This window comes from Anthonomus grandis, chromosome 23 (assembly GCF_022605725.1).
Source record: "Anthonomus grandis grandis chromosome 23, icAntGran1.3, whole genome shotgun sequence".
NCBI classification, from domain to species: domain Eukaryota; kingdom Metazoa; phylum Arthropoda; class Insecta; order Coleoptera; family Curculionidae; genus Anthonomus; species Anthonomus grandis.
The window spans coordinates 334025-406113 of NC_065568.1; the positions used below are offsets into that span (position 1 = coordinate 334025).

The 72089-nt window shown below is 34.3% G+C and overlaps 2 protein-coding genes and 1 pseudogene across 2 annotated transcripts; all 3 read right to left on the reverse strand.

The window, feature by feature from the left end:
• Nucleotides 1–40420: 40420 nt before the first annotated feature.
• Nucleotides 40421–42382, reverse strand: LOC126749259 (E3 SUMO-protein ligase ZBED1-like). Its single transcript, XM_050458956.1, has one exon. The coding sequence runs from the start codon at nt 42359–42361 to the stop codon at nt 40421–40423; it is 1941 nt and encodes a 646-aa protein (XP_050314913.1). The 5' UTR covers nt 42362–42382.
• A 3516-nt stretch (nt 42383–45898) lies between these two features.
• LOC126749260 (putative nuclease HARBI1) lies at nt 45899–48434 on the reverse strand. Its single transcript, XM_050458957.1, has 2 exons — nt 48135–48434; nt 45899–47371 (listed from the first exon to the last, which is right to left on the reverse strand). The coding sequence occupies exons 1-2, from the start codon at nt 48432–48434 to the stop codon at nt 46598–46600; spliced, it is 1074 nt and encodes a 357-aa protein (XP_050314914.1). The 3' UTR covers nt 45899–46597.
• Nucleotides 48435–69632: 21198 nt separating this feature from the next.
• LOC126749261 (uncharacterized) overlaps nt 69633–72089 on the reverse strand; it is a 4586-nt pseudogene continuing 2129 nt past the window's right edge.

Below are 72089 nucleotides of genomic sequence, written 5' to 3' on the forward strand. Positions count from 1 at the left end.
CTGGTTGAGCTTCATTCATTGCAGAAGAAAATTCCAACTCAATATTTAACCAATCTCGATTTTTATTTTCAAATGCAGTTTTATTTCTTGATGCTGATGACCATTTTGTGTCATATTTATTCATATCATATCACATGTCATATATAAATTCGATGAATTTATATATAACTTTTGAAGACTCTTCTGACAAGCGTTCAACTCGCATGGTAGAGGTCACTTTTTCTGCCAAATAACGGCACTGCTCCATTCTTTTCTTGGACTGACAAATTCCTAACCAACTGACAAGTTGGCTTCTTTTAAACCAAGCAGATTTTGTTGCTCTCCCTGAAATAATAAGTAATTTTGTTAATTATTTTTCATAAGATTTTGCCATTTAAAATTGGTTGCTATATTGAATTTTAAACCCATATGGCAATTTTTTTATTTCTATATTAAATTTTCTATTAAATGATGTTTTATTTTATAAAAATTAATTTATTCTTCAAGTTAGTAGCAGAAAATTATTTCTTGTGTTTTGGACCTACAATAGCATTTTATACGAATTTGGACCCGGACTACAAATCTTTAAAAATATTTTTTCGTCAAGATCGCAAATTATCGCAGCAACTTAAGATTGGATCTTACAAAGGACTTATTAAGCAATAATTTAAAACTAATTTAAATTCGGGAAATTACGCGAAATCATACTTTTAGTTTAGCAGAAGATCAGAAATTTAACACGTTAGCAGCCGCATGTAGCGCCGGCGGGCAAACGACATGTTGGTTGCCGAACTAATCGACGGGCTCATTGATATCACGCCGAAGTCGGCCTCCCACTTTTTTTTGTCTGAGATATTTAAAGGGCTTAGAAAAGTATAATTTTTTTAGTTTTGTTGAAGTAGTGATTTGTTTGGGGTAAATATTTATTTGGCCGCCCGCGTCCACGTGGCGTCGTTATAATACGCGTTTTCCATATTTGTCAAAAGACCGCCAGCTACCAACTTAATTTTTTTTTGTTATCGTGATTGTGAAATATTATTAACTTATAACTGTTTTATAAAAGGTATAGTGACAATTATGGTATTATCGTAAGTAACTTTTTACTTATTTTTTTTTAAGATTGGTGCTATAGATTTGCCTGGTTCATCAGGTTATAAACAAAATTACGACAAAAGAAGACCTTTGAACGATGAGGAGTTACAGCGTTATCTCGATGAAAATCTTCCTTCGGATGAATCCGATCAAGACTTTGACAGCGATGATAGTATAAAAGATCTTTTTTTGATAGTAGTAATAAGTAAAAAAGATTATTTTGCCTCAAGCTCCGAAAGCGAAAGTTCTGCTTTAGAGGATATAGAGGAAGTGGTTACGCTAGCTTCAGGGAATGGAATCCCTACACCAAATAACATCTCTACCGAATGGAAAGAAGTCGCTGGCGATAACCAAAAAATCTTTATTTTTAGTGGTAGCCATGGTCTAAACTCCAATATTGATTTTACAAATATGTGTATTATTGACTTCTATTTTCTGTTTGCTACTGATGCTTTGTTGGAAATAATGGTGTTGGAAACAAACCGAAATGCTGAGCAATACATTAAAAAAAAAGGTCGGCTTAAACCCAAAAGTCGTTTAGCAGTTTGGAAGCCGGTGAATAAGGAATCATCCTCTACATGGGTATGGTGATTTATCCTTCCATAGAAGCATATTGGAGTCAGAAAAAAATTTATAAAAATATAGTCGTTCCGCCTGTTATGTCCCGAAACAGATTTCAGGCAATACTTAAGTTCTGGCATTTTTCAAATAATGAGGATCCTTTAGCTCAAAACAATCGTCTTCATAAACTTCAGCCGCTATTGGAACTTCTAAATTCAAAGAAATTAAAAAGCCAGGACGAATAATTGCTGTCGATGAAAGCATGGTACCATTTCGCGGTAGGCTCAATTTTAGACAATATATACCAGGAAAGAAGCACAAATATGGAGTAAAACTAGTTAAAATGTGTGACCAAAAAGGATATACCCATTCTGTATCTGTATATGCAGGAAAGAATGAGGCAGTAGAAAATTCCTTACCGACAAACATTGTTTTAAAACTGTGTGAAAACTATTTAGATAACGGCAGAGTAGTTCTAAATGATAACTTTTACACAAGCTTGCCTCTTGCAAAAAAACTACTTGATCGAAAAACACATAACTTGGGAACACTAAGAAAAAATATGAAGGGGTTACCCAAAGAAGTTGTAAATGCAAAAATAAAAAAGGGTGAAATAGTGGGAAGAGAAAACGAAAACGGAATAGTGGTGTCAAAATGGAAGGATAAAAGAGACGTCTTAATGCTTTCAACATACCATGGTCTAGAAATAAGAGATACCGGAAAGAAGAACAGAAAAAATGAAAATATAATGAAACCTGCTTGCATCATTGATTATAATTCTGGAAAGGCTGGAATTGATCTAACTGATCAAATGTCAGCGTACTCTTCTCCTGTAAGAAAATCTCTTAAATGGTACCATAAGGTTGCAATAGAGTTTCTTATGGGAACAGCTGTGGTTAATTCTTTTATTATATATAAGACTGTACATCCAGAATCTAAAATTTCGATTACACAATTCCGTGAAGAACTAATGAATAGCCTGTTTTGGGAAGAAAACGCCGCCACTAGTGAACCGTTACAAAAAAAATGTAAAAAAGAAGCACATATAATGAAGGAAACAATAGACAAATGTAAAAGGAATCGAAATATTAGAAAGAGGTGTATAGAATGCTACAAGTAGGGATGGCAATTTTTAGAAAAACATCGATATATCGATATCGATAAATATCGAGATGCTAATATCGATGTATTCGATATATCGGTAAAAATATATTGATATTTGAAAGAGCGGAAAATATCGATATATTTATATATATTTGTAAATACATATATAAATATTATGTTTTTTTTTCGTTTTTTGTATTGCATTAAATTTTTCTTCATAGATAATTGTATATTAAATGTAATAATAAACACAGGGTTAATACTTCTGTTTTTTATTTTATTTTTAAAGACTTTGCAAATATACATAGGCATTAAACTTAAAATAACAAATTAAACTTAATGTAAAAAATCTTAATATAAAAAACATCAAAAGGGTCATCACAAGGGTATGCAAAAAATATTAATATACGCATCAATTAGGCCCAATAATATTCTGGCAAAGAGCCTAAAAATATTAATCGAGACAATGCATCACCTAGTAGCCTATTTCTTTGTTGGGTGACGGTCAAACCAGCTTTTGAAAAAAGCCGCTCAGATGGCATAGATGTCCCCACAGGGGATAGGTATTTGCGGGCTAATACATATAGCTGACTGGCGTGCAGGACGCTATAAAACAGTATAACAATATACTATTCAATATTCTACATTATGAATAATTGAAATGATATATTTTTAAATGTATTAATATTATATAAATATCGAAAATATTATATCGATATATCGAAGAATTAAATATCGATGAAGAATATCGATATTTTTCGTTCGATATATCGATGTTTCAAAAATATCGATATATCGTTGCCATCTCTAGCTACAAGAGGCTATTAGCAGCCGGAGGAACAGCTGAAGCCGCAAAAGCGAAGAAAGTAACCACATTTTGTCATACTTGTGACGCCAAACCATTTATATGTATTACTTGTTTTTCAACCCATTTCTAAGTTTGAATTTTTTTTAGGAATACCTGTTTTTATTGGCGTTTTTTAATAACTTTTGATACTTTGATATAAATATATTTTTTACTTTTCCATTTTCTTTCATTCAAACGGGTTTGTAAGCAATTAATAGATTTTGATTGTCTTAAAAACGTCTACTATTTGCAACTTTGGTGTTAAATACGTTTATTTTGGAAAGCTTACTACATTTTTTAATATTTTTAATTTTTACTACTCTATGCACCTAAAATACCATTAGTGATGCCTGTATCTCCGAACCACCAAACCATAGCATTCGTTATTTGCCAAGCCATTCCTACTAATAGTAGTTTATACAGGGATTTGTCCGCCATTTGTTGGTCACAAATGTTTTAAGTCAAGCCAGATAATGACCGCGCGCGGCCAAGCGGCATGTGAATAACTAATACCTATGACAGCCAGCGGAACATGGGGCACGTAGTGAAATACTATTAATTCTATTCGGCAGCTAACGTGTTAAATTTTTTTTAAAAATTAACTATTAACTTTTCAAAAAATCAGTAATAAAAAAAAGTAAAGAAATATTTTTAATATTCTACTTACCACTAGCAATAGGCTCCATTGCTGCTTTACAAAATTTTCACCCACACTTTGCCGAAAAACTAAATTTAAATTACTACTTTTTACAGGTGCTTTTGAATCACAATGAAATAGTCTCCACGAACATCAACTTTCAACTAAAATATTTCTGCAAGTGACAAGACAAAAAAACAAAAGGGTAATTGTTTATTATACCCAGGTAACTAGATAATTGAATTATACTCAGAATAGGCCTTAATTGGGAAGTTGGTATTTCCGATTTATGGCCGGCTTTTCCCCGAATTTCGCCTGTGTGCGCCGCCTACCTTATAAAATTCACTTGTAAATTTGAAAAAAAATTATCATTATAATTTATATAAAATAATCATTCTTTTTAATGTAATATTAAAATATCTAATAAACCTCCTAGTCTAATGTTAATACGCATGCATCTATCGCCACTTTACGTGAAACCTGAGCTAGTCTAAAGCGACTCGCCTCATAAAATCAAATGAATACGATATTATATATGGGAAGGCGATATTTCCAACCGCCTGTATTTAATGGTCTCTACGGCGGCAATCTCCCATACAAAACTTACAGCGGCCGACGTCATCGTCAAACAAAATTATTCTATGCGACAAAAAGTGCACTGTAAAGGTAGCATTCGGTTCCTACCGACGGCGACCGGCGACTGCGACCAGCGACTGCGACCCACGACCGCGACCTACTGCTTCACGTGGATTTATATGTAGCACTGACAGGGATAATCGACCGAGTCGCGCGACATGTAGGCGCGGCCCACGAACGTCCTGCGACACGCGACGTGGTCGCACCCGAGGCAGTGCTGCGGGGCGACTTTAGCGAAAAGCACGTGAAAATGGCGACTTTTTCATCACAAGAGGATGAGATATTAATAGAATTAATCAATAAAAACCCACCCTTATACAATGTACAGCTGCAATCTTATAAAGATAACGTTGTAAGGGACAATATTTGGGAGGAAATTGGACAAACACTGAATAAAACAAGTAAGTACCTCCTCATGTTTCTATATTTTTCTCGAAACTTTGGTGGTACATTAATATGTATAGTTCTTGTACGCAATTTTAAATACTACAATAAATTACTGTAGGAAAACACTAATTTCTTCTATTTATACTATTTTCTTGCCATGAAACTTGACCGGCTGGATGCAAGAAAAATGATTTTAATGAATCCCGAATTTGAAATGCCGCTTGGTTTGCAAAGCCACCAAACCGGGTTAATGGTATCATGCTGTCTGTAGGCCGTGATATCTTTGGGTCATCTTTATAATAAGGAATGTCATTTCGTTCTAAATAAGCATCTCGTAATAGATTATGCAGACAACAAGCGGTCAAAATTAAGTCATCAACTACCTGTGGTCTGATTGATATCGGTGTGTAAAATATTCGAAATACCTGTGATAACAATGCAAATGAATTCTCTGTCACTCTTCTAGCACGGCATAGTCTGTAGTTGAAGATAGCTTTATTACGATCCACTCTCGCATCATTTCTATAATATGGCTTCATCATATACGTGTCAAGGGCAAACGCTTCATCACCCACTAAAAAGTGTGGAAGTACAATATCCGTTCCTGGTAAATTTGCGGGCTTCGGGGCATTAAATTGATCCCGAGCAATTTTTTTTCCTATGCCTGATTTGTGGAAAATTCCGCTGTCTCCCTCTTTACCATAAGAGCCCACGTCAACTGCAATAAACTTGTAATTAGCGTCTACCACCGCCAAAAGCACAATCGAATAATATTCTTTATAATTAAAAAACAGAGAACCACTGTTATTAGGAGCCTTAACCCGCACATGTTTACCGTCGATAGCCCCGAAGCAATTGGGAAAATTCCATCGATTCCAAAAGTTATTTGCAACATTCTTCAAATTATTTTCTGTAGGTGTCGGTAATAAAAGTGGCACTAAATTCTTTCGTAGGCTTGCAAGTACGTCCTGGATTATTCTGCTAATATAACTTGCCGATATTCGATAAGTAAACTCCAATGAAGCATATGATTCTCCAGTGGCTATAAATCTGAAACAAAATTGTTTATTACAGGTAACGAATGCAAGAAAAGGTGGAAGTATATAAGAGATTCCTACAATAGATGCAAACGTAAAAATAAATTGCCCACGGGATCTTCAACTTCTTCAAAAACCACAAAGTGGCTGTTGTTTGAGCGACTTCGCTTCCTGGATAAAATTCCTACAGAAAGGACCAGTATTGCGTCTGTCCAAGATGAAAACATTGAATGTGAAGAAAACAGTGAAGAAACAAACACGGCAACTGGTGGACTGACAATTGATACAGAAGAGAGAAGTGAAAGAAGAACGAATGAATTGGAAAATGAACTAGCAGGAATAGGCACAGCTAAGACAAGCAGAATGAGGACCAATAGAGACAAGGTAAGCGGTGAACGGACAAACAATGAAAGGGCAACCGGAACAGGAACACTCACAGCTGGAACGAGTGGATTAGGGAAAAAATGCAGAGAACGTCAACAGGAAAATAATAATGCATATGCACCTTTAATAGAGTATTGGAAAGAAAGAGACAAACTGAGACAAAATGAAATGAATGCCGTGATGGCACAGGAGCCACATTAGCCAGCTGCAGATGTAGATGGAATTAATTCATTTTGCTCTCATATCGGGTCAATTTTAAATAAATTAACACCTGAACTAAGAGTCGAGGCTAAAACTAAAGTTTTTAATTTAATGGCTGAGTATGAATTAAAGAACCTTAATCAAAATTCAAATCGAAGTAACATTTCTTTTACTTCACATTCGAATCAAAGCTATTCCATATCAGATAATACAACCAGCTCTACAATAAATCAGACGCCAAATTCTCCTAACAGTGTGTCCTCTCCAATTCTCGAGCCTACTAACTTAACTACCTCACTATCGGATCATGTGGCATCGGATGCTAGTGATTATCTAGGATCTACACAATATGATGATAATTATTTTCTTACCTCAATGTAAGGAAAAGTTTTTGAGCACTTGTAATCATTGTTGGTGGGCCATTTCGTTTTGGTCTGATGTCTTCATTTATTAAATTGAGTATGAAATTAAACTGTTTATGATTTAACCGGCAATATTTTCTGAATTTCTCTTCTTTGTAATTTAAGTGCCGTTTTATAAGTATTTGAAAGCACCCTTCTTCTTCTCGCGATGTAAAAATTGAGTCGATTTTCCTCTTTCCTTTTTTCGGAGGCATAGTTAATAACATAATAACTAAATCATCTTCTTCATCCTCCAATAACTGCTGAATAATTCTTTTTCTATTTGTAGTTAAAACACTCGACATACTTGAAACCCAACCACCTTTAGTTTATAATCTGCACTGAGTTTAGTATGGGTCGCGTAGCTTTGCCGCGTAGTTTCGTATGCTGTAGGTCGCCAAGCGACAGGCGACCATTGTCGCTTGGTCGCTAGGTCGCTGTCGCCGGTCGCCGTCGCTAAGAACCGAATGCTACCTTTAGTGTACGGCCAGACTGAATTGCGGGCGGGCGTGAAGCGAGCGAGCGATTTTTTCAAAAGCCAATGCACAGATGCAAATAGCCACACCGACGCTTAGCGGGCGGGCGAAAATTGAGCGTGCAGCGTGCGATAAAAGAGTAATTAAACTTGTTTGAAATTCTAGCGAGCGTGTTTTGATTTTTGGATAGTTTGCTGCTGTGTTTCTCGTAAAACAGATGTAAATAAAAAGAAATAAAATGTGTAGCAGTAATAAACATGAACAGAAGGAGCTCCTGATATCTGAAGTTCATACCAGAAGACCTTTGTGGCAAGATAGTCACCCTTTATATAAAAGTAATGCTGTTGATAAATTATGGCAAGAAGTGGCCGAAGCATGTATATGTAATGATAAGGAAACACTTTTTTTGAACACAGGTCTATATTATACATCATAATTATATACATCAATATGAACGTATATAATTATTTAATTACACACACAATCACATAATTATTTAATACATAGTAGATGTATAATTAAGTTGGCAAGTGGAATAAGTAGTCAGCAAGTTGTTCTCGAATTTCAATTGCTCTTGAACTCCCTCGATTATTCCTTCTTCCATTAAAGGCAGGTTGATTATTTTCCTGATATTGCTCCGATATGTGACGATAGTGGAGATCACTGTCGTCATCTTTGTCTCTTACTAAATTATGCAGGATGCAAGCACACTTAATAAGTATGCAAGCTTTGTCAGGCAGTGTTTCAATGTCTTTATTTAAAAAACGCCATTTGGAACACAGTATTCTAAAAGCACACTCGATACATTTTCTAGCAGTGGAGAGGCATTTGTTAAAGTATTCTTTTTTGGGATTAAGTCCGCGTCTCGGATAAGGCCTCATTAAATATGATTTTAGAGGGTACCCTTCGGCACCTATTAAAAAATGTGGCAATTCTATATTTGTGTTCGGTAAATTAGTAGGACGAGGGACATTAAACAAATTACTTTCTAAAAAATTGAATATGGTTGATCCTGCAAATATTCCACCGTCACTTTGTGTACCACTGCCTCCAACTTCAATGGTTAAAATTTTTTTGTCCGCATCTGCTACAGCTTGTAGCACGACAGAGAAATAGTATAAATAATTAAAATAATGAGATCCAGAATTTGGTGGGCATCTTATTTGACAGTGTTTTCCATCTGTCGAACCGAAACAATTTGGAAGTTTCCATCGATTAAAGTAGTCAGCTATAACTTTCTTTAAACAGATCTCAGTTGGAATTAGCAGAAATTATTCCACTAGTTCTTCCCAAATAATTTGGCAGGTTTCGAAAACTATGTTGCTTACTGTAGACTTTTCCACTAGAAAAGCAAATGCTAATGATCTGAACGATAAACCCGTTGTCAAATACCTAAAAACATCTATAAATAAGTATAAATATCACCAAAAGTTCTGTAAATATAAAAATCATAAATTAGCTATAATATTGTGTTAATTTATATTTTCTTTTTAGTTACGGATGCCAAAGACAGGTGGAAAAATTTAAAAGATCAGTTCAGAAAGGAGGTGAAAAAAATACCCATTCCCAGATCGGGAGCCAATGCACCACGTGTAAGACCAAAGTGGCAGTATTTTGAACAAATGTATTTTTTAAAAGTTTTTGTTACTCCTTCCCCTACACAGGGGAATTTGTTTTTTTGCAATGAAGATTCAAATGAAATCAAAGAACTTCATTCCGTTGAAAATAATGAAAACAATGAAGCCAGCGATCTACATTCACAACCTTCTTCACCCTCATTAATGCCGCTACGAACACCATCTAGAAGCAGCTCAATTTCTCAAGTACGTAAAAGGACCAAAAAAGACATCCAAGAAGAATTTTTAAGTTTAGAATCTGAAAAAATTGAAATGTGGCAAAACGAAGTGAAAGACAATGATAACGCCGATTTACTGTTCTTTAAAAGTCTATTGCCCCATATGGCTGATTTCACAGAATTTGAAAAACTAGAAATTAAGTCGGATATCATTTCATTAATTTTGAAGAAGAAAAACCTGCCAGAGCTGACCCAGATTCATATTTAACGTATAATATTGTACGAGTATAATGTAGTTTTTGTTAGAAAATTTAGTTAATTAGCCTGTTATAATAAAATTAAATAAAAAGTTTTATTTCTATAACTAGCATTTCATTATTATATATAAAAAGAATATATTCTTACCTTAATGTTACTACCAGTCTTTCTTCTGCTGATATAGGAGATCCATAATTTGTCGTAATTTTCGTAAGCCTCCTATTAACCTTACTTAATAAAAAATCATATGTGCTTATAGACATTCTTAAATATTCAAAGATTTTTTTCCGGGTATTCTCTTAATTCGATGTATAGGTGGTGAAATTCTTCAAATTTTTTTCTCCTTTTATTAATGGGATATATTTGAGACTTCTTCAAAAATAATTTCTACTTCATATAGGGGTTACTGTCTATTACAATATTTCTTTTTAGTTTTGATAAGGGCGCCATGTTTACTGGCGACAGAACACCACTAATCTGCGATTTTCTATTTTTCGTATGGCCAAAAAATCGCCTTGCAAAAAATCGCTCGCTCGCTTATCGCCCGCTTGACGCCCGCCCGCAATTCAGTCTGACGCCATGTCCTAATTGAACGGACAATCCGGGCGTTACGGGCGAGACGAGTAAAGGTCGGGGCACACATATCCGTACCGAGACTGCACCGTGCCCGCAGCGTAGCTCGGACGTGTCTCGGTGCGTTATCTCCCAAAACACACATCTCCGACACACGGCCGCATCCCGCATCGCATTGGACGGTCATGACGCACTTTAAAGTATTCAGTTTGGATCGAAACTTAATTGGGTTGGTACATTAAATTCATTTCAAAGAAAAATGTTTTCGAAATTTGGTAATGATCAACAAATGCAGCATTCGCAATACGAGAACAACTAAATGATTTCTTTGATTCTATAGAGGGCAGCGTAGATTGGCAGGAAAATACAGCCCTGGCAATTTAAATAATTTAATTTATGGATCATATTTGCCAGTTTTTTTAGATGTTGCATCTTTTTCGCTAAAATGTAGTAAATAAAATCTAGATCGTGTCAAATTCATGTTTTTTACTAGTTATTTGGTTTCTTCGCCGTAAAAAAATTTTTTCTAAGACGAAAATCCCAAACAACTAATGTAGAATCTAGTGGTAAAAATATTGGTAATTAAACTTTGTAACCTTTTTTTATGTAAATTTAAAAACTAAATAGCTAAAAATAATTATTATAAACTAATAGCTTCTCAATTTCCATTTTAATTTCCAGCTGTATGATCACTACGGGAACGCACCGTCGTCCGTCACCGTCGATTTTTAAAACAAAACTATTCTAGCTCGTTGCGGACTCGGTGCGAAGTCGGCGCACGGGCACGGTGCGGTCATGTTAAGACTACTTCATATGATTACGAACGACAATTCACAACCGAGACACCGCCGTGCTACGGTGCGGACTTGTTGCGGGCATGTGTGTCCCGACCATAACGCGGGCGGGCGGGTAAAAAAACAAAAGTGCTAAACACGTGATGATGGCCTGATTAAAAATGATCAACGTGCGTTGCGGACGGGTACTCACCTCCGCCCGCTTTATTATGCTAGAAAATCAAATCAGTTTGATTTTTGACGCGAGAGAAGGCTGACCCGGACGACTTTTAATATGGAGCAATTGATTTTAGAAGTGCAAAAGAGACCTGTTTCTTTGGAATAAATTTAACAAAAATTATAGAAACCGGATGGTAATAGACAAAGCTTGGGATGAAGTAGCCGATTGTACTGGATTGTCAAGTAAGTATATTCACAATATAATAATTTTACTTTTAAATTATTATTTAAATGAATTTATATATTTATAGCAGTGGTGGACTTTTTCGACAAACATGCCCCATAAGTTCCTCCACTGTAAATCACCCTGTATTATATTTGCAATGAAACACAACATTATTTACTTAATTATAATAGAAACATAATAATTAGACTGTTATAGTAGAACATTAAACAAAACTGTATTTCCTACGTAATTTACTAACTAAATCACACGGCAAACTAAAATATTATTTTTCTGCGCTAAAGTATTTAGAAAATGTATTTCTTATATGAACTGCTGCATTAGATGGATGGTTATTACTTCTGGAACGTCGTATGTTTCTCATTGTAGGAACGTCATCTATAATATTGTCAGTTGATGTGTCTTTGTATCCTTCCATGTCTATTATAACATTATGCAACATAGTTATGGCTTTCACAATAAGTACAGCATTTTCAACTTTTGTTTCGATAGCTTTCAGTAAAATACGAAACTTAGCAGACATGATACCGAATGAGCATTCTACAACCATCCGAGCCCTAGACAGGCGGTAATTAAAATATGATTTTTGGGTATCTGTCCTTAGCTGACTTCTAGGAAATGGTCGCATTAGATATGGCCGCAGGGGAAATGCTTCATCACCAACAAAGACGAAAGGTGCTTTGAGCTCAGAATTTGGCAATTTTCTTTCGACCGGTAAATTTAAGGTACCTGATTCAAGATTTGCATATATTGACGAATTTGATAATACTCCTCCATCGCTATCTTTACCTTAAGCTCCTACATCTACTAACAAAAACCTGTACTTGGCATCCGTCACCGCCAAAAGTATTATAGAGAAAAACTGATTGTAGTTGTAAAACATACTACCAGATTTGGATGGGCTTTTTATTCTTATGTGTTTTCCGTCTACACTTCCAACACAATGAGGAAAATCCCATTTATTATAAAATTCTGCAGCAATATTCTCAAAACTTTTCACATCTGGTACAGGCATGTGCTTCTTATTTAAGGTATTCCATATCGCTATACAAATTTCTATAACTATAGCCGATACAGCAGTCTTTGAAATACGAAAAGTAAAAGCTAGTTGCCTAAAAGATACTCCAGTAGCCAGATACCTAAAAAAAAAAATTATTTAATAGATAATGACCAAGTACCATTTAAATCATGTAAATAAATAATAACTTATTTAATTATATACATTAAAAATATTATAATAATAATGGTTCTATTACTATTCTAATGTTTATTTATTTTTTCAGAGGACGAAGCAAAAAATAAGTGGAAAAACTTGAGGGATCACTTCAAAAAGGAACTAAACAAAGTTCCAAAAGGAAAATCGGGAGCGTCGCAAGAGTCTGCCTCTGAATATACCGGGAGATGGAGTTATTTTTATCAGATGTTGTTTTTGAAAGATATTCTTCTTCCCAGGAATACTGAGAGTAATTTACAGGATAGAGTGGATTCACCAAGCCCAGCGAATGACAATACTCAAAACTCGACTCAAAATACTGACGAAAGTGAAGATGAAACACAAATTACCGATGAACCTGTACATTAGGGTGGGTCGAAAAAAAAATTTTTTTTGTTTATTTCCTAATAGCAAAATTATGTTGTATTATCATTTCAAGAGCAACCATTTAAAATATTATTGAAATATTTAAACTCTAAGAGCCCGCGCAAGGCCGCCGCATTATCGTCAAATTTGTAAAATAAGGTAATACCTTGCAAGACACTGCAAGTCTTCCTATATTCTAATTTAAGACGTTTGCTTTACAGTTAATTTATTTTATTCTTTTACAGACCTTTCATGACCTTGAATCTATTTTTAATACGCAATGCATGCTGTTTAGTCACTGCAGCCAATCGCGCCGCGGTCACTATAATGCTACATTTAGTGTGAATTAATCTCTGAACGCGTACGGTCGTGGTTATCTGTTTTGTTTAACAGAGCTTTACTTCGCGCTAATTTCTTACCAAATAGTATGGAAAGTAAAAGAATAAAGTACAAGTGTCCCATATTTGGAACTATTGGTGAACTAAAAGAAAATGTGTTACCAACTTTCCAAGATGTAATGAAGTTTTACGAATGGACAAGAATACAACTTAAAATTCAACAAGGAAGTAACAAAGAACCGTCTTTTTCTCAAATCGCAGACATAGTGGCTCAAAAAATTGAAGATATTTGGCAAAAATCATCTATTCCTATGGTCTCACACACACGAACTATTCAGATTTTAAAAACGTACCACGGAAAGTGCAAAAATCACATTAAATCTCTAAAAAGGTTGACAGAAGAAAAGAAAGCCTTGTTTTTGCGCCAAAGTGAAGTTTTGTTTGATATTTGTTCCTGTAAATGTAAGGATCTTCTTCATCTCTGTAAATGCTCGCGTGAGTCGAAGGTACCCAAAGAAGAACACGCATTTTTGCTTGACCAGAGGGGCGAAAGAAAAATGCTTATCGGTGGAGTAGATCTTGTGCGCACTTTAGAACTGAAAAAAAAATTGGAGAGAAAACGTAAGAGTTTAAAGCCTTTTAATAAACTCATTCCTAGTTGTGATCAACCACAAAAAGAAGTGTCTTCCTCTGCTTTTACGGATTTTGAGGAACGTTATGTATCGCCCGTAAAACACAACGTAGAAGATTTGCCATCCACTTCACAAACCTCCAAAAAGGAATCTGTGAAACGTAAACGTTTTCCGACGCTATCGAAAACCGCTGACCGTTATGCAACCGCTGGCGAATTGGTGGCTATTGGTTGCGATGGGACAGCAACTAATACTGGAAAGAACGCAGGTGTAATTAGACTGTTTGAGAAGAAGCTTCAGCGACCACTACAATGGATAATTTGCATGCTTCACTTAAATGACTTGCCTCTGAGGCATTTGTTCAACAAGCTAGATGGTAAAACAACTGGTCCACATTCGTATAATGGTCCTATTGGAAAACAGTTGGAAAAATGTGAAATAAAACCCGTTATTGAGTACGAAATAATACCTAGTCAGCTAGCAGTAATTAAAACAGAAGATTTAAGCATGGACCAAAAGTATTTGTACGCGATAACCACAGCCGTAATCACTGGAAACTGCCCCACCGACTTAGCCCATAAATCGCCAGGGAAAATTTCCCATGCTCGCTGGTTGACTACAGCCAATAGAATATTGAGACTTTATGTTGCTACAAGACATCCGACTGAAAATGTATGTCACCTAGCGCAATTTATCGTCAAAGTATATGCCCCTGTATGGTTTCAGATAAAAACACATCCTTCTTGTAAAGATGGGTCCCGCAATTTATGGAAATATGGTCATTCAACGAAATGCATATTTTTTCCATCCAGAGAATTTACTCTTAGCCAGTACCGGCAGTAAATTTTAATGCTTCGTCTTATATTGATGTAATAGACTGGCAAGAAAATAACAACTGTGATCCTCCAATCCTCCGAAGCTTCTCAAATGATGACTTAAAAAAAATTGTTGCATCAAATGGTGACGAAGATTTAATTTTCATTAGACTACCATGTCACACACAAGCGGTAGAGCGGACGGTCAAATTAGTGACAGAAGCATCAATGTCTCTGTGTGACAAGAAGTCAAGGGAAGGCCTGATTCATGCTAAACTCTCATCTAGGAAATGCCTAAATAATGCCCAAATTTGAAAGTAAGCAAGATTTTCATGCATAATGGCATGTTATTAACAAGACTTTAGTTGTAATTTTGTGTGTTTTTTTATATTTAGCATTAACGATATGTTTCTACCATTAAATTCCTAATGTTTATAAAACTTATTATAATTAAAATTCTGGATTCACTATCGTCATGCCCTGAAACTATTTTGTCTTTTTTATCAAAATTTCAAAATTCATGCGCGGGCTAAAGATAAAAGTTAAATTAACTTTTTTTTTTCTTTTGTAACTTGTTTTTGTGCAATGCAACATAATACAGCTATTAGAAATTAATAAAACGATTTTTATTTTTTCCCTATATAAAGTGACCCACCCTACTGTACATACCAAATTGTCTCAGTCTGAACCCACCAAACCAGACATTTTAGGAAGTGAACCTATATTTGCTGTGCCTTCCACTTCTACGGTATCTACTAATATATCTACAGTGCCTAAAAAAAAAAAAACTTGCCACACAAAATCAACTTCCAATACGTCTGCATTTGAGGCTGAATTATTGAAAATAGAATCGGAAAAGACATTGTTGTTACAAAATGAACTAAACAAAGAAAACAAAGAGGAAGACGATTTACACTTCTTTAAGTCTTTGTTACCATACTTTAAACAACTGAAACCGGTTCAAAAACTGCGCGTCCGAAATGAATTTCAAACCGTTTTAATACGCGCATTAGAGGCCCAGGAAACTAATCTGGCTTTAAATGTGGATTCTTCTTCATCCAGCTCAAATACTCCAGTACCATCTCTTGCTGAGTATACATCGCCAAACCCAGGGACTTCACAGTACGCAACGCTTCATAATTTTAGCCAATATTTTTAATTTCTTAATGCTTAATGTTCAGTGTAAGTTGATTATTTCTTAATTAAAGTTATTTAGAAGTAAAATTACGTACCTGATTGTTACTATCAACCTCTCCTCTACAGATATCGGCTGTAATGAATGCATTCTTCTCTAATTGCTTCAACGATATAATTAAACGTAGGTATTGACATCCTTGTATACTGCTGAAATAATCTCGGATCACAGAGTAGTTTTCTATATAAATGATGAAATTCACCAAATTTCTCCCTCATTCTATATATGCAATGTGTAGGTTTTCTGCGTCTTTTGGGTTGTTGTTTTTTGGTTATATAGATATATTTCAATGCGGGACTTTCTGCTAACAACATAATTTTATAATTTACAGGCATCTTTAAGATTACGTGTTCACAGCAAATTCATTTCAACGACTGATTTCAATTAGGACACTTCGTCTTAAACCGCCCGTTTCATAAACGCGAGCGGGCACCGCGGATATCGCCCGCCCGCTGTTTCCGTGTTAATTAGGACATAGCGTTAGCGTGACCGTACACTTAGGCGGACAATTCGGGCGTCTTCGACCGTCTTCGTCAATTCGCTCGAAGCGCTCGTTCGTCGATCGATAAAGGGGAAAGGGCTGGTGATTTTAGAGTACGATTGTACTAAATCTAGCACAAGTGGAAAAAAATTTAGCACGCAATACAAATTCTCTTTTCTTACTTAAATGTAAAAAATATTAAAAATGGACATTTTTCATGGCAGTCTAGGTTTTTTGTTGTAAATTTTCAAGCAATGACTACGATTTTTATAACGTATTTAATTTTTAGTACAACTGGGTGAGTTTCAGTATGATAATTAAAGCACGGATGAGATGAGCCCTCGTTCAATGGAAAATGAATGGTGAGGCGGGATTTTGTGCTGTGTGGCGTCTTTGTTGCACTTATTTAAAACTACATAGGAGCAATAAAGATGGTGATGGTACTAATTCTAATAATATAATAGGAGGAAAATAATTCCAGATTTTTCTTGGCGGGGGTTTTGTTTTTATCCATTAACGGTTTGTGGCTGGTTTCTTTCGTTTCTTTAAGCTTTGAACGATTTTTCTGCTGTCGTACGTCGTATGGTTGCTTCTCCATTAAATTTTGAATTTGGTTTATATTAGATAAGTATAAGTATATTAGAATAATAATTGTGCTATTCAAGTTTGTAGAGGTAGTAGAGGTACCTATTAAGGGGTTGTATATTTTTGAGAATATTATAACATAGAGTAGATAGTAGGTAATTTTTGTAGAAGTAGAGGTGCATACCTAACCTAGTTGTTTGATCCTTTTACTATTTTTTTTTAGAATGGCCAATAATCTCGCCGAAACCCCTGTGCATGATGCAATTTGTTCTTTACAAGAAACCCCATTTTCCCGCCTAAATGAAAATGATCGTAGGGAAATAATTTCTATTGGTCGCCCTACAACCCTCCTTTCAATTTTAAAACCTGACAAAAAGCAAGGCCAAGCATTCTCGCGATCCTTTAAGTTGTCTTTTTTCGAAAAAGAGCGTTGTTTTTTCGATCAAAGCGAAAACAGAGAGAGTAAAACACAGCGTCTATTACTTTATTAATCAATAAATAAATCAAGCGTTGTTTTAATTTTTACAAAAAGCAATCAAACCCCACAGCACACGGCGGAATCCAACATCAAATCGCCCCCCATAGTCTGTGGGGGGCACAATCAGAGAATGTCCTCAGAAAGAGAGAAGATGGACGTTTCGGACGGCTACCTGACGGACCTTTCCATAAAGAGCGATGATTCAAAGACTAAAAAGAGAGTAGAGCGGGGTAAGACTTTGGAAGGCTATCCCCAATCCTCTAAATTCAAAAAACCTTCATCATCCCGTACAAGTAAACCTACCGTATCCCTTTCCGATGGTGAACCCACTCTGGCAGGGGGGGGCAAAAACTGGTGCTGGCTTAACGCCGCTCCAAAGCGAAAAGCTGTCCCTGGCGGAGAGACACAGTAAAAAATTAGAGGGTGTAGTGAGGGAAAAAGATGTGAGCATCGAAAAAATAAATAAAGAAAACTTTGCTCTTAGATTTTTAAATAGCCAATTAAATGAAAAAATTAAAGAACTTGAGGAAAAACTAGACCAAATCACAGAAAAATTCAATGCTCAGATCTTGGACCTAAATGGCAGATTGAATGAGGCAGTAAACACTAATCAAAACCTAGTAGTGAATAATCAAAACTTGACTTTGCACCTGGATATGTTGCAAAAACAAATTAAAAATGACGAAAGTAGTAAAAAAGAACAACCCAGAAAAAGACCTAGGGAGGAGACGGGCACTTCGCCGCCCCCGCAGGACGGGGAATTGCACGAATCTGACCTTGAAAAACAAAAAAGATCATCAAATAAAGATCTACAACAAGCAACATCTTCAGGTGCAAGCGAGGACACTTGCGCTATGGATGGGATTGTAGAAAATAAAAATCAAAATGAGAATATAATAAAAAACCCAAAAAATCCGCTACACATGCCTTTAAACGACCTCTCCTTGGTGGGAAAGGGGAAAAGCACTGAACCCAGTATTCTAAAAGTGCCAAAAGTAGTCATAAGAGACACCACAAATTGGGCTGCAAAATATAAAATGATCATAGAAAATAAAATAAACATTTTAAAAATACAAAAAGAAAGACTGGGTTTAGGGCTTTTCCCAAAGACCCCTCAGGACCATAGAGGTCTTACCAAATTACTAAGAGAAAAAAACATAGAATTTCATTCTTTCTTTCTCGAGGAAGACCGAAAATTGAATGTCATCTTAAGGGGATTTGATAGAAATTTTAATTTAGATGAAATCAAAGAGGAACTGAATCTGATGGGGTTTGAGCCCGAAGAAATGGGATGGTTCAATACCGGCCCGGGTAGAAAGAGGCAAACAGACCTCATCAGATTCTTAATCCCAAAGAATCAGGAGGATATTTTCAAGGTCGACACTTTGCTCTGTATAAAGGTTCGTGTCGAGCGTTTAAGAACCTTTACAATAGATAATATTAGACAAATCGGGCAGTGCCATAGGTGCCAAGAATATGGCCATTCAATGTCCAATTGCAACGCAAAGCCGCGTTGCCATAAGTGCAAAGGAGATCACTTTTATTCACAGTGCACAAAAGATAAAACGACACCGGCTTTGTGTTGTAATTGCGGCGGCGATCACCCAGCGAACTTCTGGCGCTGCCCGAAAAGTCCTAATCTTATCAAAATAAACAATGCTAAAAAAACTGTCAGTTTCGCAGATGCGATAAAAAAAACGCCCGGCTCGAGCTAGTTATATGTATAATTTTGACGACCTGTATATTTAAATATGCTTATTAATTAATTATTTATCTTATGCTTTATATTCAATTTATTATGCTTTGTAATCACTTTAAGCTTATATATTCTCATGTAACCTATTGTTAAACAACTCTTTGCTCGTATGTCTTGTAAGTCGGTCACACCCTGTCATAATAAAAGTTTTTTAAAACACCCTCGTGTTGGAAACTTATTTAACTGGCGCAGTCGGTAGGATCGGGGCAGTTTTGGCAATAAAAATTCACGTCATCGAGACGATTATTGCTTCAGAACGTGAGTTTCAACTCTTCAGCACCGAGACGAACTCCTGACAGCTGTGGTTGGCAAGCAAGCAGCAGAGTGTTCACCCGATAGGAAGAAGACCGAAAAGTACCAAACGGTAAGTGCCCAATTCCTATCAACCCTTTTCATTTTCTCCGTTTGAGCAGGTGAAAAGTTCTGTTAATTTCTCCGATTGAGCAATTAATAGTCTAGTATTAAGTTTTATTTTATTTTAATTGATTTTTTTAAATCGGAAAAGATATATTCCAAATCGATATTGAATTGCACATTTTATTTTGCTTTGACGATTTTAATTTGAATTTTAGATTTAAGATATAATAGTTAAAGAAAACATTTCTAGTCAAAATAATATTTTATGAATACTAATTTTGAAGATATTGATAGTTTAATCAATACATTTTCACAAACATTAAGATTAAACCAAGAAACTATAAGTGAAAGTATTGAAACATCAAATCAATTCACAATGCCTGAAACAAATGCTTCAAGTAATGTTAATTATACTTTATTAAAAATGTATGTAGACACTATTCTACCATACAACGGAAATCCAAATACCCTAAATAGCTTTATTTCCGCCGCTGATTTCTTATTTGCAACTTATGGAAATGAAAATGACGTAGTATTAAAAAATTATTTGATACGTACGATTCGCATGAAGTTAATTGAAAGAGCTCAAATTCTAGTAGGTTGTAGATTAGAACTAGTAACATGGCTTCAAATTAAAAACGCTTTATTTGACTGTTTTGGCGACAAAAGAAACTTAGAGTGTTTAGAACAGGATCTTTTTATGGCAACCCCTTATAAAAATGAACCTTCTTTACAATTTGGAAAACGTTTACAAGTTTTAAGAAGTTTATTAGCACAAAAAATCAATGGTTACCCATCTACTCAAATGGATGAAGGTACCAAATTAATTCATTTAAGACAATATGATAACGTATGCTTAAGAACCTTTATACGCGGATTACCAAATCCTTTACAAAGTATAATTCGACTCAAAAGTCCAGACTGTATTGAAAATGCTATGACAATGATTGTAGAAGAAGAAAATTTCCAATATACCCAAAATTTAATTAGACCGACACCTATTCATAACAAACAACAACCCCAACAAAAACCAAATCATAATCATACTAGACAACAGTACCAACCCAATAATATTAATTATCATAGATCAAATAATCAAAACTATAATCCAAATTATAACCCTAATTATAACAATTACAATCCAAACCCAAATAATTATAGTAACCAACAATATCTAAACCAAATACACAATAATCAAAGATTTAATACTAATCCTGAATTTCCTAGAGGCCCAGTAGATATTAGACCTCGACAATTACCTCAAAGACCATTACCAACAAATAGACAAGTTTTTGGCCCTCCTCAAAATGTATTTAAACCTACAGGAGCAATTCCTAAAAATCAACCAGAACCTATGTCCACAAGGACAAGTTATACTATGCCTTCTCAAAAGAGTTTTCAAAATAAAAATAATAACAATAACAATCAAAATCATTTCAGACAAACAGGCCCAAGAAACTTTATATCTGAAGAACTATACCAATTTGAAAATAAACGAGAAATTAATCCTAACGAAGAAGAATATTATGCCGATAATATTCAAAATGACTATTATTCTGATAATATGTCTAACCAAGATCAATATTATTCTGGTAATAATGATCAAGAACATAATAACCACTATGAATCATATAATTGTAACGATAATCCCGAATATGACCCCAATTATGATTATTCATCATTTAATGATTTAACATTAAATGAAAATCATAATGAGAATGAAAATTTTCAGATAACCAGCCCTTCAGAAATTCACAAATGATTTTCGATATGAATGTAGAAACAATTAATAGCCTACCATATTTACAAATAAAACAACCCCCTATTAAACTTTTAATTGATACAGGATGTTCTCATTCTCTACTAAGACCATCAATCGCAGAAAAACACTATCCAGACAAAATATATCAATTTTCCTCTACCTTAAAAACTGGCGTAGGAGAGAAAGAAATTTTATTTAAAGCCGATATTCCAGCTTTTCCCGAATTTAAAACAAATAAAAATATTTCATTTATCTTATACGACTTTCATAATTATTTCGATGGCATATTAGGATTAAATGACTTAAAGAACTTTGGGTTTAATATAGATTTAATTAACGAAAGACTAATCAGCAAAAATAATTCATTAACCTTATTTTATCGACAACCCGAGCGTGAGAAATATAAAATTACTGTTAATGCATACGAAGTATTAAGTGCCAAGATTCCAGTAGCACATGATGACATGGATATAATTTTACCAGAGACAACAATAGGTAACTTATACCTTCCTGAGACACTAACAACAGCACGACATGGATTCGCACGCGTTGACATTTTTAATTATAGCGATAAGAATATTCAAATTGAGTTAAATGAACCACTTAGAGGTCATATTTTACCTAATTTCCATAAAGAAAATTTTGAATTTTTCCATATAGAAGATTTGAAAAATAAACCTTATAATGTAAATAAATCGATACCTAATTTTGATATAAATAATTTAATCCGACATGAACACCTTAACCCTGAAGAAAAAAGTAAACTTTTTAAAATAATAAAAGAATTTTCAGATATTTTTCACAAAGAAAATGACAAATTAACCTTTACTAATAAAATAAAGCACGAGATTAAAACCACCGACGAAATTCCCATACATACAAAGTCTTATAGATACCCCTTTATACATAAACAAGAAGTACAAAGACAAATAAATAAAATGTTAGACGACGGTATTATTAGACCAAGCTCAAGTCCGTGGAGTAGTCCAATTTGGATTGTTAGTAAAAAATTAGACTCCAGTGGAAAACAAAAATGGAGAATAGTAAACGACTACCGAAATGTAAATTCCAAAACTATAGACGATCGTTACCCTTTACCCAATATTAATGATATCTTAGATAAATTAGGACGGTGTACTTATTTCTCAACAATTGATCTATCATCCGGCTTTCATCAAATAGAAATGTCTCCTAATTCAATTGAAAAAACCGCTTTTACAGTAGAAAATGGACATTACGAATATGTTCGAATGCCATTTGGTTTAAAAAACGCGCCGGCAACCTTCCAAAGAATAATGGATAATATTCTAAGAGATATACAAGGAAAATTTTGCTTAGTTTATATGGACGACATTATCGTGTTCTCTACAAGCCTTGAAGAACACATAAAACACCTAAAATACGTTTTCGAAAAACTTAGAGACGCAAAATTAAAAATTCAATTAGACAAATCCGAATTCCTTAGAATCGAAGTAGAATTTTTAGGACACGTAATAACTAGAAATGGCATAAAACCAAACCCCAAGAAAATCGACGCAATACAAAAATTTCCAATTCCAAAAACAGCAAAAGAAATAAAATCTTTTCTAGGATTGCTAGGTTATTACCGAAGATTTATAAAAGGATTCGCTAAATTAACTAAACCATTTACAAAATGTCTAAAAAAGGGAGCTACAATAAATTTGACACCAGAATACGTTGAAGCTTTTAATATATGTAAAAACATACTATGCAACGACCCAATACTTCAATATCCCAACTTTGAGAAACCATTCTTACTTACGACAGATGCTTCCAATGTTGCTATAGGAGCTGTACTTAGCCAAGGAACAATAGGCTCAGACCTACCTATTGCTTACGCATCTAGGACACTAAACCCCGCAGAACTTAATTATTCAACAATAGAAAAGGAACTCCTTGCTATTGTTTGGGCAACTAAATACTTTCGACCATATCTTTTTGGAAGAAAATTTACTATCATCACTGACCACAAACCTTTACAATATTTATTTAATATGAAAGAACCAAATTCACGTCTCGTAAGATGGAGACTTAAATTAGAGGAATTTGACTATGATGTAAAATATAAAAAGGGAACCCAAAATACTAACGCAGACGCACTATCCCGCATAGAGATTAATGTAATAGAAAATCAATCACTTTCAGGAAACCCTGGCGATATCTCAGATGATATAAATCAATACCTATCTAATGAATCAGAAGATGTAACAATTGAAGAACTAGATCAATTAGAAAATATATTTGACCCAACCAAAAAGAAAATCCACATAATATCAGACATTCAAATTAGACCCCCATTTAACCTTCAAAATATTCAAAATACTCAAAATATTCAAAATCAACAATCTGATGGAAATACAGTCCATTCAGCAAATGAAGATCCAATACTAAATATACCCACAACAGAGAACTGTTTGAACACTTACACAAATCAAATCATTATTACACAAAAATCCAATGAAAAATTTAACGTTTTAAAAACTATTCATTTTAATAATAAAAATAGGTATCACTTAACATTAACAAATAATTATGAACAAGAAATTATAAAATTCTTTAAAGAATATGTAAATCCAAAAGTAGTACATTGTATCTACATTATGAAATCGGAAATTAATGATTTAGATTATAAAATAAGTGTAATACTACCCAATACGTTTAGACATAATTCTTATAAACTTATAATGACAAAATTATTTTTAAATGATATAATAGATAAAGATATGCAATTAAAACTAATAACTAACCACCATGAGAAAACTTGTCATAGAGGAATAAACGAATGCTTGATGTCCCTAAAAACATTATATTACTGGCCAAATATGAAGAATGATTTGACAGAATATATTAATAATTGCGAAATTTGTCAGCAAGCTAAATACGATCGACATCCACCTAAAATTAAATTTGCTTTGACACCTACACCCTCTGAACCTTTAGAATCTATTCACATAGACACCTTTCAAATTTGTAACACAAAATTTCTTACAATAATAGATGTATTTTCTAGATATACTCAAGCATACCCATTAGAACCAAGTTGCACAGCAACTATTGTGCTAGATAATTTATGTACTTTTATTAGTCATCACGGTTTACCACAACAAATTACTTGCGATAATGGTACCGAATTCAAAACATCACTAATGATTGATTTTTGCAAATTACATAATATAAAAATACACTTTACCACCCCCGGTAATTCAAACAGTAATAGCCCTGTTGAAAGAGTCCATTCAACCCTTATAGATTTATTTAGAGTTTTAAAACTAAAAGAACCCAATGCCTCTACCAAGCAACTTATGTTATACGCAGTAATAGGCTATAATCTTGCATATCATAGTGTTACAAAACAGAGACCATTTGACATCATCAATGGCCGTGTAAAATCTTTAGACCCCTTCGATTTAACTGATGAAATAATTCTCAATAAATACATTACGGATCGAAGAGAACGCCTTAAAATAATATATGACAATATATTTAAAACATCCCTAAATACTAAAATAAAACAAAACCAAAAACAAAATGAAAAACGTGAAACCCCCGTTGACATTCCTTCTGGTAGTAAAATTTATGTAAATGACAAACAAGCTCATAGATCAAAGGATAAACCTAGAAAGAAAATAGAAATTGTAAAGAAAGATATCGGAACTAAAGTTATTTCGAATAAAAAGAAAGTCATACATAAATCACAAATTCAAAAACCTAAAAGACTTTCTTTTCTGCAGGAAAATGAACCCCCTGATGATGACATATATCGCACTACTGATAACTGCACCGACACAACAGATGACGGATCAGACTAAGAATGACTTATCAGTCACCCCTATAAATACGCCCTTACTCCCATTCCACCTTGGTAATGCACGAGTAATAGAAAATAAGCATACATTTATAAATTTTATAGACTTAGAACCCTTATTGTTAGAACTTAGTAATTTAGAAAACGCTTATAATATTTTAGATGCTTCTTGCAATAATACCAATATAATCAATTTAATGTTAATGCATCATATAAATACTTTTAATTTGCTTACGCACGCAAAATATTTAATTAATGAAATAAAAATTAAATTAAATAATATCAAACCGCATAGAACGAAACGTGGACTATTAAACGTTGTAGGAAAAACCTCAAAATGGTTATTTGGTACTCTGGACTCAGATGATGGAGAACGCTATGAAAAAGCTATTCAAGAATTACGTAATAATCAAAATACTTATAAAAAGGAATTAAATTTACAAATGTCTTTAACTAAAGAATTAATCAATAATTACAACAATACTATAAGCATATTAAATAAAAATCAAAAATCTTTACAGGCACATGTTAATCAATTTGAAAATCAAATGAACAAAACAATAACAGATATTTCAATACTCCTAAAATTACAAAATACTATAAACCATATAGTTATTAACTGTCAAAGTTTTATAACAATTTTAGATAACATTGAAGATGCAATCTCATTTGCAAAATTAAATACCCTGCACAGCACAATACTGTCAGCTTCTCAACTAGAACTAATAGTTTCAAATTTATCTACCCTTTATGGTACAGATAAAATATTAATGTTAGAGGACCTTAATTACTATTATCAATTAGCAGGACTACAAGTCAGCTTTTCAAAAAATAAAATAATTTTTGCAATTCATTTTCCAATATTCGTAAAAGAATCATTTGAATTGTTTCACCTGTTCTCAGTTCCTATAAACCAATCCTTAATTGTACCCAAATCACCCTACCTTTTGATGGGCACTTATTCACAACAATACCAAGATGAAGCTTGTCCCAAGATTGAAAACCTCTACATATGCCGAGATGCTTTAAATCCAGAACTCAATGATTGTGTTACTACCCTCATCAAGAAAGCTGAGATGACGAAATGCCAACTACTCAATGTAAATGTAACCACACCAATTATACGCCCTATTACCAATCAACATATTTTGGTAATACCTACTTCTACCAAGATTAAAATCCAGAAGCTGTGCCAGAATAAAGAAATCCTCTTCGTGACAGAACCAAGCCTAATTTCTATACCTTATAATTGTGGTATTAGTCTACTTGGATCCAAATTAATGAACAAGGAAGACACTGTGGAAAGCAGCCCTTTCTATCTACCAAAAATTAATTTCGACAATATTGAATTTAAACTTCACTCCGATGCTATTCAACTAGATTCCATTGATTTCAACCATGTCCAAAGACTACAGGAACAAGCTAAACTACTGAAGACCATTCCGGAAGATGACGACCCAGTCCACCCTATTACTTGGAGTTTCGCTACTACCCTTGGTTTATTGCTAATTGTTTTTACTATTGCCTTTGCAGTATACGAACTCCTAATTAAGAAGAAAGAAGAAAAAGAAGAAGAAGCTAACAACCCTACCAATGGTAAATCCGAAAACAGCCCTTCATCCCTGTTGTTTTCGTCTTAGGCGGGAGGAGTTATATGTATAATTTTGACGACCTGTATATTTAAATATGCTTATTAATTAATTATTTATCTTATGCTTTATATTCAATTTATTATGCTTTGTAATCACTTTAAGCTTATATATTCTCATGTAACCTATTGTTAAACAACTCTTTGCTCGTATGTCTTGTAAGTCGGTCACACCCTGTCATAATAAAAGTTTTTTAAAACACCCTCGTGTTGGAAACTTATTTAACTAGCTCGAGACCTAGAGAGGAGGAGTCTATGGCGGACATTTTGGGGGCGGGCACCTCAACTTCAGCTGCAAAGCGAGTTGGGTTGCCTACCCAAAATAATGGCCTATTGTATTTATTAAGCTTGCCTGAAGGTGTGTTAAGCGGGCCATTCATTAGCGGATTGGTTGGCCGGATCGGTCTGCCCTGACTTGTCCGGCGACCGATCCGCTAATGAGTGACATTGAAAGACAAGGCGCGCACCGGTCAGGGTCGGGTTGTGAGTTCGCCGATCGGATCACTGAACCTACGACCCGACCGCGACCAATCCGTGCGAATTTGTGTATGTGTGGGTACCGCAGATTTGTCCAGTGTGACTTCAGCCTGCAGCAGTTAAACGTGCGCTAAAAGTGAATTGAAAATGTCTTTCGAAGACAACAAAGTTTTTTGGGAAGAATTTATTCTTCTATATCAAGAAAATCCCTGCCTTTGGGATATCAAAAGTAAAGATTATCGCAACAAGCAAAAGAAAAATGCTGCTTATGATATTTTAATTAACAGTTGCAAACCACTTTTCCCAAATGCAAACAAGGAATTTGTTATAAAAAAGATGTCATCATTACGGGCATCTTTCCGGCGGCAACTAAGGCGGATTAATGGCGCTAAAAGAACAGGAACGGGGGCAGAAGATGTACCAGAACCTACGTTATGGTACTTCGATCTATTGTCGTTTCTTATGGATCAAGAAGAGTCTCGTCCAGCAGTGTCTTCAATATTAGACGACAATAACATCGAGGAGAACTCACATACCTCAGTAAGTATTTTTTTATCTACCTTGTTTGTATAATGTAACTCAGAAAAAAATTAAAGTCGTTTGAAAGCAAGGGCGTAGATATGGGGGGGGTAAAGGGGGTAATTACCCCCCCCAGAATAATGTATTTATATTAAAAAATATATATAAGTATAAAAAAAATAAATTAAAAAATTAAAATTAATAACATTTGCAACAGTGCTAAACTGAGATTAAATCTAACATATGTATATATACCGGGTGTTTTTCAAAAGTGGCTCACCTTTATAACTTTTTTATTTTTTAAGATAAAAAAATGAAATTTGGCAACAGTGTATGGGTCATTGAGATTAATTAAATGGCTTATTCAATTATTTTTTATCACTTCCGGTTTGACCGGAAATGACCATAACTTTCGATTTTTAAATGGGACCCTCTGTATATTTTATTTTTATTCGATAGAAAATGTCATTCTGCGTACAATGACACCTATATGTCAACTTTTGACATATCTGTTAAAAAATATTTAGGTTTTTTAAATTCAATCTAGAGTGCCATTGACTTCGTTAAAATCGTTAATTTAACATCAAGTAGCCCTAGAAAAATATAATTGACCGTCTTTTACCCATACACTGTTGCCAAATTTCATTTTTTTATCTTAAAAAATAAAAAAGTTATAGGGGTGAGCCACTTTTGAAAAACACCCGGTATGTTTGTATAATATGTTATTGTAGACTTACATGTACCTACATACATTAACTTCCAAAAAAATTACCCCCCCAGAAAAAAATTATATCTACGCCCTTGTTTGAAAGAGGTGGTGGATTAAAAAAAAAATATAATAATTATTATTTAATGAAAACCCAAAATTCACTACTTTACGTACTTTATTCAAATTAGACATAAATGAATTTATCAGTGTACAAATCTATCTTGGAAGTCGACGGCACCAGCATTATTGTAATATTCCTTGTATCCATTTCGTACCATTTTGGCATCAATAGTAGGAACGTCGTGCCTAGAAATATCCAGTGACGTTAGTTCTGAATTAGTGTGCCTATCGTCACCTAATAAAACAGTTCCAGAGTTAACGTCTTCTCTATCAATATGATTAGGTTGAATATATGTAGTACTCTTGCCTCGTAATAGGTTATGTAAAACACAACAAGCCATTACGATGTCGTCAACTGACTCTACTTTGGTAGCTATTGGTGTTAGCAAAACCCTAAATCTATTGGCCAGGATTCCAAACGCATTTTCGACTACACGACGCGCACGGGAAAGTCGATAATTGAAACATTTTTCCCCATAGTCAATTCTGGTGGTGTGTCTGTAGGGTTTCATAAAATTCGTCATAAGACTGAACGCTTCGTCTCCTATAAACACAAACGGTAATTTGTTTCTAATTCCTGCCATACTGATTGGCTCAGGCAGTTTTAAAGATCCTTTTGTCAATAAACGGTAAAAATCTGTATTCTTGATGACACCGCCGTCTGATATTCTACCATTCGTTCCACAATTAACATAAATAAATTCATAATTAGCATTTACGATTGCAAATAATACAACGCTAAAGAATCCTTTGTAGTTATAAAAGTATGATCCACTACCTGGCGGCTGTTTTATTGCTATGTGTTTGCCGTCTGCGGCTCCTAAGCAATTTTCAAATTGCCACATTTTCTTAAACTGGTCTGCTATTTGAAGCCATTCCTCTTCTGTTGAGGGAAACTGGAAAAAAAAACTAATATCGGTTAATTGTATTTTGCAGGACACTGATTCACACACACAAGACTCAACTCAACCTTTGGATAGTTCACCAGTTTTATCACCTGCAACATCTCAGAGCTCGACATCAACTTCCCGTAACAAGCGAATTCAGAAGTCAGAGAACACCTGGACAAAGAAGAAACACGAATTTTTGGATGCCTCCCTTAAAATTTTGCAAACAGAGACTGCACCCCCACATACTGATAAAGAAGAATCGCAAGAAATAACATTTGGCAAAAATATTGGCCAACAGTTACAGGAGACTGAAGACAGACAAAAGATAATAGCCCAAAAATTGATATCAGATGTGCTTTTTTATGCTAAATTGGGGAATCTTACTGATTCTTCTAGTATTTTATTCACTCACCAACCAGCACCTTGTCAAAGTGTCTCTTACGTACCACCAGCACAGCTCTATCAACCAACATATACCAATAATGTTACACCTTACACTCAGCCCAATGCAGCAGAAGTCTATCGACCAACCTACGCCAATCTTACATCTTTCACTCCTCCAAATGTAGCACAAGCCTATCAACCAACCTACACCAATCTTAATACACCTTCCACTCAGTCAAGTGCAGCACAAATCTTCCGACAAACTTACATCAATCATACAACATCCACACAACCAAACTCAAATGCGACCGGCTTACCTTTTACCTCTCAATCAGAAGTGTCCACACCTACAACTGATGCCGCTGCGAAAACTACAGATCATGTTTTCATGGATGAATTTTTATCTTTTGACAAAGCAAAGAACTAATAACGGTTAGTCATTAATTTGTAGCAGTAAGCAAACTCAATAAACAAACTTTCCATTTTTTCTTATTTCTACATTCCTTTTAACATGCAATTATTACAGTAAAGTACTTACCCGCAAGTATTTTTCCCGGAGGGACATGTATATAGCACGACACGTTTCTGGAATGATTTTTCCAAGTAACTAAGGAGAAATTATACACGAAAACTTTAAGTCTTCGTAACTCCTCCCTGTTGCCAGAAATCTCAAAGTTGCCACTAACCGTGCTTCAGCAGTAACTGATTATCTGAATACAGTATTTTCCCTTTTTATAAGAGGTTCTATTAACATTAATAATTCTTGAAATGTGTTATAATCCATTTGGAGATAATTTATAACATCAAGAGGCTCAGAGGATTGGATACATTTCAATAAACGTAAATGCGTAAAATGTTCTCTCTTTTGCAACCACTTTTTCACCCAAATCCGTTTTTTCTGTTTTTCATTTTCGAATAACAAAATTGCACCAACTGCCAAAGCAACTTTTGACTTCTTGGAACACGCGGGAGACATAGTGTGTATGTAGGGCTCACCACAACCACTGTACGAATGAACTCTTTGCAAGGTTCGTGGTGTATGTGTGGACGTCGGTGGATGAGTCGCAGGCCGGGTCTCGGTTGGGAGTCGGGTACGGGTTCGTCTAGTGAATGGCCCGCTTTAGACAAAAAATTAGATAAATTAATGGATAAATTAAACCAGTTAAACGCCAATCCCGCAATTAAGTTACTCCTGGGGGCTAACTTGTGATTCTGACCGGGTGTGGCATGGCGGATTGATATATAAAATGGTAAAATTCGGTGTGTCCGCCGGAATGGTGAAACTAATCCAAAACTATTTAAAAGGTAGAGCTTTTACCGCCAAAATTGACGATAAAACTCTACCATATAGAGAAGCGAGGGCAGGGGTGCCCCAGGGCTCCCCACTCTCCCCAACATTATTTAACATTTACCAGGCGGACATACCGAAGAATGATCATTATTCACAGTTAGCACTTTTCGCTGATGACACTTGTGTTTTCGCCAGTTGCAAATATCTGGACCAGATAAATGCTTATATACAGAGCCACATAGATAAACTCTGCTTATGGGCAAAAACATGGAAGATAAAGATCAATGAAGACAAGACGGAGGCAATTTTAATTACAAAAAAAAGAGATCGTGACATTCCAAACTTGGTGGTATTGGGCACAGAGGTTCCCTGGAAGAGCGATATTCGCTACCTAGGGGTCTTTTTTGACAACAAAAACAATTTCAGTTTTCACATCAAAAGGCAGCTTAATCAATGCAATGGCTTGGTACAGAAACTTTACTCTTTTCTGGATCGAAGGAGCAAGATGTCGATTGAGAATAAACTCCTGATTTATAAACAAATCATTAGACCTAAGCTCCTTATGGCTCATGCGTGCTAACAAATATAACAGAAACAAACCTCACAAGACTAGAAAGATTTCAAAATAAAACTTTAAGAACGATCACAAATGCACCTTTTTATGCAAGGAATATAGATATAAGAGAGGATTGCCGCATTGAGACCATAGAGGAGTTTATAAAAATGAAACACATCAAATTCAAAGAGCGTATAAGGTCCCTCGAGAATGAAGAACTGAAAAAATTCTTTCTAAAATGGCGAGAAAACCGGCCGTGGAGAGGCCTTTTCTCATAAAAATAACCTACAAAAACATCAAGCCCAAACATAGCGCAAACTGTCTATTCTCCGACACCGCAAAAATCGACCTCATTCAAGATGCCATTTTGACGGTCAAAACCTAAATTACACCGCGTAAAATGCTGTGCTCTCTCCGCTACAAAGTGCACCGTAAAGCGACTAAAAAATCTATGTTAAGTATAAGATTATTATGATATCTTTTAGTTATATAGTATTCAACTTTAATCTTTTTTAGAAATAGTATTAAAAAGAAGAAAACTACATAAGCTCAAAGGTGCATAATTAAATAACCATGCATTTTTGGTAAGTAAGTAAAAAAGATCTATGTTAATAAAAATTAATTTATTTGTATTTGTTTATAATATAGAAGAATATTTACTGCATCTTTGCATCTTATAGTAGGTATCTGTCAATAACAGTAGGTAGTGTATATATCTAAGGATTTAGTGAAATTAAATGAAATATGAATATAACACAAAAATTACGATCATAATTTAAATTCATACAACTTCGTAAAGGTGTGTTTCATTTTGTTTTTTTTGTTTCCGCATTTTTTTTTTGTTGATTGAAATCTAAATTTAAAAAAAAATATTATTTTTAGGTAACTTTTTTTTAAAGATTTCGAAAAATTTATTTTTTTCTTAATTTTAGTAAATTATTAATGAAAATTGGCCGTGGCACCACAATTTTTTTTAAATCCCGAAAAAGCGGGGGGAGGGGGAGCTCGGGCTACTCGGTGTGCGCACTGTTATAATAATATGTCGCCTACATATGATTGATCGCATATGATTGATCGCATTGAGATGTGGTGCTTACTGTATAGACACGATCTCATGTTAAGCCTCGTGTCCACATGCAATTAACTTGCGATAGTTCTTTACCAAGTAACTTGCTGGAGTGTCTACACTTTATTTCAATTGTTTTCAAATTTATTTGGGCAAAAATTTTTTGTGTTTGCACATTTATGTGTTTTGAGTAATCTAGAATCTAGAATAAGTTTTTGTAATAAACAATAATAAATAAAATTAAAAAAAAAAACACTTATTATACACTTATTAACATTCTATAGACAGGCTTAAACTGCAGATATACTAAAATAAAATTCAGTCTACACTATACAATTTGATCGACAATTAAACACCCTTAGTAAACCGCAGACGTATTAGAATATACTGAGTCTGCAGTTTACTAGTCTTTTTATTGGTGGGAATAATCTTAAAAAAGCCGAATCGTTTGGCTATCCCTTATGGAGGGTCCTCATGGGCGCAATCACGGCGGAAAAGCGGAACGGCGCAACGTGAATGCAGTGATGTGATTGGTCGGCAGTCAGCCATATTGAATAAATGACAGTTCCGCTTCTTTTCGTTTCTGTTGCGCAAAAAGTTGGTTCTAGTTCAACTTTTGGCGTATTCCGTTGTTTATGTTTGGGTTGTGCACATGTTTTGTATTAATTTTTTCTATTTTCATAAATACTTAGTTTTGTTTTTTTCGAGGTTTTTGCTAGTTTCATTTGTTGTTCTTACATTTAATATTAATTATGGAAGAGGTATGTAAAAAGGTTTAGCAATTTTGAGCAATAATTAGTATTATTATTAATTGTTATTTTAGCAATATAAATGTGGCCTTTGTTTTTACCTGATCAATTCTAACTGTGAAAACCTGTGGGAACATCAGTGTTTTCAACATTATGATGAAAGAAAACACCAGTTGGTGAGTGATAATCGTGTTCTTACTATAGGTAAGTAGGTGTTTTGAGCATAACTGCTTGTTTAAAATAATTTGTCATGTTGATTGAAATAAAATTAATTTTTGATTTTTCTATTTGGAAAGTATCAATTATTAAACTAATACACCACTAATAGTTATATTTATTTTTAGTTGAGAAAGAACATGATGAACCACAGGAAAAAAATAAAGGGCCATGGGAAGAACTACTCATAAAGTACATTCAAGATAGACCTGCTTTATATAATATTAAACTTCCTGTAGCACAAAGAACAGCATTAAAAAAAAATCAATTGTGGTCGGAGATATTTACATTATTTAATGGGACCATAGGAGTTGAAGACCTAAAGTCAAAGTGGAAATACCTTAGGGATTGCTATTTAAAGGCAAAAAAGAAGTTAAGAAATATGTTCCCAGTGGGTCAGCAGCAACTGTTGTAGATGAGTCTGGATTTCGGTTTTAGAAATTGATGACATTTTTAGATGATACAATTGATAGGCAACCGTAAGTGTTATTACCGAGCACTTTATTGACCTTCTCAGAGGGAGTAAAATGATGATGATGATGAAGTAAAACATCATTTTACTCCCTCACCTTACTTTACTCCCCAAACAATTATTACTTTATTCCCCATATACTTACTTTACTACTTTTATTTTAGACCTGTAGACCCATTTTATTCTAAGGTAAATTATTTCAGTTTTAATTAAAAATAATTACTTAAAATTAACAATACTGAAAGTAATACTATAATTATTGAATACAACACTTTTTTTCAAATTTAAGTCATCTTTGGAAGTGATAAGGTGAAAAATTTTATATGCACCACGGGAAAAATAGGAAGTTATTCCCTCGGGTGAATTACTGCCCTCATTAAAGCTGGTGCAATAAACTTTACCATTGGGAATAAATGCCTATTTTACTCCCTTGGTGCTTAAATAACTATTATTATAATTTTTATTTTGTACCTCCCCTCCTTGCAATTTATTAATTAATGATGACTAAGTTTTAGTTTGTTAAATAGAGTGTAAAAAGCTTAGCAACTGTAGCAATCTTAATTTCAAAATCTTTGCATGTTTCGCAAATATTTACAACAAACCACCATCAACTTTTAACACCCTGTATCTATAAAACTAAGACTTTTGGACCTTACTTTATATGAAATTTTAACCTTATTTTTGGTTATAAAATATGTCGTTAAAATATTGATATCTAACTTCGGGACAGCCTGTAATTTAAATGTTTTTAAAACCAAATTAATTTAATAATTTATCTATAGTTATATTATATTGCACATATTAATTTATTTAGCATGAATAAATGATTTAATTTTATATTTTATTAATTCTTATTTTTAGAACGGTAAGTTCAGTTCCCCTGTCTTTATTGTCACCACCCACACCAACATCGGCATCTACCTCCGAGCAAGAAGAAGATGTTTCTTCTACAGGGTGCGGCAAAACAAACAGTGCAGTTGCAATGGGTGACTAGATCCGCTGTGGTGGGGATGGGAACCTGGGAGTGGCCTCATTCGGTCCGGACACTCACCCCGTTTTCAGTCGTAGCAATGGTTTGAAGCGGAGAGCATCGCGGCTTCGTTATTCGCACGTTTTTTAAAAGCGGTCGTTCGTTCATCACCACTCAACGAGCCTTCCGACGGCACTTTAACATTCCACGTCGTGATCCCGTTCCGCACCGCAATGTTATGGCGAGTTGGATTCGTGCGTTGGAAACTGGTTCAACGAAAAGGCCTAGGGGTATGGGAAGACCCAAACAAGTAAGAACTCCTGAAAATGTCGCTCTAGTAAGAGCAGCTGTCGAACAATCACCAACACGCTCTGCCCGGAAACATGCAACTACATTAAACATGTCCGACCGCTCTGTAAGGAGGATTTTGCATAAAGATTTATTCTTCCATCCTTATAAGATTATGATAGTTCAAGAGTTGATGCCTCCAGACTTTGAAAAACCGGGTGAATCGCGCCCAAGAAATGTTAGACCGTATTCCACCAAGGTCAACATTCTTCAGTAGTGATGAAGCCCACTTCCATCTGTCTGGGGCCCTAAACAAGCAAAATTTCCGCTATTGGTCGGCCAATAACCCACGACAAGTTCACGAGAGACCACTCCATTCCCCGAAATTGACTGTATGGTGTGCAATTTCCAAATTTGGGGTGATTGGACCGTACTTTTTTGAGGAGGATGGGCGTACAACAACCGTCACCGCTCGGCGTTATGTTTCGATGCTGGAACAATTTTTTGAGCCAGAATTGGAACGGTTGGCTGAACAGCAAGACCTTGGGGATATTTGGTTCCAGCAGGATGGGGCTACGGCCCATACAGCGCAGATATCAATGGCAAAATTGCGGCAGTTGTTCCCTGGGCACCTCGTCTCTCTGAGGGGCGACCTGGGGTGGCCGGCGAGATCACCGGATTTGAGCATTTGCGATTTCTTTCTATGGGGCTATCTCAAGGAAAAGGTTTTTAAACATCGTCCTCGCAATTTGGAAGAACTGAAGATCCGTATTAGAGAGGAAATCGCCGCCATTCCGATCGATATATTGTGTCAAAACGCAGCTGAAAACTTCAGAAATCGCCTACATCAATGCATCGCTTCTGGAGGACATCATCTTGCTGATGTGATCTTTAAAACTTAAGGGAAAAAATGGGGTGTAGTACTGACTCAAGTAGAATAAATCACTTTTTCATAAGTTATGCCATTTTTTTTAATACCCCTTCAAAACTGCACTGATTGTTTTGCCGCACCCTGTATAAGTGCTTCAGAAAGCAAATCCCAATCTCAAACTCCCAATTCCAAAAGTAAGCTCAATAATATTATGTTATATCCTTTAAATTTCTGCTTAATTTGCTAAAATGCATCTAAATTTTATTTTTTTAATATTTTTAAGGAAGAAAAGTTGAAGATAAACCGTCAATTCAACAGGCCATTATTAATGCCCTAGAACCTCCAAGGCAATTAGATGGGGTCAATGGTTTTTTGGAGAGGTTGGGCTACAGTCTCCGCCGTTTCCCAGAAAGAGAACGAAGTAGGATAGAGATTGAGATATTACAATTAGTTTATTCAAGAGAAGTTGAATTAAATCTCATTTAAATTTATAAATAAAGTTATGCTTGAAAAAATATCTGTCTCATTTTTGGTTTATAATAAGTAATATAAAAAATCTCTATACTTTTTATGAAATTAATTTTAGGGCTAAAGTTATTAAGAACAAAATAAATAGTAAATAATGGATTGTTTTCTAAAAAATAATAAAAAAATAATAGTTACCAATAAACCAAAACTATTCTCTACTATTCTTCTTGCCCTACTTAACCTATAATTAAAAACTTTTTTTCTTAAATCTAAATTTCCTCGCCGAGGATATGGGCGCATCATATAATTTGTTAATGGGAATGCCTCATCAGCTACTGATACATATGGGAAATTATTTTCATCAGGTGGTGGCACATTGAAAACGTTTTGCTCGAATCTTTGACCCACATGGCTATCTTTAAAAACTCCACTATCACTTAATCTACCTGCAGCACCAATATCCACCATCATAAATTTATAATCGGCATCTGCTATTGCCAGTAAATTAATGGAATGGGATCCTTTGTAATTATAATACTGGGATCCAGATTTTGGTAAAGCCTGAAATAATCAGTAAAAATACAATATATAAAGTATGTTGATAATAAATGTTTTTATACCTGCATTACTACATGTTTTCCATCTATAGCTCCCAAGCAATTTTTAAAATTCAATTTTTGCTGTTGTTTGTTTGGGCCACTTTCTTCCAATTTTCAGCAGTTGGTTTAAGAAATACCTGGTCTTTTAATACATTCCAAATCGCCTCACATGTTTCAGAAATAATAGTAGAAACAGTTTGTTTTCCTATGCGGAAACTATATGACATGCTGTCTCCAGAGGCTAAATATCTTAAAGTAATTTCTAAACGAATTTTCGGTTCTATTGGTTCTCGAATTACACATTGCTTTTGTATATCTTTTTGAATATGGGCAAGTAAAATGTCAAAAGTTTTTGGTGACATCCTCAAAAAATTAATGAATTTTTTTGGACCATTTCTTCTCATTTCATCAACTAGGTTATGACTAGTACCTTGAGATAGCCTTTGGTCTTCAGTAAATATATCCCTTACCCAAAATCTTTTATTCTGTTGCCTTAACAGAAGACTTTTATATAAATTAAACATTTTGATTATTTGGTGTCGATAATGGTTTTTATAAAAAAAGGAGCAGTCTCTATACTTAATAACTAATACTCCAATAGTTTGCAAAACTAAATCACATTCTTTTTCCATAATAAATAGGTAATAATTCAAAACTAGCAAAAACCAAACTATTTATTTTTTATTTATTTATTGAGGATTGAGGTTAGAATTGGAATCATCTCTTCTTAGACAAGGAAAGAGAGACTCTCTTCTCCTTGTCTAAGATCTGTTATGTCAGTTTGCATTAGGACGATCCGCCGTATTTCGCGGAGATCCGCTTTTACGCCGTCATTGCGCCCATGAGGACCCTCCATTAACCTAAGAAATTTAGTTCGGTTAGACGGCATCGAGGGCCAACTTCTGTCATAATTGTCATAAAATTAGATTATCGATTTTCTTTCGTTCCTTGCACACACCTTCGCATCATCGATCGTCGCCATTAGTGATAAGCTTATCAGTGACTTATAGGTCACCGGTATACCGGCGACAGTGACTTATAAATCGCTGCTACTTTTAACAGTGATCTTAGTCGCTGTTCGGGTGTTTTACTTTATTCATTGTTTATAATCTGTTGTCCGCAGGCCGGCGCCGCACCGCGCTTTCGTCAACACTCTGATATCACCGAACAATAACAAGACTTGTTATTGTTCGGTGCTGATATTTTGCTAATATTGCTTATTTATTTTTCATTCTAATCTTAATTGCTTAACTGGAGAGTTTCCGAGAATCAGTAATCAGTAGTTGACTAGTTGAAGGTGAAGGTGAAAGACAATAGTTATTTATATATTAAACCGCGGCTCCTTAAGATTGTTTCATTGTTTGCTTTACGGCTTTTTTCTTTATTCTTTTCTTTTACCAATCTTGAACTTAGACTTGTATTGTGTATAGTAAATATAAATAATAAATAGGTATACATATACATATTAGGTATCATATTATTATTATTATTATTTGAACTTGAACTGTTTTTTTTATTGGAGATTTATTTAAAGTGTACGTGGTACGTGTGTAATGTATTGTGCGTTATATATTTAGTATCCGTGCTTGTGGTTGTGGTGTGGTAGTCCAAACCCCAGTTCCCAGTTTTTTAACACTTACCATGAAGATCACTTCTTATCAATATTCAACCATTACCATTATTTTCATTACTCTGCTGACAGTGTTGACATCGATTGGCAATGTTGGAACCATGGACAAAATGCCTTGTACAGAAAACGTAGACCAGATAGCCCTTGGACAGGCCAGAAACATATTAGATAATCATATACCGGCAGGGTATAGATTAACAGATCTATACCCTGTCACACAAACTGGCAGAAATCCGCCTAGGTGGATTGGATTGTATGAACGTGCTGACCGAGTCTACCGGCAGGATTGTCATTTTTTAGTGGATGTGAGTGGATCATTTCGAGAGGTGTGTCCTGCCGGATGTGAAGTTTCCCAGGTACTTGTTTCAGATAGCCCGAATCGTCAATTTATACAAGTCCAATTTTTGGTAAATTGTCGGTGCGAAAAAATACCGCGAAAAAAAAGATATGCATCATCATGCAACTACACTGAGTACCAGCATGAGGACGGAAAATGTTCCGAAGACTAAAATAATTGACTAATAAAATAACATTCCAAAGTGTAGAATATAATATAAGGCTAGATACTAGTAGATACTTAATTATGTAAGGATAGGATAGGTGTTTAAGTTTCAAATTTTAAAATAACGCAGCAGGTATAATAAAAGTAATAATGTGTTTATTAAAAAATTCTTTAAATATGTAAAATAATAATATGCGTAGCATTTTCCTTTAGTAAATTTTATTTTTATAATAATAAAATATAAAATATAGATATACTTAGACTTAGATTAGGATGTAGATGTAGATTTTTGGTATGTATAAACCTATATATTGTGCTTAAAAGTAGTAACTACCAATAATATTATAAAAATAGTTATTTGAATATATATAGTTATAATAATACCACCCTTTATTAATAACCTAAAATTTAAGCCAAAAACTAAATTTAAATTATAAGAAACACACAGAAATCAGACAAAATTTTTCGAAATTTGAAAAATTGCAAGACCTTCATTTGGATTTATTTTATGTCAATTTTTTTTACACATCTCTCGGTTTAATGCTACAGTAAAAAAAAAGAATTGAATAAAATCAATAAAACCACAAAAAAAAATTAATAATATATAAAATTCATTTTAAAAAATATTAGAGATCTTCATTGCAATTTAAAAAGATTAGCATGCTTGCCTTATTTGAATTAATGCGGTTTCGGCGTTCCGTAATTATTTGTCCAGCCTTGGAGAAAAGCCTTTCGCAAGGAACTGAAGTAGCGATGGCACAAAATGTATCTTGAAAAATTTCACTTAAGAGTGGATAGTAATATCTATTTTCACTCCACCATTCACACGGATTTTTCGATCGCGGCACTAAATCACATTCTAAGTACCTTTGCACTTCAACTATTGCTTGAGAATTCGCTGTTGATTTAGGTTGTGCATTAGAGAAAACAGTTTTTTGAAAAGCTCCCCATATGGACAGTTCTTCATCAGAATCAGATTCACTAATATTTACATTTAGTTCTGTTTCCTTCTCAGCGGTGGTCGCAGTTTCTTTAGCTGATTGCCTTCCTAAAAGTATTGATGTCACCATTCCTATTACTCTTTTTTTCAAATTAACTTTTAGAAACTCTTCAGAAAATGGTATCATTTTAAATCTTGGATCTAAAAATGTACACAATGCAAGTGTATTACTATGCTCAACGTTTTTAAATCTTTCTATGAGACTTGAGTTTAATTTCTCAACAACTACTTTTACATTTTCATTTAATTCTCTATTTATGAAATTCTGGCATACTGCTTTTAGACCATTACTTAAAGGTATTACTAAAGAGCAGGTTGCATATTTTTCTCCACTAATAGTTTTTGTGACTTCTTCAAATGGCTTCAATACTTTACATAACTGATGACATATCTTCCACTCTTCTTGTGTTAAGATTGGTAGATCTTTATCTATCACTGCGATAGTACTTCTAATATATTCTTCCAACTCAACAAACCTCTTTAACATATAAAAAGTGGAATTCCACCTTGTAGCAACATCTTGGATAAGCTTCAATGGTTCTTTTCCGGATTTTTTCTGAAGTGCTCTTAGTTTTTCATTCGAAAGAGCACTTCTTTTAAAGTGACCCACAATGACTTTTATTTTTGAAATTAATGAAATTATTTCGGAGTTAACATTTAATCCATCTGTCACCACTAAATTTAATGAGTGTGCAAAGCACCCAAAAAATTTCCAGCCAAGTTCCTTTGTGATGGCACTTTTAATGTTGGCTGCGTTATCAGAAACTGCTAGAATAATTTTGTTCTGAATATTCCAATCTATGGCGATTTCTCTTAAAGTCTCTGCTAAATTTAGGCTTGTATGTCGATCAGATAATAATTGACATGCAAGTAATATAGACTTAATTTTAAAATGTTCGTCGATAAAATGAGCAGTAACACCTATAAAGCTCTCCGTGTTTATAGATGTCCAACAATCTGTGGTGATACAGCCTTTTCTTGCGTTTGCTAACAAAGATCTACATTTTAAAAGAACTTCTTCGTATCTCGCTGGAATTAATGATTTTGAAATTGTATACCTGTTAGGAATGTCGTAAGAAGGGTTCAAAGTCTTAACAAAATCATTAAACCCTCTATCTTGTACCATGCTAAAAGGTTGATAGTCTTGAGTAAACATTTTTAATAATTTATCTGTTATTATTTTATTGGCCGAGACTCCCAATTTCCTTGGTATAAATGATGAAATTTTTTGTTGTTTTGGCTTCGAAATTGACGGCTGACGAGCTTGAACTTCTACGTCTACGCAAGTAATAAGGTTATCATTGGAAGTGGAAGTAGAAGGAATTGAAGGCTCATTAATTGCGCTGTTATGTCCATTGGCATCTACAGTTTTGTTGGAGGAGTAATTAGTTTGACTAGTCAGGTTAGCAACAGGAGGATGATTAGTTTTTATGTGCTTCCTCATGTTAGAATTTGTTGGTTTGTAAGAGATTATTTTCTTACATATATTGCACTTGGCATAGTGATCAACATCAGGTGTAAAAAAGTTCCAAATATCACTAGTTTTTTGACGTTTAGGAGGCGACATTTTCTTCTTCAATCCACTAACAAATAATAAAATAATGCGCCAACTCCAAACAAAACATATAAACTTATCTAATTAAAAATTAAAATAACACAAAATTCGCAAAATGGCAAAACGTATACCGGTGACCTGCGAGTCCGGTGACCTGACCGGTGCTTCGGTGCGTGTGAATCTTGTGATTCTAAATTAAATCGAAACTAAACTAAAATCTAAAATCGTATCGTATAGACAGTGACGTATAAGTAAGCGATTTGCAATCATAAAATAAAATAAATAATAAATGAATATTAAATTACGATACCAGATAAAGATTATGCCAAGTCATCATTTGCTTGCTGCCGGGTAACCGGGTTAAATAAAAAGCAAGAATAGCAGCAAGATGCGCGACGGCGCCGATCAATTTGCTTTTACGCTTTTACGACGATAATATTAAGCGACCAAATTCGCTGCTTTGTCGAGAATTAAGTCGCCGGTAGTAGAATAAAAACCATCCTAGTTTGGTACATCTACGTCACACGCAACAAAGAAAAAATATAGCGCGATGTTTGTTTAGTTGTGCTTAGCTGGATGCGAAATAACTCTACAGGCGTGCACTGCTGTTTTGTATTAATATTGTCACGCAAATGAATGTCGAAATGAGCTGGCAACGCCGAGGCTCAAATATCATAATATTCAACGCTCTCCGCAGAACTGCGTAAGAAATCGTTCGGTCAACATCCATAAGGATATTGCTTCCGTTATTTTAAGCGTTGCCAGTTGTTTTGTTCGCGAAAGATCGCCGGCGTTTTAACTGTTTGTTTTTTGGTATTAATTTGAAATTATTTGTGACTATTCATTTAAGATATTATTGTGTGTGTGCGTTTATATTGATAATATTGATATGGCACCTAAAAAACTTGGACGGGGTCGTGTTTTACACAGCCAAAGCTGTGAAATTGTGAACAATATTATTCAGTTCATGAAAAGGGAGGCTGAAGAAGGGATTACCATTCCTTTAACGAATTACAGGTATGTACGGTAAATCAATAAGAACACACAATTCCAGTATTTTGAAAATTTTCAAGAAAAAGAAGAAAAAAAAAACCTGTTTAAAAAAAGAAGGCTTATAGGCTGAAATTGTTTAAATTAATTCTCAAATCGATTTTCACATAAAATAAGTCAAAAAGTTAAAAGTCTTTTCAACCAACTTTTGTTTTATTTCCTATTTTAATTTGGTGCATGAATTATATCATAAGGAAAACACACACTGAACTTTCATATTATATTTCTTATTTTATTTTATATTAGGTATAGGTATGTTATTTAGAGCAGGAACCCACTTTAAATAAGACAAAATTATTGTATCTATTAAATTATCTTTATAGGTACGAATTATTTAGAAAACAATTTTTTAGAAGAATTATACGATGTAGAATTCGTTTATTTACATGATACGTACAGGGTGTCCCAAATCTATGTAATTATTATTATTAACTTTTCTACCGAAAGTAAAGGTAGATGGTTAAAATTGTATTCATTTTTTTTTTGGAAATAATAATTAAGTAAAATTCCGTGTCGAGAATTAAATTTAAAATAATTTGTCTACGAAATAATCATATTATATTTTCTAAATTTAATATAATATTTAGACGGAAATTAATTTTAGGGATAGAGTATTGGCTGCTACTGGGGTATCAAAGAATACCTACCAGAGAATTTGCAAGGACTCTAAGAAAAATGATTTGCAAGGACTAGGTACCTCTTTTCAAAGCCCAGAAAAAATATGAAGAAATGGAAATTGGATTCTTTCACACCTCACCAGATTAAAACTATTAGAGAAATAATCTACAATTTTTACATGATGGAAAAAAATTACCGACATTAAAGGGTAAGCATTAAAATTAAAAGATCGTGTCTGGTACCTTAGCCACCCTTTTTCTCCATGTCAGAGTTTCTGAACTATATTCTCTAAAATATATTCACCCTGTAGATTGCATAGAATTTTTGTCTATTAAAATATCTTCTGAAATAAGCTCTAATTTTATTTTAGGTATTAGACAAAAGATCCTCGATCGAGGTTTATTATCAGAAGACGTCGCTGAATTAAGCATAAGCACCCTAGGCCGACTTTTGAAAAAAATTGGATTTAAATGGCAAAAAATGCAAGATAAACGAAAAGTTTTATGCGAATCCTATGACATACGCGCTAAGCGTATAAAATTCTTAAAGAAAATTATTGAGTATCGTAAAGAGGGCCGCAACATCGTCTACACTGACGAAACCTATATACATAGCAGCCATGTAAAGGACAAAGGGTGGTATGATGATAGCGATAAAAATCTGAAAAAACCAATTTCCAAAGGACAACGCCTGATAATAGTGCACGCTGGAGGCGAAAAAGGTTTTGTTCAAAATGGATTACTTATTTTTAAATCTGGTAATATAGTTTACTTAATCTATTTAAGAATATATTTTTAAAGTACATATATTTTTATTTTAGGAACGAAAACTGGCGACTATCACAACGAAATGAATTCAAAAAATTTTATGACATGGGTCGAGAGACAACTATTACCAAACTTACCCGAGAGGTCTGTTTTAGTTGTAGATAATGCATCGTACCATAACGTGCCTATAAAAAAAATATTACGACGGCTACTAGAAAAGCGGAAATGATTAATTGGTTGGAAACAAACGGTATTCCAGCAGACCCAAAATTAACCAAACCAGAGTTATACAAAATAATTTCTGAAAATAAATTTCGTTTTCCCATAAAATATAGGTTAGATGAGCTTTTAGAAAAAGATGGTTATTGTGTGCTCCGTTTACCTCCGTACCATCCCGAACTAAACCCCATTGAAAAAATATGGGCTTTGGTAAAGAATTGGGTTGCAGCGCGGAATACCACGTTTAGATTGCCTGATACTGAGGCGCTGGCAAGACAAAAATTTGAGGAGGTGACAGAACAAGAGTGGTTCAATATTTGCCAACATGTAAGAAAGTATGAGAATGAACTCATAGAAAAAGAACACCTTTTAGATGAAGCAGTGGAAAATTTAGTGTTCACTGTTAATACAGGCTCATCTGAGGAGAGTGAAGAGGGTTGGGATGACGATGAGACGGCATCAGAGGATGAACTAGGGTGTTCAATCCTTGAATCGGACAGCTCTGAACAGAATGACGATGTGGTGTAAATATGTAATATTTTAGTAAATATTTCACTAAACTTTTTCCTACTTATGTAGATACTTTGTAAACTTTTTTATTTTTGTAAATATTTCACCTCGTATTTCACTAAACTTTTTTGTACTTATGTACCTACTTTGTAAATTGTAAATACAAATGCAAATGCAAAATTTAAGAAATTATTAGAATCCGCCTGAATATTATAAAGATATAACAATTAAATCTCACCATTTTATAAAATCAACTATACCACTGGAAAACCCCGAATAAAACCCGTTCTCTCTCTTTTACCGCTTGATATGCGAAATACGTCTCGCTGCAGCGCTGACGTAGGCTGTGACGTAGGTGTACCAAACTAGGTTGATTCGTACTCTAAAGGGGGGTTTACACGATGCCAGTGACTTTAGTACTTGCTTTGTGTAAACATATATTCCAATACTAAATTCCAGTACTGATTTTAGTAACGATTCCAGTACAGTGAATAGAAAGCATTTCTATTTACTGGAGCAAGTGGTTACCCCCACTCCCACTATCCTCTTAACTAAACCTGTGTAGACACGATGATTCCAGCGTTTGATTTTAGTAAATAAATCAGTACGTAGTTTTAGTAATTGTTTTAAAGTGTAGGTGTTATTATTATTCAAAATGTGCGCAAAATGGACTGAAGATACCACAGTAAAGTTTGTAGAATTATATAGGGAGGAAGAGTGCCTTTGGAATACACAGTTGGTAATCTATAGAAATAAACAAGCCCGTGAGTCGGCTATAAAAAGAATTGTGGAAACAATGGAAATCGAGAATTTTGGCCCAATAGATGTAAAAAACAAAATAAAAACTCTAAGGTCGACGTATGTACAAGAGGTAGCAAAAATTAAGAAAACGCAAAGCTCTGGGGCCGGAGCCGATGAAATATATAAACCAAAAATGAAGTGGTTTTCAGTTATGCATATGTTTTTACAAACAATGGATAAGAGAAGGGTAACATGCAGTAATTTGGTAAGTAAGAAGCTACTATATATTTTTTATTATATGTACCTATATTAGTAATTGAATACAAAATATATTAAAATGAAATTAAAAAATCATTCGTTCCTGCCATGAAACGGCCCCTGTAGTCATAAAATAGTGTTTATATTTATCCCTTAAATTTCTTGCAAATTGTGAAGAATGATTACTTCCTATACGTGAAACTGATGGCAAACCAGCTACTTCTGACCTCCAACTTCCAAGAATAATTCTACCTTGATCGATATCTTCTTCGTCAACGGATCCCTTTGGCAAATATTCATTTACAGTAGTGCATCTAAGCCAGTTATGTAGGGCACAACATGTTCTGACTATTTTATCCACTGATGATAGTCCACAAGCTATGGGTTTCTCAAAAACTCGAAATCTAGACACTAAAATACCAAAACCATTTTCCACAATTCTTCTTGCACGAGACAATCTATAATTGAAGATTTTTTCATCAACAGTAAGTGCATTCTTTGAATATGGTTTAAGTAAATAATGCTTTAACGGAAAAGCGTCGTCTCCAACAAGAAATCCACCATCCGGTAATATATTGTTTTCTAAAGCAGCAAAAATAGAACACTGCGCAAAAACTCCTCCATCTGAGACTCTTCCATTGTAGCCAACATCAATGTATATAAAATTGTAATTTGCGTCTACAATTGCCATCAAAATAATACTGTTTTGTCCCTTATAGTTGAAAAAGTTACTGCCACAATTCTCAGGAGCTCGAATAAGTATGTGTTTTCCATCAATGGCACCATAACATCCTGGAAAATTCCATCTATGGTTGAAATCACTTTCAATAGCTTTCCATTCTTTGTTACTTTTTGGTACCTAAAATAAAAAATACTAAATAATTTCTTATTATGCCAAATGTGTGAATATGAGATATTTTCTAGGCTTCAGAAACATATAATGGATCGAATACATTACAAGTAGAAGATGAAGTTGAAGAGGCAACACACGAAGAAGTACCATTAGCAGCAGAGGTAATAAAAGCGAATGTTAGTGGAGCTATTAATGAACCTACTCCAAAACGCCATAAGGCAGCGAAGTCCAAGATTAAAGAAGTTGCTGGTTGCATCAAAGACTTAAATTCTTTAACGACGTCTATTTGAGATCTACAATCTACGGAATCATCTGAAAATGAATTCGATATTTTCGGGAAGAGCGTAGCTGCACAATTAAATAATTTCCCCCTTTTAGCGGCCGTCACGGCTCAAGCTGAAATTCAGCAAATTTTGACTCGTGCCAGAGTGTCAAATATAGAAGGTACAAGCACCTCATTAGGTTCTTCCAGATGCACCAGTGCATTTAGTACTTTGCCGATCCCGGAATCAGGTGAAACCTTGATTTCTCCAGAATCACCAGCAATATTCTTTCCGAAGCATATAGATCCGCTTTTGATCTAGATACTGATAATTGGGGTTAGAATCATATACTTTATTTTCATTCATACTTAATATTTAGATTTCAGTTTAAAGAATAATGTGTTATTTTACGTTTAATTGAATAATATGATATATGAATAATTATTTTTTTACTGTTGAAAACTATGATTTTAATTTTATAAAAAAAGGAATACGACATTATTTACCTGTATAAAATCCTCCAATGCATCGTATATGGCATCGCATACTTCTGGAATAAACTTGGAAATTGCAGGCCGGGAAACACGGAATTGCTGCTGCAAATTTCGGTAACTATTTCCAGTAGCTAAATATGACAGAGTAATTTCTAATTTTGTTCTGGCAGGTAAAGCCATTCTCATTGTGGTGTCAGATCGCTGTATAGCTGGCGATATTTTTTTCAGAAGAACGTCAAAGGAAGCACGAGACATTCTCATACAGTTTCTGTATTCTTGAACGTCTTCGATGGCAAGTTCCTTTAAAAGCATGTTAGATGCACCATGCGTGCTTCTCCTTGCCAGCCATTTTCTAACCCAAATTCTTTTCTTGGGATTTGTTGTTAATTCACTCTGAACAATGTCAATTAACTCCTCTATCAGTACTTTAACACCTAATATTAAGCTTCTTTTAAGTAAAACATATTCCTTCTGCTTCGCACTCATCATTTAAATTTAACGTTTTTAATTCTCGCCTGTAACCTACACTACAAAAACTTGATAAAATGGATTTTATGCAAGTTACTTGATCAAATGACTGGCATCATGTAGACAAGAACTATCTTCCAAAGCACTTGCTTTTGGTACTGGATTCTAGTAACTTGTTCAAGTCACTGGCATCGTGTAAACCCCCCTTAACGGTGACCAACTAAGTCACCGGTAAAAGTCACCGATATAAAAATATCGCTCATCACTAGTCGCCATTGCTTATTCCTTTTTATTTGGGCGTCCATTGGGTGTGTTCTTTTGTTTTTTTCTCAACAAAAAATAGTTAAAAATGTAGCTTAAAGTCATTAAAGTGTAATTTCATCATATAGAAGCTTTTTTGTTGTTTTATTGTGTGGTTTCAGATCCCTAGGATGGGGTAAGTGCAATTTTTTTTATCAAATAGTTTTCACCATGTTGTAGGTCACCTAAAATTGTTGTTTACCATTTTAAAACTGCCCTAATAATGTCATCACCAGGAAAATTAATTTTTAAATGCAAGGCACCTACTTGTTCTAATACATACTATTGTTCTATTGAAAATTCATACAAAAATAAAATTTTCTTTAAATTTCCTGAAAGTGACATTATTAAGAGGTCCGAATGGTTTAAAATACTTGGTTTAAGCCCAACCTCAACAAGGTGTTATTTATGTCAAGACCAATTTGATGATATTTCATTTACTAGTACTATACATACTCGTTTAGGAAAGTGTGCTCTCCCAATTGCTGGCCCAAGTATTATTCAAAATGCCCCAGTACTGATTGATGCACAAGTACCTTGGGAAGATACATTGACTTTATTACCTGCTGTCATAATCCAGCAATCTCAATATAATGTTCAGAATGAACATAATTATGCTAGGCCAATGGTCATTCACCCTAATTCGAAAAGAAAGGTTGTGGGAAGCATAGGGCATTTTGATGGAGAAAATGGCACAAAAAAACAGAGATTTAGTATGTTGAGTCAAATTTGTGAAACAAGGGTTAAAAATCTTACTCCTAGAAAAAAAAAATTATTATCTAATTAAAACCCAAAGCAACAGAATCTGCAAAATAAAAAGCAAACTGTTTTCGAGCAAACAAAAATTGAAAGCAGCATATCAGTTGTCAAAAACCCACGTTTTTAAAGAACTAGAGCAAAATATGGATCGTTCAGTAGCCCCCCTTTTTAAAATTGCTTTACAAATTTAAAAACAAAAAGACCAACATGGACAACCAAAGATAAGGTATATGCCCTAGCACTCTACAAAAGAGGTCCAAAATCATACAGGTTTCTAAAAAGCAGTCTAGCTTTACCAAGTAAATCCACCCTACAAAAACTTTTAAAAAGTGCACCCTTTTAAGCGGGCATTAATGATAAGCTTTTTGGTAAATTAAAATTAAGAGTGAATAAAATGAAAGCAATTGATAGGTATTGCTCATTAATTTTTGATGAAATTTCACTCTCAGAACAATTAATGTACAATCGGTTATATGATATGGTTGATGGCTATGTAGACCTAGAGCCCATGGGTAGAAGAAATCAGTTTGCAAATCATGCTTTAGTTTTTATGGTCAATGACCTCCACAAAACTTGGAAGCAACCAATTGCATATTTTTTTACTAGGGACTTACTTGCAATAAAATTGAAAGTTTTAATAAAACGGTTGATTGCCAAAATTGAGGAAACTGGACTTACAGTTTTATGTTTACAGTATGTGACCAGGCATCTAATAATCGCTCTGCCATAAAACAACTTTCAAAAGAAAATACTCGACCGGGTCCATACTTTTATATAAACAACCATAGGGTTTTTACTCTTTTTGATGTGCCACATTTGCTTAAATCAACTCGTAATGCTCTTTTGACATATAATATTAGGTTTAATGAAAAAAAATTGCATCATTGGACCATATTAGGCAATGTTTTGTTACAGACCGAAAGAAAAGATTTCAAGCTTTAAGAAAAATTAGAGAAGTTTATTTAAACTTAAAATTTGAGAGTCGCCTAAAAATGAAAGTGTCAGTAGCAGCAAGAACACTTAGCCATACCGTTGCAGCCACAATTGAAGAAATGGTAAGTAATCCAATCAACAATGTTCTTGCTCAGGCAATAGATACAGCAGAGTTTGTACATAATATAGATCAACTTTTTGACAGTTTGGCAGGACTTGTAAACCAGAGCATGGGAAACCCTATAGAAGGTGTATATCCAATAAATCCCCACATTTAGCTCTCTGGTTTAGCTCTCTGGAGTCAGCTTTTACCAAGAATCAACAGTTGGGTCTTTGTCAATGATAATGTGTCCAAAAGAGTAATGCTGTTTAAATCAGGTTGGCTTACAACAATAACTGCTACACAAGAGCTCTGGAAAACATGCAGAACCTTGGGTTTTAAATTTTTGAGAACTAGGTCATTAAACCAGGACCCATTAGAAAATTCATTTTCAGCTATTCGACACTTTGGGGCTGAAAACTCCAACCCAAACTGTCATCAGTTCATAGATTGCTTTAAAACATCTTTACTGAGTAATCTTGTCACTCCTAATTCCAACAGAAACTGTGAACTTGATGACAGCTCTTTTCTTGATAACCTGCATGATTTTTTAGAGCATGATAATATTCAGAGAGACTGTGTCAACCTAGATGTGTTTGAATATTCTGAAATAGAAAAATTGAATTTGCCAGTTATTACTACAGATTTTTCTGAGCATGATAAAAATACATCATCATATGTTGCTGGTTTTTTAATAAAAAAATTAAAATCAATTAATAACTGTGAGGAATGCCAAGTAAATTTATTAAGTGATGGATTGGAATCTCATCACATGTTTACCATGTTTAAGGAGTACACTGATAACAAAAAAAGGCTAATATATGTGATGAAAGAAGTAATTATTGAATTGTCAAAAATTCATGATTATGTTAATTTTATTTTACCCACCTATGGGCATATCACACATATTAAGCAAAAAATCAAGCATCTTATACGGAAATTCATTTCATTTGAATGGTACACATGGAAAGAACATTGTGAAAATATTAAAAATGATATCCTTAACACAGCATTGGAACTCATAATAAAAAAATATTATGATGATGTGTATAGAACATTCGAAATGAACAAAAAACTAAAAAAACAGAATAAGAAAAAGTTAAAGAGAATAAATCACCAGAGATAAAGACAAATTCTCTCAGTTCCTACTTGTGACCAATCTTAATCCCAAGTCATGACAAAAATATCCCTATTTGTGACAGTATTTTATTTTGTAAGGGCACCGAACATAAACTAGAATAGAAGGATCACTCTAAGCGCCGCCCAAAATGTTGCCTTTCTCACTCGCTTTATGATGCTACTCTTTTTTGCTGCCCGGTGGCGACTGCGTTATACAGGGGCGTCTTCAATATTAGAACTATAATAGCGTTGTGCGGAAATTTTGTACTTTAAAAATGCCGGCGATATGTTGCGTAGATGGCTGCAGGAGTAAAAGGGGATATACATTTTTTTTTAAATAAAAATGGATTAGTTTACAGAAAAAAATACACGCTTTTCTTCAGTAGTTCTTAAATATCTCGGAAAATTGAGATCCTACAAAAAAATTCAAAAAGTGTCAGCGATTTTTTTTTTTTTCATTTTTTTTTAAATCGTGATTTTAATCTAAAAAAATGCAAAATTTTTGGTAATATTCTGTTATTAGTGGTGGTTTTTAATAGTGAAAGCTATCCGATTTATTATTAGTTGCATTGCAATCATTTGAATAATATAAATTTTAGCCACTTATACCGTCTAACCATACTTAAAACTGCATTTTTTTCGTCATTAAGGGTGGTTTTTAAGGGTTTAAGTTTCAAAATATTGATGTGTACTATAATCCCCAATGTAAAACTATATTTATTTTGCATATTTATATGAATTCTAGGTTGTAAAACACCTATTTTCGTTTTATTTGAATTTTAGTGGTTTGTTCATTCATCCCCTATTTTAAAAGCAAATAATTAGGTATTTAATAAGTTTTTTTTATTTAACTGCCTTTTTATATTTCACTGTTACCGAGTTCCATATGCTGACTGTTGTTATCACATTATTATGTAAATTTTATTAAATATTTAAAAAATGGGTATATTAACGAACTTATTATTAATTAAGTGTATGTAATATTATTAATTAAGTGTATGTAATGGTAGGTAGTTTCTTGGTCAGTTAAGAAAAGAGCATGAAAGGAACGTAAAGCTAAGATTTAATTGTGTACATTCTAATAAACTTAATTTTAAAGCTATCTACCAAGTGTTTTTCTTATAGTTATTTGTTCAAAAGAGATACTTAATAATATTCTTTCAATTTCATTTTAACAATAATACAAAGTGCCTTTAATTTCAAAAAATTCCATATATTACACGCTGCCCGCCGCGATGTACGAAAATATTCCTTATTAAAAATGTTTCAAACACCCCCCGTATCGTAAAGGATTGCCGTCGAAACTAAATAATGATTTACGACCGCGTAAAAAAAGTCGGCACTGTTTAGAAGTCCCTACTTCAAACGGCCGCAAGAGAGTGAACCTACTGTCTTGTTCTTTATACTGTGGTAAGGGTTAATACATTTTAGTTACCAGTTTTATTTATTTAGTATTTTAAGTTTGTTGTTTAGTTGTTATGAGTTTTTTTTTTGTTATGAGAAAATAAATCAGTTTATTTTTTAGAGTTATTTTTTGGTTATTATACAAATAAAAAAAAAATTGTTGTATACTTTATGTACACCAACTGATATTATTTTGATTTTCTTTTTATATAGAATTATGTGCCTTGTTATGTTTTGTTGCTGAAGTGTTTTTATATTGTATATTTTTTAGTTATTTTTTTTATAAATTACTTTTTGGTCAGTTATTTTGGGATTCCTATTTTATATTTTATTTATTATGAAATACATTTTTTATTTTTTGTTATGGGATGTTATAAACATAACATGTTGTTAAAGTGTTTTTTGGAGTTTATTAAATTTTGTTTGTTTTTTTATTAGGTATATTTATATTTTTTTTAAATTACAGGTGTCTAGAAATTCACACTGAGCCAAGTGGTCCATGTATCCTTTAAGACCAACTTCCATCTTTTTTTTTCCAATATTATGTATAATTGTTTTATTCAATTCATTCCTTTTTAAAACTTTTATATTAACACAGGGTCAGAAGCTAATCACAACTTAATTTCAACATAATTTATTCAATAATCAAATTTTATATTTTTAATGGCATTTCTTTCTGCTTTTTTCACTAGCTTTTTATTCAGATCATCACTAACTCTTGACATTTTACCAAGATAATATTAACTTATATGCATGTTTCATTATATATAATTTCCCCCTCACTTCATCTGTACCTCTTTATCTTAATCTATATAAATATCTAATTCTATATAACTTGAAAAATAAATAATTTTATAAGTTTTTTGGTTGCTCTTACCCTGATGAAGCCAATAAGCAGAAACACGTTAAACCGTGTCGGTAAGATACCCTATTTGAGATAAAATTAATAATATATTAATTTTCTTCATTGTAAAATTATCATTATTTGCCATAATATGTTTAATTATTGGCTCTATCTTTTAGCTATAAATTAAAATAATATTTAGTCTGGCAATTACATAATATACAGGGTGTCCCAAAATTAGTGGACGAAACGCGAACCCTGTATTCTTTGGTCAAAAATAACCTCACTTTTTCCTATAAACATATATCGGCAAACGCCCCCAAGGGAGCTACGCCCCTTTTAAAGGGGGCATCTGAAGATGGTTTTTTCCACTTATTTTCGAAACAGGTAAATATAAAAATTTTAAATTTTGGTATTCTCCCAATTTTGATATGCTGAATTTAGTTGTCATTTCATAATTTTTATTATTTAGTCAGGTGCGCATCATTTAGGGGATGAGCCTAAAAAAATACCTAAAAAAAAATTGTGTGCAAAGTTTTTGTTTTTTTTTCTTTAAATTTTAAAAATGTGAAGCTTTCTACGTAAAAAAGTATCTCTTGGTCAATTACTCTACGAGTTACCATTTTCGGGAAAAACGCATTTAAAAATAACGCTGCATACAGTATTATTTTCACTACCAATTTTTATGAAAACTTAGTAGCAGGCTTTGGAAAAAATTGACACACTGCATAATGACATTAACATTTGTTGTAATTGATTAGTTGTCATTTTGCATTCAAATTGTTAATATCTTTTTAACTATGGAAGACTTTTCGACGCGTGAAAAAGTAGATATTCATTTTATGTATGGGTTATGCAATGGAAACGCACATGCCACTGCACAAGAATATCGGCGGAGGTTTCCTGCAAGAAGGCTTCCACATTGAAAAGTTTTTGTTACAATTCATAGAGATTTACTTGAATATGGATCCTTCGAACGTGCTCGAGGGCAAGGAAGACCAATTGCAAATGATGGTTTTGGGGAAGTACTGAATTTAATTGAAGAAAACCCTCAAATGTCATTGAGAACCTTAGAAGAGATTACCAATATCCCAAAGTCAAATGTGAAATTAAATATGATAAATAAATAATTAAGTAAATAATTTGTTATCCAAAAAATTAAATTTAAAGTACATATAACTGAAAATTGAGATTGGTATAAATAGTGTTGCTATTAATTATTATCGTCGGATCGCATTAAATTCATTTGAAAATACTCTAATTACTATTAATATTATTATTTACTTTATTTACTTGGATAAGTCTTATCACAAACATCAAACACCCCAAAACAAATTCTTTTGACGACTAACTGGAATGTTTAGTGGCTTACTAAGGTTTAGGCTTATTTCCTATGCAATTTAAAATATTTAAAAATAATTTCAGATTGGAAGAATGACTAAGATGTTAGGATACCATCTTTTCCATTATAAAAGGGTTCAGGAGTTAGAAGAAGAAGATTTTCCAGCTCGAGTAGACTTTTGTCATTGGATTTTAAATCACCCAAATCTTCGTCAAAAAATTTTGTGGTCAGATGAGGCAACTTTTTCTAGGAGTAAGGGCTTTAACAGCCGTAATACTCATTTTTGGAGCATCGAGAATCCGAGAGTAGTTCGACGAACTAACTTTCAGCATAGATTTTCGTTTAACGTATGGGCGGGTTTGATAGGAGATAAATTGATAGGCCCAATTATTTTGCCACACAGGTCAACTGGTCGTTATTATTTAAATTTTCTTCAAAACAATCTCAGAGATTTACCGGACGATGGACGATGTTGTTCCCATAGAAGCTCGGCTGGAAATTATTTTTCAGCACGATGGGGCACCAGCTCACTACAGCCGACAGGTGAGAAACTGGCTGGACAATAATTCTACAGGCAGATGGATAGGCCGAGGTGGTCCAATAAACTGGCCTGCACGATCGCTCGACCCTAATACTCTGGATTATTATCTTTGGGGTAATATGTGCAATATTATTTATGCCACCGAAATTGATACTCCAGAAGAGCTTCAGAGGCGAATTCTCGCAGCTGCAGGCCAAATAAGAGAAAACTGATTTGAAATTCTTAGATCGACCCAAGACATTCAAAAAAGATCCAGGTTATGCATTCAGGAAAACGGAAACTTGTTTGAACATTTGCCTCAAATAAACTAGTATTTTTATCTGTTTGCAATTTTATTTGTCAATTTACTTTTGAAGTGTGCTATTGAGTTTTAATAAAAATTGTTATTAATAATACTATGCAGCGTTATTTTTAAATGCGTTTTTCTCGAAAATGGTAATTCCTAGCGTTATTGAAGAGGTACTTTTTTACGTAAAAAGCCTAAGATTTTTAAAATTTAAAGGAAAAAAAAACAAAAACTTTGCACACAATTTTTTGTAGGTATTTTTTCAGGCTCACCTCCTAAATGATACGCACCTGCCTAAATAATGAAAATTATGAAATGACAACTAAATTCAGCATATCAAAATTAGGAGAATACCAAAATTGAAAATTTGTATATTTACCCGTTTCGAAAATAAGTGGAAAAAACCATCTTCAGGTACCCCCTTTAAAAGGGGCGTAGCTCCCTTGGGGGGCGTTTGCCGATATATGTTTATAGGAAAAAGTGAGGTTATTTTTGACCAAAGAATACAGGGTTCGCGTTTCGTCCACTAATTTTGGGACACCCTGTATACTTAATTCAAATATATTTTTTTAAATTAAAACTTTTTAGATACCAATTAATATGAATACAAAATTCTTTTAAAACTCCCTGATCAATTCAAAACATTGTATATAGTAGTTTTTTTAACATAGTTTTTTTAAACTTTTTTTAATAGGTCTGACGAAAGATATCATCAGTGCTTTGCTGCTAGGAAGTACCAAAAGCACAATAAGTGAAACAACTTCCATTTTACCAGGTCACTACTCAAGGAGGTACCTCACCTCGATAAGATGGGAGTAAGATCCAGGGATTCTCTTTGAATATTTAACACGTTAAGCGCCAGCAAAAAAAATTGCAATTTTCAATTTTGGACTAACCATAAATTTTGAAACATATCATGATAATAAATACCTTAACATTAGTAATTGTTGAATTATTGACACATTTTTATAAATATTGACAGTTATTGACAGTTGGTCCCATGGGACCAACGCGGTCTGGCGAATGCAAATTTTTAACGCGGGACCGTTGGTCCGCGTGGTGGGAGGTGAGTTATTGCATCATTCTGTTTCTCGTGCATATTGGTAGCGCATGTGTCTAATTCTTATCTTTGCAATTTTGTTGTACCTGTGCTTGTTATAACGTGAGTTTTGAGTGGTTCATTGGAAATATAAAGGTAAGTGAATATAATATGCTTTTTTTGTGCTAAAGGTTATTTTTACGATCCTATGAACATCGCACATCGGAATAGCTTGAACAATATTATATTTATATTTTACGGTTGTTCTAGCAAGTTTGTTTTTTTCTAGATGTCTGAAAACAAACGTGATAGAAAACGAGCACTAAGGCCCGATGAACTTGAGGCATTAGCTTTGAGGTTGGACATGTCAGATGAAGATTGTAGCAGTTTCTATGACTCTGATGCTGATCCATGTTTTGAGCCGACTGATTCAAGTTCTGAGACTGACTCAGAAGCTGAACGAATTGTTCCAAAGCCACACTCGAAAAAGCTTTGTTTACCAAAACCAACTGAAAGTGAATTTGAACCTTTACCCTCTACGAGTTCAGCTAATTTAACTGAAATTATTCTTCCAGAAAATCAGACTGTTAAGCATTTGTTTCCTGGAAATCCTTGTAAAACTGTTTTACCGTCAGTTGCTGATAATATAACTCAAGTTATTCAACATTTAACACATTGACAATGATCCTGAAGATACGGTCGATACAGATCAGAATAATGTCAGACATTTGCAAAAGGAATGGGGTCCTCCAACCGGAAATCAGCCAAAACTTGCATTCAATGGAGGCACAGGAGGGGTTGAACCAAACGTAGCAGCCTTGTTAGCACCCGACTGTACCGCTGGTACTGTTTATTCTGCTTTGATTGACGATCGAATTCTACAGATGATCGTCGATCAGACTAATTTATATGCCACCCAACAACTCCTAGGGAACGATGCAGCTCCCGGATCTCGACTTCATTCTTGGAATCCAGTTACCATTCAAGAAGTAAAAACTTTTCTAGGCTTGGTAATGTGGATGGGTCTCGTAAAATTGCCCTCTATAAGAGATTATTGGAGCCAAGACCCATTATATCATGTTCAATTTGCAAGAACAAAAATGACCAGAAACAGATTTGAACTAATTCTAAAGATGTTTCACTTTGCAGATAACTCCGCTTGTATACCAGGAGATCGTCTGCATAAAATCCAACCTTTAGTAGATATATTGGTTGAAAATTTCCAAGCACTTTACATACCAGGGGAGTATATGTGTGTGGACGAGACCATGGTCCCATTCAGGGGACGGCTTATTATGAGACAATACATGAAACAAAAACGGCACCAATATGGAATCAAACTATTTAAGCTGTGTGCTGGAATGGGTTACACCTACAACCTAAAAGTTTATTGCGGTAAAAATTTAGAAATAGAAAAAACTGTACCAACGGACATCGTTTTATCTTTGGGAAATATTTACTGCACGAAGGTCGTACTATGTGCACTGATAATTGGTATACTAACCTAGATTTAGCTAATAAACTCTTAGATGCGAATACACATTTGATTGGAACTTTGCGCTCTAATCGAAAGGGTTTGCCTAAGAGTGTCGTAACAAAAAAATTAAAAAAAGGTGAAATTATTGCTGAAGAAAATCACAGAGGAATTACGGTTCTAAACTGGAAAGATCAGCGCAATGTTCTTATGTTATCTACGAGACATTCCAGTGAAATAGTTGAAGTTGGATGCAGAGGAGGAACCAAAGTCAAACCAAAAATGATAATCGACTATAATGCTGCAAAATCATCAGTCGATTTATCGGACCAAATGGGCGCCTATAGCAATCCTTTACGTAAAACCATAAAGTGGTATCGTAAGTTGGCATTTGAACTTTTGCTTACTACTTCTGTAGTAAATGCACATATAATTTACAAAGAAATTTCCGGCCAAAATATATCCATCGTTGATTTCAAAAAGGAACTGGTTCGTCATCTAACTGAGGTAGTTGATAATGGTGATCGTGAACTATCAATTGATATTTCTAAAACCAGGCAACATGAATTAAAAGCCAAAGAAGGAAAAAAACATGAAGTAAGACGCATGTGCGTAAACTGTTACAAAGAATTATCCCAAAAAGAAGGTAGGAAGGCAGCACAAAATAAAACAAAAAAAGTTATTACTTTTTGTCAATCATGTGATGGAGAGCCCTTTATGTGTCTCAATTGTTTCAATAAGCTTCACAAAAAAAAATTAAAACGTGATGTGTTTATTGTTAGCTTTGATAAATAAAACATTTTGTACAAAAATATTTTTATATACATACCTGTCATTTATAATGGACCACATAGGTAACCCGAAAACAAAAATCATACCCCGCATATTTTTTGCAGTCTATATGACCGCGACGGTCCTTTTTAATGATTTAAAGCATATAAAAGGGGACCTACGGACAGTAAAGCAGCGGAGCAACGGAGAGTAAGCGATGTTCAAATTTATAACACATTGTAGGTCCCATCGGACCAACAAGGTCAGTTCTGACCCAAATGCCGTAGGTCCCATGGGATCGTCATGGCGCTGAACGTGTTAAGAAAAAGGACCGATATACATCAGTGTCAACTAATTTTTAATATCATACTCTCCATAAAGAATATTTTAATTACAGGGTTAGTTTTTATATATTATCACGCCCCTAACATTTTTGGGTACCCTCTGTACAAAAAAGTAGGTAGTAAACGTAAAATTTTTAGGGCATATTTTTGAGAAATATAGTTCTTATGTCTATAAATAATTAATTTATAAATATGATAATTTGTAATTTTTGTATCATATCCTCAAAATGTAAAATGTAAAAAGCAAAATACATACCATGGACAGTGTTGTGCTAAAGCAGCACAAAAACAAATTGTATCAGGATCCCTTTTAAGACAATAAATTATAAACTTACTTTACAATTGACTTAAATTCTACCCCTACCCTTGTTAATTTGTTGATAACAGTGAAATTAACATTGTTAGTATCGAGCATTTAATTCTCAAAATAGGACTAAATATACTATACTTAATCTCTAAAATACAGGGTGCGGCAAAACAAACAGTGCAGTTGCAATGGGTGACTAGATCCGCTGTGGTGGGGATGGGAACCTGGGAGTGGCCTCATTCGGTCCGGACACTCACCCCGTTTTCAGTCGTAGCAATGGTTTGGAGCGGAGAGCATCGCGGCTTCGTTATTCGCACGTTTTTTGAAAGCGGTCGTTCGTTCATCACCACTCAACGAGCCTTCCGACGGCACTTTAACATTCCACGTCGTGATCCCGTTCCGCACCGCAATGTTATGGCGAGTTGGATTCGTGCGTTGGAAGAAACTGGTTCAACGAAAAGGCCTAGGGGTATGGGAAGACCCAAACAAGTAAGAACTCCTGAAAATGTCGCTCTAGTAAGAGCAGCTGTCGAACAATCACCAACACGCTCTGCCCGGAAACATGCAACTGCATTAATCATGTCCGACCGCTCTGTAAGGAGGATTTTGCATAAATATTTATTCTTCCATCCTTATAAGATTATGATAGTTCAAGAGTTGATGCCTCCAGACTTTAAAAAACCGAGTGAATCGCGCCCAAGAAATGTTAGACCGTATTCCACCAAGGTCAACATTCTTCAGTAGTGATGAAGCCCACTTCCATCTGTCTGGGGCCGTAAACAAGCAAAATTTCCGATATTGGTCGGCCAATAACCCACGACAAGTTCACGAGAGACCACTCCATTCCCCGAAATTGACTGTATGGTGGGCAATTTCCAAATTTGGGGTGATTGGACCGTACTTTTTTGAGGAAGATGGGCGTACAACAACCGTCACCGCTCGGCGTTATGTTTCGATGCTGGAACAATTTTTTGAGCCAGAATTGGAACGGTTGGCTGAACAGCAAGACCTTGGGGATATTTGGTTCCAGCAGGATGGGGACCCACACAGCGCAGATATCAATGGCAAAATTGCGGCAGTTGTTCCCTGGGCACCTCGTCTCTCTGAGGGGCGACCTGGGGTGGCCGGCGAGATCACCGGATTTGAGCATTTGCGATTTCTTTCTATGGGGCTACCTCAAGGAAAAGGTTTTTAAACATCGTCCTCGCAATTTGGAAGAACTGAAGATCCGTATTAGAGAGGAAATCGCCGCCATTCCGATCGATATATTGTGTCAAAACGCAGCTGAAAACTTCAGAAATCGCCTACATCAATGCATCGCTTCTGGAGGACATCATCTTGCTGATGTGATCTTCAAAACTTAAGGGAAAAAATGGGGTGTAGTACTGACTCAAGTAGAATAAATCACTTTTTCATAAGTTATGCCATTTTTTTTAATACCCCTTCAAAACTGCACTGATTGTTTTGCCGCACCCATAAGAAAATCTCATCCATTTTTCACAAAGAAACCGACGTATACAACAGACGAAAAACAATGAAAAAACACAAAGTCACGGTCTCACAACATTTACTTAAAGCTACACGTGTTTCGCTCTATTCCTTTTTAGTTTTAGTTTTAGGCCTGATGATGCTCTGAATAGAGCGAAACACGTGTAGCTTTAAGTAAATGTTGTGAGACCGTGACTTTGTGTTTTTTCATTGTTTTTCGTCTGCTCTAAAATATTGTCTTACATAATTGACCCATTAAATATTTTTTTTGATAGCGTATTGGGCTGTAAACTCTCTTTCACATTCTCTAAAAATCAATGAAAAAGTGCAATTAACAATTTATTTTTTTGAAGGGCCTAAACGCATTAACTTAACAGCTAATTTTATGATCGAACGGGAAAAGAGCGTTTTTAAAAACAACACGTTTACAAATTATCACGACTTTTATTTCTACATGTACAGTCAAGAGAAAAATAAAGCTAACTGAAATGGGTTACAATAGTATTTATAATCTTAATATAAATGCGCTTGCATATATTCTGTATGATCATGGGTTTCCACGGGAACTCATGTGTGGGCGTAGTTCTCATAATGGTAATGTCTAAGGGTGTCTGCATATAACTCCTCCGCCCTTTAGAAAAGAATTCTGGGGTTTGCTACAGAATTCTGGGGTTGATGGCTGGTGGATTCTTTTGGTGGTTGAATTTTTCTTTCTTCACTTGGGTTTTTCTGGTCTGGTTTCCTTTTCTTCTGGGTGTTTCGCTTTTTAGGCATCTGTTTCTGTTTACAATTTAGTTTATTCCTATAACATTTTATGAAGAGGAATATAATTAAAAGTAAAATTAATATATACATAGTGATTATCCAGCCATTAACGTCTGTATACATATACGAATTAATAGAGTTAATTTTTTGTTTTTGATTTTCAATTGCACTTTTTACTACACTTAATTCGTGTAAAAATATTTGGACTGTATAAAAAATTGGTGTGCTAATATTGTGCCAGAACTGCCAAAAATTAACAGACTCAAAAGTAAACAAATTATTTATTTTACATCGCCATAAAAATACAAATCAAGACAATAATATATAATAGTCTGTTCTGTTCAAAGTTCGCACACACACGCACAGTTCGCTGTACAACTTCTCGCTACCACTTCGGTCCCCATCAGTTTCAAGCGGCGTTGCCAATGTGACTAAATTGCCCGAACATATCGCCCGCCTTGAAAGACCGAACTTTCAATATAGTCGTAGGGACAATTACACTAACAAGTCCGACAAGGGCAACGGACACAGTTTGGAAAAACACCTAGTTATATTTCCGCGATCAGTTTTTACAAGCGCCACTCGCGAAATCTTATCCTTTCCCGGAAAAACAGTTAATACACGTCCTAGCTTCCACTTCATAGGAGGAAGATTGTCATCTTTAATTAACACTAAGACACCTTCCTTTAAAGAGTCATAATTCAATCTCCACTTGGATCTTTGCTGCAGCTCAGCTATGTACTCTTTCATCCAACGCTTCCAAATGTGTTGTTTCATTTGTTGTAAATGTTGATAAATCGTCAGGCGGTTTACTGGACCATCAATAACATCTGTGCCAGGAACAGGACTAAGTTGTTTGCCAATAATAAAATGCCCTGGTGTAAGTGGAGCGAGGTCTTCGGGATCGGAAGAAATTGGGGATAAAGGGCGAGAATTCATTATTGCCTCAATTTCGACTAAAAGTGTATATAATTGCTCAAAAGTAAGTGACACACCACCAACCACACGTTTCAAATGTGACTTCATACTATTTACACCAGCCTCCCAGAGACCCCCAAAGTGAGGTGATTGAGGCGGTATAAAATGCCAATCAATACCTTCATTACAAGCAGATGTGATTAGTTCAAGATTATTTTTCATAAAAAATTTACTTATAACTCCTTTAATTCATGAGAAGCAGAGACAAAATTAGTGCCATTACCTGAGAAAATTGTTAAGGGTTTTCCCCTACGGGAAGAGAATCTACGTAATGATAAAATAAAAGCATCCTTGCTAAGGCTAGTAACTAATTCTAAATGGACAGCTTTTGTTAAAAAGCAAATATAGAGCGCGACATAACATTTTGAAACTTTAGCACCTCTGCCCGTATGATTTTGTATTAAAAATGGGCCTGCATAATCGACACCAACTAGGTCAAACGGATGACTTGGATTTAACCTTTGTTCTGGTAGATTGCCCATTATAGGTTTTAAAGTCTTGGCATTATATCTAAAACACGTTATACAGCTATACACAATCTTTTTAGCTAAAGATCGTCCTCCTATCGGCCAATATCTTTCGCGGACAAATGCTAGTAACCGCTGGGCCCCACAATGAAATAATTTTATATGTTCATGCTCCAAAATTAATTTAGTAAGATGGTGATTGCAAGGTAAAAGCAAAGGATGCTTCTTTTCAAAATTAAATCTGGAATTTTGCAATCTACCACCTACTCTCAGAAAATCAAACTCATCAAGAAACGGATTTAAACTTACAATTTTAGAATTATTTTTTAATTTATTCAGTTTAATTTTTTTTATATCATCCTAAAACATTGATGTTGAATGTGCTTTAAAAAATAATAAAATGAATTATCAATTTCAGGTATTATTAAAGGTCCCAGTCTACGATTATCTTTTGAAGACTTACAGTTATTTACAAATCTAAATAATAAAGCTAGAAGTGTCTTAAATTTTAATAAATTTGAGAATTTTTCCAAAATATAATTTCCATTTTCCAAAGTTGAACTCATGACGTTTACGTTCCTTTCTGTTTTTAAATCAGGCAAAATTTTTGCATAAAGCGGATTTCTGGGCCAATTGTTTTCATCGTCAAACAAAAATAAGGGTCCATGCCACCACATATCCAAATTTTTTAAATCAAAACATTTAACCCCACGAGATAAATAATCTGCAGGATTCAATTCGCTAGGTACATGTAAAGTTCTAAATTTCAGATACTCTATTTGAGACAAAAGTTTTTAGCTTATTTGGAGGAGTACGAACCCAACCTAAAACAATTGTTGAGTCAGTCCAAAAAACTCGTCTTACAACAATAAGTCTTAGCGCTTTTGAAACTTTGTTTGCCAATCTAGCCGACGTCAATGCACCACACAATTGCCAAACGCGGCACAATGCCAAACGCGGCAAGGAAATAGACTGTAATGGAGCTACTTTCGCCTTTGAAGTTAACAAATTAACAAAAACTTGCCCTTCTATGTCTAAAGATTTTAAATAAACACATGCACCATAAGCCTTTTCAGAACTGTCCGAAAAGCAATGCATTTCAACATATTGATAATTAGGGCAAACAACATGACGATCAATTCTTAATTCATTTAAACATATTAATTGACTTTTAAACTCTTTCCAAATTGTAGCTATGGACTGTGGAACCTGATCATCCCAAGACAATTTCTCAAGCCAAAGATCTTGTAACAGCATTAATAATGCATGGACACATCACAATAATAATGCATGGACTGACTAGTCCCAAAGGGTCGAAAACTTTAGAGCTTTCAGACAAAATTGTACGTTTAGAAATAACAGAGGAACTAAAATCTTCTTTAACACTATACATCAATTTATCTTAGGAGGGGCACCAAATCAACCCAAGTGTTTTTTTATTATCATTTTCTCCGAACTCCACTATTTTAGATAAAGGATCATCATGGGGTATATTAACTAACACAGATGGATCATTTGAAAAAAATTTACGAAGAATAAAAGAACCTCGTTTTAAAACATTATATATTAAGGAAATTATTTGTTTTCCATCTTCCTTACTTTCAAAACCGGTCAAAAGGTCATCCACGTAAAAGTCGGATTTTATAATATTTGCAACCACTGGATAGTCATTTTCAATGTCATAAGCCAATTGAAACAAGCAACGAATTGCCAGGAACGAAGCTGCTGCAGTACCATACGTTACAGTGTTGAGCTCATAAGTATCTAGTGTACTATTAGTGTTGAATCGCCAAAGAATTTTTTGTAAACCTCTATCTTCCAGAGCTACCCAAACTGATCGATACATTTTACTGCAGTCAGCAGCAACAACAACACTATGTTGCCTAAATCGCATTAATATTGATACTAAATCCTGCTGGATAGTAGGGCGAACCATTTGAATATTATTCAATGAATATCCTGTGCTACTTGGTAGAGAGGCATCGAAAACAACCCTCAAAATTGTTGTCAATGCATTTTGTCTATAAACTCCGTGATGGCACATAAAGTAATCTAATGACATATCAGTTTTTGAATTATTTATTTTTGTCATGTGTCCCAATTGTATATATTCTCGAATAAAATCATGATACAGAAATCTAATATTAATATCTTTTAACAACCTTTTTTCCAAACTTAAAAACCTTTTAGTAGCCTGTGCCCGAGAACTTCCCAATTTGCTAATATCCATTTTTAATGGTAATCGCACAATAAATTCACCCTTTTCATTGCGTTTGGTATTTGCAACAAAATGCTTTTCAATAGCTATTTCCTCTTGAGAAAAACCTTTAACACTACATTCCAAAGATTCGATTTCCCAGAACTTCTTTAGATCCTCTTGTATCTGCTGTTCAATTGTGGAACCAAAATTACAACTAATTAAATCATACTGCTGAATTTTACCCAATGGTCTTGTAACAATCCACCCAAACTTTGTATTTTGCAATACTGGAAGGTTTTTACCTAAAGAAATTTGTTCACTACTTAGAACATACCAAAACAAGTCAGCACCAATCAACATATCCACATGTTGCGGCTCAAAAAATAATGGATCAGCCAGTTTGCAGGTTTGTGGAATATTTAATTCACTTATATCTACAGGTGAAATAGGCAATAAACTAGTAATACTTGGAATTATGAAACATGTGCAATTTATAGCAAAATCAGAAAATTGAGAATACACTTTAATATTGCATTTATTGTGTATAATAGAATGGCTACTATTAATACCATTTAAAACAATATTTACATTTTCTTTAAATAGACCAAATTTATTACACATATCTTGTGTAACAAAACTGGATTGAGAACCACTATCCAAAATGGCTCGCACTAAATGTTTCTTTCCAAAAGTATCTAAAATATATACTTGAGCCGTAGACAACAAAACATCATTTACCTTAGAACTAGCAGATAAATTCGTGGAAGTCGGGACTTTACATTCATCTACCTGAGCATTTGCAGTAATATTAATTTTAGTTTTGTCAGAATTATCTTCTTGGGATCTATTAACATGCAACAAAATGTTGTGCTTACCATGACATTCTCTGCAGGTAGGGAATCTGCAATTTTTATTAAAATGCCCCTTTCGGAGGCAATTCAGACATAGTTTTAAAGACATTATAGTTTCTCCCCTTTTTTGCACAGGAATTCTTAAAAAATTTGAACAAACTTGAATATAATGTTCCCCTTTACAAAATAAGCATTTTGGTACTTTACCATTAAAATTATGATTGGAAACAGACTTTGTACTTTCATCAAGAGTTAACATATTTCTTGTACCATGCTTTTCAAATTTATTTTGTTCTAATATGTCAAGAAGCTCAGCTTTGGAATTCAAAAATACTTTTAAATTTTCTAAAGTAGGAAAATTTGTTGACTTGGCCTTATAGGATTCCCATTCCCTAGCAGTCAACTTATCAAGTTTGGTACCAATCAAATATACAATGGGAACATCCCATTGCGATGTAGGTAAACCAATTTGTTCAAGCGCACGCATGTTTTTTGTTACTTCATTTAAAATTGTTCTAATCCCCTTTGAATTTTCCCTATGCAAAGGTTCAATAGAATATATATTTTTGATGTGATTGTGAATTAACATTTTGTCATTATCATACCGCTTACCTAACAGTTCCCAAGCTACATTATAATTATTAGAACCAAACTCAACTGTAGAAAGAATCTGTGCAGCCTCATTTTTTACAGATGATCTTAAATAATGAAATCGTTAAATATTTGTTATCGATTCATTTTTATGTATAAGCGACTCAAAAATATCCCGAAACTCCATCCAATTTTGAACGGACCCATCAAATGTAGGTAAATTTATATCCGGAAGTTTTATTTGTAGTTTGTTAATACTCAACGCCGCTGCTTGAGATTCTTCATCTACGCTTTTATTTTCCTGAAGCTGCACAGGTGTATGGTCACTTAAATATTTTTTAGCCAAACCTAATTGGGCATAGTACTGAATTTCAAAGTCACATCGCTCTCCATATTCACCCTCTAGGACTTCTTCCCTGCAAGAATTTTCTATTTCATTTTGTACATCACAAAACTTTTGTATTAAATTACCCTCAATGTTATTTATTCTTACCTCCAATTTTAACAAAATATTAGAAGAAATATTACTTTTATTTATAAAATTTTCATTAATATATTTTGAAAAATTAGTTAAACTTCGCCTCTTTGCCGTTTTAGAGCCTCCGTTTTGAAACGATGTGTAACAAACTTATGCACAAACAAAAGGTGGGTATATTAATATTTATTTATTTAAGCCTAAACAGCACAATACTGAGGCGACAACAAATTACAGGAAAATATAGGAAAAACTTACCTCACTCCATCATTTAGGTATAGGCATAAAACAACTTTACTAACATAAATTCGGCTAACCAGCATCAATAACCAACATTCAGCCGTCGTTCTCGAAATTACTATTCTTCTGCGAACCCAGCCGAGACAATATTTACCGGCCACCGATGTGATATATTTATTTGTAATTACGACACATTGCTTTTTCATTTAATTATCCAGCGAAGAAGGACCATGTAAAAATATTTGGACTGTATAAAAAATTGGTGTGCTAATATTGTGCCAGAACTGCCAAAAATTAACAGACTCAAAAGTAAACAAATTATTTATTTTACATCGCCATAAAAATACAAATCAAGACGATAATATATAAAGGTGGGTCCAGACTACTCGTGCTCGTGCTCGTACTCCGGCTTTTACTTGCGACTTGCCTATATGTGCACGTGGCGACAAGTCGGAGTGGGAGCAGCGCAAGCCAGGCAAGTACGTTACTCGTGAGGTTCCGACCGGTGTCGGTACATCAAAGGAAGCTTGCACGGACTTGTAAGTTTATTGGACGGAAATTTTTCGAATTTCGTATACTTGTGACGTGTTGTTTACGGTCAAACGTATTTTAAACGTTTAATTTTTATCAAAATGGAGTGGACGAACGATCGCGTTATTGATTTAATTAAATTATACGAAAAGCATGTAGTTTTGTGGGACAGTACAAATAAATTTTACAAAATTAATAATAAAAAGAACGATGCTTGGAAAGAAATATCACAAGAATTAAATTTAGATGTACAGGAGATAAAACGCAAAATTACGTCACTACTGGCAACATACAGAAAAGCTAGGCAAAAAGTTGCACAAAATAACAGATCTGGAATGGGCACAGATGAATTATATTCTCCTTGGTTTGCCTTTAAACATTTTCATTTCTTGCACACGAAATATCAACCCAAGGAAACAATAAATACAGAGGTACGTACCTATATTTTTTTATCTAATTATAAGTGCCATTTAAATAAACTGCTCTTCAAAATATTATCCTCATTTAAACACCGATTAAAAAAATTAAAAATCTTTTAAGAAAAAATTGTAATTACACTTTTTAAAAAAAATCTGACAAAATTATTTTTAATTTATTGATAATTATCTTGCCATGGTACTTTTCCTTGATTGACAAAATAATCTGCAAATTCATTTCTTATGCTTTGAGAATTCTGAGAAGATTTACGAGGTATGTTTCTTAAAGCCCGGAATGTAGAGTTCGGCTCTGGTTCATTTCTCCAATTTCCTGGAACAATTTCTCCATTTTGCTCACAGTCAAATGTTAAGGTTGGTGTATATGTATTCCTTGCATTATGTCTTAAATAATTGTGTAAATAAACACAAGCCATAACAATTACTTGAGCTTTTTGGGGCTCCAAAAGTAAGGGTTTCCTAAGAACCCGAAATACTGCTAAGACCAAAAACATTCTCTACTATTTGTCTGGCTCTACTCATCCTGTAATTAAAAACCCTTTTGCTTGATCCCTTTTCTTGCTGTCCTAAGTATGGTTTCATTATATTATTATGCAACGGAAATGCATCATCCGCAACAAAAACATACGGGACCAACATTTCCCTACCAGGAAGTTTTCTACTACTTGGAAGATTTAAAGAGCCATCCTCCAGTTTTTTGTAAAAGGTTGTATTGCGAAAAACACCGCCGTCTGATATTCGACCTTGACAGCCCACGTCAGCGTAGAGAAAACAATAATCGGCATCAACAACAGCAAAAAGAACAATACTAAAAGTTCCTTTGTAATTAAAATAGTCACTGCCTGTATTTACTGGACACTGAAGAACAACGTGTTTGCCATCCATTGCCCCCATGCAATGTGGGAAGTTCCATAGTCTTTCATATTGAGCTGCTACTTGAAGCCACTCATTCTCTGTTTGAGGCATCTAAAAAAAGAAACATTTATTAATAATATTTAAATATTGTAGATTTTCTTGGACAGATTTTATTAATTTAATAAGTCAATTTTTTAAGAAACTTCAACACAAAACCTAGAAGAGGAAGAAGTAGAAAGTGAAGAAGGACATACACAAAAAGCACCTAATAACAACACTATTGAAGAGACTGTACCACAAGAAAATAGTTTGGCCCAAACTAGGCAAATCACTGGACGCAAAAGAATACGTAGTAATGAAGATCCACGAATAAAAGAATCGTTTGAAATATTAAAGAAGATAAACAATAAAGAGAGAGATGAGTATGACGCATATGGTGAATTCATCGCTCGTAAGTTAAGATCATTGGATAAACGAACAGCTGTTTACGTCCAGAAAGGTTTTAATGACATCCTGTTTAAGGCAGAGTTAGGGGAATACCCTATGCAAAGACCCAATCTAGGAAATTATAGGGCCCAAACACTACAGGCGTACTGGAGTACGGCTTTCCCTCAACCACTGAATCAGCTTCTACGGTTCAAAGTTCTTTTCCCTCGCCTCATGCAATAAACACGGAACATCAACCACTATTACAACCGTCACAACTAACACCTACACCTACAACCTCTCAGCCTGAACAAACCAACGATAACAACTATTCATTAACGCCATGGATTAACACTCTCAACACTAATCAATATTAAAATTTGTGAATTATTATTAATAAAGTTTTGAACGAATTATTGTTTACCTACCTTTATAAAATCTTGAAAAACTTCACATAAAGCACTGCATACCTCTGGCACAATCAGCGAAATTGACTGCTTGGAAAACTTAAACAAAAAGCTTAAGCTAGTGTACGAATCACCCGATGCTAAATATCTTAGTGTTACAGCTAATCGTTCTTTTAGAGGAATTGCTTTTCGAAATGTTGTGTTTTTCTTCATAATTTTTGGGCTGATTAAAATTATGATTTCCTCAAAATTAGTAGGCGACATTCTACAGAATGTATGAAAGTGGAGGTTTTCAATATTAAGGTCGCTAAGTAAATTGCTTCCACTGCATTTGCTTCAACATTTAAATAACGACGTAACCCACCACCGTCTCTTCTTTCTCATTTTTGTTTTTTGTTTATTTAATAAACAATAAACTACACTAAAAGCCGCACTAGCCGCCACAAGCTCGTCGTCGCTCATTGGAACAGCGGAGTACAAGCAATTTAGCAAATAAATAAGTCTATGTGGACGGTCCAAGTAAATGGTGGCACAAGAAGATCAAGTTCAAAAAGTACAAGTAAAAGCCGGAGTGCGAGCGCGAGCACGAGTAGTCTGGACCCACCTTAATAGTCTGTTCTGTTCAAAGTTCGCACACACACGCACAGCCCGCTGTACAACTTCTCGCTACCACTTTGGTCCCCATCAGTTTCAAGCACCGTTGCCAATATGACTAAATTGCCCGAACAATTCGTTTAAATTAACGTTATCTAGTTTTATAGGCTTAAAATTAATTACATTATTAGAAGTAGAATAATTAGGATTAAGATTAAGCTTAGGTAATAAAATGTTTTTGAAATTAGTGTTCATTGTATCAAAGTTGCGCAAAATATTGTTCTTAATTTGAACTTTGATGATTGGTTATGGAAACAGGATGCGCACTCAGATGGAAGTCTGTGAAATTTATCATGCCAAGTATCCTGATAGGCCACGTATATCTCAAAGTACTGTCAGTAAAATAGAACAGAAATATCGGGATTTGGGTCATGTCAGGGATAATTATACGAAAGGTCGGTCAAGTATATCAGAAGAGAAGCAACTAAATGTTTTGCTGGCAGTTGAAGAAGATTGCCATAAAACGACTCGCAATATTGCGTTAGAAAATCAGATATCCCAGACATCCGTCGTTAAGTATTTAGGTATAAATAAATGGCACCCTTACAAAGTTCAATTGGTTCATGAACTAAAT

What these genes read in the sequence shown, in the direction of transcription:
- LOC126749259 (XM_050458956.1), bottom strand. Translation starts at nt 42,361, where the DNA reads ATGTCGCCTCCTAAACGTCAAAAAACTAGTGATATTTGGAACTTTTTT.
- LOC126749260 (XM_050458957.1), bottom strand. Translation starts at nt 48,434, where the DNA reads ATGCTTTTAAAGGAACTTGCCATCGAAGACGTTCAAGAATACAGAAAC. An exon ending in CATTGGAGGATTTTATACAG is followed by an intron (nt 47,372 to 48,134) that starts GTAAATAATGTC and finishes TTTTTATTTTAG; the next exon opens with GTACCAAAAAGTAACAAAGA.